The sequence below is a fragment of the Trachurus japonicus genome, chromosome 17 (genome assembly GCF_045865225.1).
Source record: "Trachurus japonicus isolate A0001 chromosome 17, Traja_1.0".
Classification (NCBI taxonomy): domain Eukaryota; kingdom Metazoa; phylum Chordata; class Actinopteri; order Carangiformes; family Carangidae; genus Trachurus; species Trachurus japonicus.
Genome location: NC_140923.1, coordinates 38459591 through 38523268, shown reverse-complemented (window position 1 = coordinate 38523268; position 63678 = coordinate 38459591). Strand labels below are relative to the sequence as shown.

General features: G+C 41.6%; 1 protein-coding gene and 1 long non-coding RNA gene across 5 annotated transcripts; one reads left to right on the top strand and one right to left on the bottom strand.

Annotated features, from left to right (window-relative positions):
* Nucleotides 1–16959: 16959 nt before the first annotated feature.
* Nucleotides 16960–54568, bottom strand: LOC146971367 (leucine-rich repeat-containing protein 24-like). The gene is made up of 4 exons (XM_085806035.1): nt 54354–54568; nt 53101–53379; nt 52594–52762; nt 16960–19054 (listed from the first exon to the last, which is right to left on the bottom strand). The coding sequence occupies exons 1-4, from the start codon at nt 54513–54515 to the stop codon at nt 17808–17810; spliced, it is 1857 nt and encodes a 618-aa protein (XP_085662161.1). The 5' UTR covers nt 54516–54568; the 3' UTR covers nt 16960–17807.
* Nucleotides 43761–45308, top strand: LOC146971368 (uncharacterized). 4 transcript variants are annotated; one of them, XR_015038124.1, is made up of 5 exons: nt 43761–44258; nt 44352–44506; nt 44622–44722; nt 44816–45002; nt 45037–45308. It is a non-coding gene; the product is annotated as an uncharacterized LOC146971368 (long non-coding RNA). The 4 variants fall into 4 exon arrangements; XR_015038125.1 differs by having other exon boundaries at nt 43762–43944; nt 43977–44258; nt 44816–45308; XR_015038122.1 differs by having other exon boundaries at nt 43763–44258; nt 44816–45308.
* Nucleotides 54569–63678: the final 9110 nt, after the last annotated feature.

Here is a 63678-nt window from a genome sequence, read left to right as displayed (position 1 = left end):
TCTCTCCTTTGCAGTACAACTGCAAAAGAGGAAAGATGGGATGGGGTTGTTTTTTTACGTTTTAATGTTGGGTGTGAATCACAAAACCTATTCTATTTTTACCATTCTGCATCCAGTTGCTTACTGTCAATAGACTTGACTGAGTCATCTGTAAATGTATTTATATCTCCATTCTGGGCAAACCTCCATCATCTCTTTACATATTTCACAGATATCATCCTGTCATCAGTATTCTCAGATCATAGGCAAAATGTTGGCCTTCCTTACGTATGGACAGAAATGGGAAAGAAAGGCTTTGTGTCTTTTCTGCTTTGTGTTGCCACATATTAAATAGCTAAAGAAATTCAAGTTGCGAAATCTGATATCAGAATTTAAGCCTGTTTTTAAAATGCCATGGTAAATGGCTCGTTGTATCTGTTCTGAGCTTATTTTATCCTTATCGTAGCACTGTTATCTGTTTTTAGGATTGTTAATCCGTGACCTGATTTTTTTCTGCAACTTTTAATGCTTCAGTCATGTTTTGATCTCACTTACACAAAAGAGGCTTCCAACTTCAGGAAGCCCTACCTGGTTAAATAAATGCAAGTTAAAATGTTAAATTAGAGCAATGGGGGTGAATACAGGTGATTTTCATACTATTATGATGAAACTTAATTCATTAGACGGTTTAAGCTTTTATTACTGTTTATTGACATTGACCACTTGGAAGTAATTTCATTTCTTAGTCTTTCATTCACCACACTTAGTCATTCTTGCTTGGAAGGATCAGTCCTTTTTTAATTAAATCTAATGATTGTCTTGCTGTAGCTCTGTGTGGAAGAAAATATTCTTACGACAGTCTCCGTGAATGTCATGGTTAGGCGGTGTTTTTATGTTACAGCAGCATCGCCAAGGTTTTTGATCATCATATTTTATTTTTAAAGAATATTTTGATAATTCTATTCTGTTTTATTCTCTGTATAGCCAACCCTGGTCTGGCTCAGCTTCACATTGTGTGAATGTTACAGGGTCTCAGTCATTAATCTTAATGCTTTTCAAGCGAAATCAGTTCAGCCACTAGATGGAGGTCAACCCTATATGAAATATGCTCTTTCCATAATGTATTTCTGGCATTGGGTTTGTGTGTCTATTCATGCACAGAGAAAAATGTTCCCTCTTTTCTGATCAGACACTCTGTTGAGAAAATGATGAAATGCTGGAGGTTGTTGTCAGCACCACATATGGAAAAACACAACATTTAAACATACATTCACCCCCCATGCACCCCTCCCCCGAGTGTTCCCATTTGAGGGGACCGACAATCAATACATTTGTACTCACCTTGTGAACAGTGGCTGCGGATAATAAGGCATCAGTGGGGAACACGGAGAGCAGGCTGAAGGATAAGCAACTCTTCTATGCTCTGTGACAACTGGTTATGAAGGCCAAGCTTTGCACAAGTGTACATGCACCCCATTAAATACTGCACTATTCTTGTTCACCCAGGACCCAAGTGGACCAGAGCATTAGGATGCTGCTTAATGAGGATAAAAATAACAATTTCACAGACTATAAAAAACTTGAAAGGCTGTGATATGCGGCTATTCTGTGGATGATGGAGACTGTCCAAGAGCTGGTATAAAGCCTAAACAGTTGTTATGATTTGGGCCAAAAATGAAATGCATCCATGTTTTACAGAAAATATAACAACCTATAATGTGTGTTAGTTCAGTTATTCAATCACAGCTCCACCATAAGCTCAACTAAACTGTGGGGGTACTTGGTGTTATTACCAGTTATTATCTCACTTTTACCTGTATAATATGTAGAATGTAGATTCACCAATGTCAGATTTGGAAGCAACTTAAAGCAGATATCAGTGGAATGTTTTTGTTAATATAAGTCCTAAATAGTCCTATTTTCCGTCAGCAATCACTTACATGAAGTATTTCAGCCTAAACACGAGTCTCTCCGTCACTCTGCTCTGCTGTAACCCGAGGAGAAAATTTTCCTTGTGGGATACAAGTGTTATCCAATGAGGGGAGAGAACGGCATGAAGGGCTGTGTGTGCAGCCAAGGGATGCGCGTGAATGTGGTGACGTAGCACGAGGACCAATTGATGCCTGACAAGGGCGGGGGCTGCTAACTCATGGTGCGTTCAAGGAAACTCGTACTTTGTGTTTTTCCTTCCTGTGAAGTCATACCAGTTCGATCTGGTACGAGTTCACGGGTCGGAAGTTACGAGTGGCCGTTATAGGGAACTTTCACAGACAACAGGACGGTAAAAACACGAGCTACGGGTTACCTGGAACGCTACCAAGTCGTAGTTGTGACTTGAAGCTGTAACTTACGGTTTCAAAAGCCTGCCTTGAACGCAGCATTAGCCGAAACGGCCGTGAAGCTGATATCTGCTTTAATTACTGCTTTTGTCCAAAAATGCCTGTCCATTTGTGTGTCAGTGAGGACAAACATGTTGCCTGTTACAGTTCTGTTTACTTGACTCATTCTTATATCAACAATGACCCAATGTACAGACCTTCATACTGTAATTTAAAATAAATGCGTGATATAGAATGTTTTTTTTTTTTAAAGCCCTGAGCAAATAGAGAAGCAGACTGAGCCAAAGATGAGTAGTGCCATAATGGGAAATAAAACCAAAGGCACTGGCAACCTATAGGGATATTCACTGTATCTGTACTGTCTGATATGTAAAATATTTGTCCTCCATATCAAACAAAGATACAAATATCATGGATTGAATTAAAACATTTATTTGGTTAAATTATGAAACACTGTTGAAGACACAATTGTGTGATGATTTAAGATCTTTGGCTAGGACATTAAGATTTTCTTAGCCGCTCATGAGATGCAATAATAACAGAATACAAATTTCATACATAAATTCATTATCACTAGTTTTGTTTTACTTTACATTTACACATACATTTGTGTATTTAAGAACCGAAAACCTTCTTAGACTAATAGTTTGACATTTCCTCTCAGGCTTCTCTCTGGAGCTCTAGTAAGAACAGACCAGTGAGCCAATCAGGAGAGAGGCTCCAAGCTCTGAATGAAATCACACAGTTACAGAAGTGCTGACGGCTTTTTTTTTATGGCTCTTAAGTTACAAGCTATGTGCATTTGTCTGTGAACTAAGCACTTTGATCCTTTCACACATCATAACAGCTCTGGCCTTGGTAAGAGTGGTTGGACAAAGTGGTCCTGATGGTCAGTGGATGGAGTTATCAACTGAACAGATTCCTGCACTGATGAAGACTGAGATGCTGTGCTGGACTCCTAACATGTTCTTTTATAATGGCATGACAGTATAATGTATTATGACTGCCTCATATGCAATTATAATTTGTTATAGGGATTCATTTTAAGTTCTTTAGACTTATAGTAGAGGCCGAGTTGGATTTCTTCAATAGCAGCCGAATAGCCGCTTCTCACTGAAATAGTCATGGAAAATGCCAGAGGAAAAAAAAAGTCTGTTTTGACCATTTTCTGATGGGGCTACGTCAGGGTTCAGCTGCTTCAACAATGAGGATCGTGATTTTAAATGTCATTGCAAGCATAGAGCAGAATTCCTGCAATGTGGTCCAACTGGGTCAAGAAGCATTGTGTTCTCATTGTCTGCGGAAAATACATAGCGATAACAATGAGCACTGAGGATGGAAAGAAGCCTATCATGCATATGACAATGACTATCTCTACTTCCCCAGAAAAGGAGGAAAAAAATATGAAAAATAGTCTCTCAAAAGTTTGGGCCTATTTAGGGTAACTGTTTTTAAAATGAGCTGCTGCCTCTTCCATTGTTTTTTGTAAGCAGGCACATTTGAACACTCCACAGCTGTTTTCCATATTAGGAAGAACAAAATATACCAAAACATAAGCACATAAAAATACCAAAAGTACAGCTTAAAACTACCCTTGAATGATATGAATCAATTATCAGTAGAGTGTTCTATCGAACTCTGGAAATATTAAAGATCACGGCTATGTCTCCCAGCCTTAGAGTCTGTCTATCAGTGCGCTAACTGATAATATTGGATTTCAGAATACTATCAAATATGTATCCTTGATATTGGCTATTTGCATTTAAAATCCATTCTGCTTCAGAAAGATTCACTTTCTGAACACTGTGCACTGCCGACACACCCTTATCTACAGAGTGCTATCAAACTCCTAAAATATTCCAGTGGAATAAAATGATTCAATTCAGAACAAAAACATAAAATATGCATATATGAATGCATTTTTTTTTTTTTTTGACATTTTGTTATTTATTCTTTGATATGAAAGTTTGCTTTACTTTGCCATAAACTGCAAATGTCATAAAATCAAAATAAACAAAAGTGGAGTCCGGTGAGTAATTACTCTAGGCTTCATCTTATGCCTAACCTCTACAACCCTAGAGGAGTTGGAGAAAATAAGAAGCAGTCACAAGGATCAATATCCATTTCATGCTTCTATAGTACCATTGGCACTGTATAATTTAGTGCTGCAACAACTTAGTTTTGACCTGCACTGAGTGCATAAGGGGATATTAAGGTAAATTTGGTAATTTGGAGGCAGATGATGCCCATGGGTTATATGTTACAATCTGGGAGACAACACAGAGTCATTTTCAGTGCAGACTTATCACGAGTGCATCCCCAGCACAGCAGGGGCCAAATGTTTTCTGGGACAGTGCACTCTGTCTCATTGCAGAGCCACAGTGCAGCACAACACACTTTTATATCATTATAGAACAGTGAGTTGTATTACACTGTGTGTGTGTTTATGATGATGTTTTTTTTTAACACTTTATTCATTTATAACTCAGAAATCATTTACCATTTAATGCCTGGAATTATGTTTTTGGGAAGATAGGAATACCTTTATAGACTAGCTCTAACTGTGAGACTGTGCTTAAAGTGAATGAAAATGTCAGAATGCTTAACAAGCTCACATTGAGAAGACTAACATGCTGACTTTTTGCAGGTTTATTAGCATGCTTCTAATTAGCGATATTGGAAAAATTCTAATTTTGACCTAATGATGTTGCTGGAAGAAAATCTATGTACTGTATGTACATTGCAAGGGGGACATGGTTATCTGTGCCAATGATCATGGCTGTCCATTCACTACCCGTTGACACATTAAAGGGATAGTTAGTTAGCCTATTGCCATAATCCCTATAGTTATAGAAGTAGGTTCATTACCTTTAATTATCGGGTGCATGTTGTTTTGAGATCTGGGGCAGAGACACGAGCTGTCAGAAGTAAAACAGTGAAGTTACAGTAAGTAAAACCAAAAACAATGAGCTGAGAGGTGATACAACCATCTGTAGAGCTGAGAACTGCACCTCATATATATATATGACAGTTTACATATGCTGTCCTACCTTCAGCAGTCTGACATTCAGTGCTATAAAAAATGTATCTCCATTTACTGCAATTGTCAGGATTAGGGATTAACCAATTAGTCAATTTGTTTTACTGTAATTTGGGTGGACCTGCCTATCAAGTGGACAGAGTGTGGAAATGTAAAAGATTTAGCTACTATAACATTTCCCATTTATATGCAGAGGTTGTTGCTGCTATCTTTCCAAAACTTCTGTGATTTTAATACTAATACTAATGCCTCTATTGAAGAATTACATGGTAGTATGCTACAAAATTAGAAAGTTTGCCTCCTTGTCTTTTCACATTCAAGCAGACTAACTCACATTAACTCAGAAATATCCATCAAAAAGGATGTTTTTCTAGGCCTTTTAATTTTCTTCTTTCCAACAGCAGTACTGTACAGTACAGTGATTTAATGTACCTTTCAATGACAAAGCAATTGACATTCCTGTTAACTGCTCTTAGCATATGGGTTATGTTCATGTCGAAGGCCCATTCTGCGCCGATGGTCAGCATCACAGTGAATGGAGCAAAGGAATGCAGCATCACTGCTCATTCAGTGGCTCCACACAGCAGTTATCAGAAGTGCTGCAGAGGTCTACAATCCTGTACGTTCACATTTCACTATGTGACATTCATCTGCTGAGGGATGATGGGAAGGAGGCAGCCACCGTGACGGTGAGGGACAAAGGATGCATGCTGCTGCTGGAGTATCATTTAGCCTACATCAGTGCCATAACAACTACAGGTTCCATATAAACATTATTTACTGCATCTTCAAAATAATGCAGGGGGTGTAGGAAACAATCTAACTGCAGCCAGTTTTACGATTTAACGCCACATGCTTGCAATCTTTCTCTATCTGACGTACCCTTCACAACTGTCACAAGAACTTCATCACCACCATCATAATCACATAAGATAATTGAAGTAATATTAAACTTGGTTTCGTAAATTGTGTTTGTGTACTTTGAACAATGGACATTTCAAATATGTTTACTTTTTGGCAACTATTTCATTAGATTATCTAAACTTTGTCATCAGTTTAATCACTTTAGCTTTTTCAATACATTACACGAGAAGTGGTATTTCCAAGAATGTTTCCATTCATTTAATGAGCTGGCCCCATAAATTGTCCTGCACAGTGGTCAGCATGGATCTTAAGTCACCAAGGCATTATTTGGCCTCTGTATTGTTATGGGGTCAAGTGTTGGCCAGCATTTTTGAGAATTTAAAATGGGCCATGTCTATCCATTGTTTATCCCGTTGTGTTATGTCTCTTGGTCCCTGTTTATGTCCAGTTTTATTTTGAAGTTCTGTCTTGTCTTCCTGTGATTACCTCATGTGTCTCACCTGTGTGTGATTGCCCCACCTGTGTCTCGTTTCTCCCTCCTTTATTTTACCTCAGTGTTTCCCTGTTGCCCTTTGTTGGTTTGTCTATGATTATCCTCAGTGCTGGTGCTTGGTGTTGCCTTTGTGTTCCCCATGAGGTAAATAAACCATTTTATCATCTCACCATACTGGTTTCCTGGGTCTCTGTCGGCATTGGTTCCTGTTTAAAACTCACACCGTAACATATCCATTCTAATGCATTCTAAATTCTGATGCATAATCTTCTAATGATCGTCTACTGTTCCAACTACTATGCCTGCTCTATAACCAGCCAGTCTCAAATGCAAGATGCAGGTGTAACTCAACATGTAGACTTGTTTTTCTAACCAAAGTGTGATTAAATTACCACCTCTTTCAAAACACTTGTGTTTTGGAGCTGTCACATTCTCAAGGCAATAACTGTATTTTTTTGGGTTGCAGTGACCTTGACATTTGACATTTTTAGCCACCAAAATATAATCAGTCCATGCTTGAGTCGAACATTTACGCCAAAGAAATTTGTTGTGTTACTGAGATATTTCACTGACAAGAATGTCAAACAGCTGGATGATAACTCAAAAACAATGTACCTCTTTTGATTTTTGCTGTCAACCACTCTGGTCTACATTTCCAGAGGCAACTGAACTGGTGAGGTACCCACTGGGCTGCTTCCTGTTTGGTAGTCATGGACATTACTGAAGCTATATAGAAATACAATACAGGATGTAGCCCTGAAACCTTGAACCTGCCGGGGCAATTAACAAATCATAAGCTTCTCTGATTGCATGATAATTTATTAAACAATGTTTTTCCACTAACTTGCAAACACAATTTTCCACTGACAAATTATTGTGATGTTTGTGTTGTGCAGTTCTCTGCTCCATTAGAGACAGCGCAATTGAAGAAGATGAAATTGTCTGCAAATATCAAGCAAGACACTCAAGTTCAGCATGATTCATTGACATTTCTTTTTTTCTCTCCACAGGTCTATGCCAACCCTGCAGGCCAGGCAAAAGACAGAGGAGTTCCTTGGGTTTGATGTTCGTTGTCTGTTTGGCAGACAATGGTTTTAAAAAAAACATAGTTTTGACCTGAAGTGAAATTTTTTGCTTTTCAGCCGTGTAAATCTTCGTGAGAAAACCACATGCTGTGATTCATCCCTAGAATTAAAAAAAACATGCACCATGCATGAAATTCTACATTCAAGCTAAAGTATAATTTAAAATACAAATTATGACACAATGACACAAGGCCCTGATTGCTGTTTATTTTCTATGCAGGGGCATAGATTGCCAGTGGTTAGATTTACTAATTGCCCTCACATAACACACAAAGCAAGGGAAAAGGAGAAAAAAAAGATTAAAGCCCCACTATGTAGGATTTGTGGTACTGGTACTCTGGTTGAGAACAGCAACTGTCTGTTACCTTGTTCCCAGAGAAGCACAGTAGCCTACGTGAATTTGTTGCCGGTGTCTGTGCCGGTGCTGGCACCATTGCCGGTACCATTGCCGGTAGTGGTGCCGAGCAAAGCTCCAGAGCTCGAGCTCTGGAGGGGAGGCTGGTCGGCCGTGCAGCCCAGCACAGGGTGCTCATGTGTGGGTGAGAGGACCAGGGAGACTGGGCTTAAGCTTGGGCTCTGGAGCTTAGCGGAGCTGCAGTGTACCAGGACCACGGTGTTCCTACCCGCCCAGGAATTACATAGTGCAGTTGCAGCCGACGTGGCCCCACTCAGGCTGCAGCAGCGGCACTGTTCATCCTATTAGTCATTTTTCTACCAATGAATTTGGAAATGAAAATGGATTTAGAAACAATATTTTAAGGTTGAAAAACTACATAGTGGGGCTTTAACTACTTGAAGTGTCAGCAATACAATACAACAGCCAGCACCCAGTTTACTGTGTGTCATGGCTCATTGATTTGCAAGGAATGAGAGTCTGTCATCATTATTAATAAATGGAGACATTCTATACATTGTTTTGATCTGATCCATCCATCCATCCATCCATTGTCCGCCGCTTATCCGAGTCCGGGTCGCGGGGGCAGCAGTCGGAGCAGGGATCCCCAGACTTCCCTCTCCCCGGACACTTCCTCCAGCTCTTCCGGGGGGACCCCAAGGCGTTCCCAGGCCAGCCGAGTGACGTAGTCACTCCAGCGTGTCCTGGGTCTTCCTCGGGGCCTCCTCCCGGTGGGACATGCCCGGAACACCTCACGAGGGAGGCGTCCAGGGGGCATCCTATACAGGTGCCCGAGCCACCTCAACTGGCTCCTCTCGATGTGGAGGAGCAGCGGCTCTACTCCGAGCTCCTCCCGGGTGACAGAGCTCCTCACCCTATCTCTAAGGGAGCGCCCCGCCACCCTGCGGAGGAAACTCATTTCGGCCGCTTGTATCCGGGATCCAGTTCTTTCGGTCATGACCCAGAGTTCATGACCATAGGTGAGGGTGGGAACGTAGATCGACCGGTAAATCGAGAGCTTTGCCTTTCGGCTCAGCTCCTTCTTCACCACGACGGACCGATACAATGACCGCATTACTGCGGCCGCCGCACCGATCCGCCTGTCGATCTCGCGCTCCGTTCTCCCCTCACTCGTGAACAAGACCCCAAGATACTTAAACTCCTCCACCTGAGGCAGGAACTCTCCCCCGACCTGGAGGGTGCAAGCCACCTTTTTCCGGTCGAGAACCATGGCCTCGGACTTAGAGGTGCTGATTCTCATCCCAGCTGCTTCACACTCGGCTGCAAACCGCCCCAGTGCATGCTGAAGGTCCTGGCTCGAGGGAGCCAACAAGACCACATCATCTGCAAAAAGCAGAGATGAAATCAAGTGGCTCCCGAACCGTACCCCCTCCGGCACTTGGCTGCGCCTAGAAATTCTGTCCATAAAAATAATGAACAGAACCGGTGACAAAGGGCAGCCCTGCCGGAGTCCAACACGCACCGGGAACAGGTCTGACTTACTGCCGGCAATGCGAACCAAGCTCCTGCTCCGGTCATACAGGGACCGTACAGCCCTCAGCAGAGGGCCTCCGACCCCATACTCTCGGAGCACCTCCCACAGGATGCCACGTGGGACACGGTCGAAAGCCTTCTCCAAGTCCACAAAACACATGTGGACTGGTTGGGCAAACTCCCATGCACCCTCGAGCACCCTGCGGAGGGTGTAGAGCTGGTCCAGCGTTCCACGGCCAGGGCGAAAACCGCATTGTTCCTCCTGAATCCGAGGTTCGACTATCGGCCGAATTCTCCTCTCCAGCACCCTGGAATAGACTTTCCCCGGGAGGCTGAGGAGTGTGATCCCCCGGTAGTTGGAACACACCCTCCGGTCCCCCTTTTTGAAGAGAGGGACCACCACCCCGGTCTGCCAGTCCAGAGGCACTGTACCCGACTGCCACGCGATGCTGCAGAGGCGTGTCAGCCACGACAGCCCCGCAACATCCAGAGACTTGAGGTACTCAGGGCGGATCTCATCCACCCCCGGTGCCTTGCCACTGAGGAGCTTCCGGACTACCTCAGTGACTTCAGCTTGGGTGATGAATGAATCAACCTCTGAATCCTCAGCCTCTGCTTCCTCGACGGAAGGCGTGTCAGTGGGATTGAGGAGATCCTCGAAGTATTCCTTCCACCGCCCGACGATATCCCCAGTCGAGGTCAACAGCTCCCCTCCTCCACTGTAAACAGTGTTGGCGGAGCACTGCTTCCCCCTCCTGAGGCGCCGGATGGTTTGCCAGAATTTCCTCGAGGCCGACCGGTAGTCCTCCTCCATGGCCTCCCCGAACTTTTCCCAGACCCGAGTTTTTGCTTCCGTGACCGCCCGGGCTGCCGTCCGCTTGGCCTGCCGGTACCCGTCAGCTGCCTCGGGGGTCCCCCGAGCTAGCCAGGCTCGGTAGGACTCCTTCTTCAGCTTGACGGCATCCCTTACTTCCGGTGTCCACCACCGGGTTCGGGGATTGCCGCCGCGACAGGCGCCGGAGACCTTACGGCCGCAGCTCCGGACGGCCGCGTCAACAATGGAAGTGGAGAACATGGTCCATTCGGACTCAATGTCTCCAGCCTCCCTCGGAATCCGGTCAAAGCTCTCCCGGAGGTGGGAGTTGAAGACCTCCCTGACAGGGGATTCTGCCAGACGTTCCCAGCAGACCCTCACGATACGCTTGGGTCTTCCAGGTCTGACCAGCTTCCTCCCCTGCCAGCGGATCCAACTCACCACCAGGTGGTGTTCAGTTGACAGCTCAGCCCCTCTCTTCACCCGAGTGTCCAAGACATACGGCCGGAGGCCAGATGACACGACTACAAAGTCGATCATTGACCTCCGGCCTAGGGAGTCCTGGTGCCACGTGCACTGATGGACACCCTTATGCTCGAACATGGTGTTTGTTATGGACAGACTGTGGCTAGCACAGAAGTCCAATAACAAAACACCGCTCGGGTTCAGATCGGGGAGGCCGTTCCTCCCAATCACACCTCTCCAGGTAACACTGTCGCTGCCCACGTGAGCGTTGAAGTCCCCCAACAGAACGATGGAGTCCCCAGTTGGGGCACTTTCCAGCACCCCTCCCAGGGCCTCCAGGAAGGCCGGGTACTCTGCACTGCCGTTCGGCCCGTAGGCCGAAACGACAGTGAGAGACCTATCCCCGACCCAAAGGCGCAGGGAAGCGACCCTCTCGTTAAGTGGGGAGAACTCCAACACATGGCGGCTGAGCTGGGAAGCTATGAGCAAGCCCACACCAGCTCGCCGCCTCTCACCATGGGCAACTCCAGAGTGGAAGAGAGTCCAACCTCTCTCAAGGAGTTGGGTTCCAGAGCCCAGGCTGTGCGTGGAGGTGAGCTCGACTATCTCTAGTCGGTACCTCTCAGCCTCCCGCACGAGCTCAGGCTCTTTCCCCCCCAGCGAGGTGACATTCCATGTCCCTAAAGCCAGAGTCGTCGTCCGGGGATTGGGTCGCCGGGGCCCCCGCCCACGGCTGCCACCCAAAACACACGGCACCTGCCCCTTATGAACCCTCCCGCGGGTGGTGGGCCTACGGGAGGGCGGGCCCACGTCGCTCGTTCGGGCTGCGCCCGGCCGGGTCCCGTGGGCCAAGACCCGGCCACCAGACGCTCGCCTGCGAGCCCCGACCCCAGGCCTGGCTCCAGGGTGGGGCCCCGGTAACGCCAGTCCGGGCGACGTACACTTCCTTGCTGTTTTCTTCTTCATAAGGGGCTTTGAACCGCTCTTTGTCTGACCCGTCACCTAGGACCTGTTTGCCTTGGGAGACCCTACCAGGGGCATTAAGCCCCGGACAACATAGCTCCTAGGATCATTCGGGTGCTCAAACCCCTCCACCACGGTAAGGTGGCGGTTCAAGGAGGATCTGATCCATGTATAACAAACATTTTGTTTTCTAATTTCAGCATCACCTTCTATATCTACTGAGTAAATGAGGGAAGAAAATAGAGATGCATTCATTTGGCCCAGAAGGCACTCTCCCAATTGGGACTATCCCAAAGATAGCAGTAAGTGGGGGTTGGCCTTTAGTACATCCAAAAGTTGATGACCAAAAGCCAGTGAGAAATTGGCAAGACCAAAACATATGACCCGGAGAGGCTGGGATATGATGGCAACTAGGGCCCTCTGGAAAAACAGATGGATATATGTTTGCCAATTTATCATCAAAAATAGAAGATAAGAATACATAGATCAGAACAGCATTTGAATCGTATCACACTGTGACTCTTACAGAAGGGATTTGGTGTGTGTCATCCTTTTTTTCCCACCAATAATCAATTCCCAAGCTATCCTGGCATTCTCCAAGGTAAGGAACATCATATTCCTTATGATCTTGTGCACACAGAAATGAATGCTCTGGTATACAGACTGAGTGTGAGAATGGCACGTGTGGTGGGGACTTTAAAAGCATTTTGCAGCAAACTGGCCTGGAAATAACAAAAACTGTGACATTGATCATTATAACGAACTTTGTACAAACCTGTCTTCTGCAGAAAGCCCATTGTAGAGGTGGAATTGCATCAATAATTCAGCCCCAGATATTTCATATTTGACCTCATACAAGAATTAATACCCTTGTGTTGAGCCAACTTCGAAGAGAGATGAGAAGGGAGATACTCAACTGAACTGAGATGGGTAAATAAAGACCCACATCAGTATGAGAAACATGAGCTCTCAGTCTTCTCTCCTGCATCCTCTCATGTTGATTGATGGGATCACAGGCAACCTTCGGGTATGAAAAGGAAAACCAAAATCTGATTGCTGAAGACATCCAGTGATGAAGATAACACAGTTCTGCAGACTTTGTTACATTTCCTTGCTTCTTCTATTTTTTTTAATGAAAATAATTCAAATTTGAATGTTGACAACTGTCCTTGACTGTCCTTGAATATTTTTTAATTCCCCAAACCAAAAGTGTAATTTTGCCTATAAGCATATAAAACATACTCAGCAAAATATGTGCCTGCGCAGAATATTAAATGTTAGATATGTGGCCAAATACTTTTTTTTCTGCTTCAAAATTGTTGGATAATGAGCTAACACAGCCCATATACAATGACCTGTGTGGCATTACAAAGTGCTTGTGCATTTTACAAACGGTAAAATGTGGTGTGCACTGTAGTGGGGGGGCTCTTAGCAGCAGCAGTGCATTAAAAATCTTGATTTCCACATTAGTGTTATCATTAGTATGACTTTTGCATAATTTTCTGACTGTTAAATCAATTATGGAGATTTCTAATCACCATCTCACGCCTGCAGGTACACTGGTGGGTCTCTCAAATAAAATAATTTGTAGTGATTAGAGGAGATGCACATGCTGTATAAACAGTAAACAACAATTTTATATGCTTGGCGTGTATTCAGTGATAAAGGATGAATAACAACATGTCCAAAAATGACGACAACCTTGGTTTTTTTTTAGTCTTAATAACAAATCAAGGTGTGGAATATCTATCACATTTGAATTTACAGGCAGGATCATTAAAGGTAAAGGTAAAGGGTAAAGGTACTTTATTAGTCACATATACAGCTAGTACAGTGAAATTCTTTCTCTGCATTTAACCTATTAAACTACTGTCTTGTACATGTTGCCTACCTGCTGGGAGAGAAAGTAAGACTCAGTGACAGCAACATAAGTCTGCTGTGCCAAAGCCAGTGTGCCCATGACAACCATTGTAAGCAGGGCTGTGTTGGACATGTAATGACACAGCCTGAGAATTGTATCACAGTAGGCACAAAGGAAATCCATTTGCTTCATAGGACAACTGGAATAAGAGTATTTCTCATTTCATTGTGTGAGATAGGCAGCATAATACATATTCAGCAGTGATAAGGGGATATGGAGGTGTTGTGATGGGATTCATTCAGGTCTGAATTTTTAAATCTTGTTTTTTTATATATAAAATTATCATTTCTAAATTTATTTATTTTTGTTTGGGAAATGATCTTCTTTTCTGGTCCCCGGTATTAGCTCAGCTGTCTGCTGTGAGGCTGCTGCTGTTGAATGCGTACAGACAATGTCATCTGGAATCCGTTGCAGTGTTTTCATAGAAATGTCACTCACATCTCTCTGATCACTCTATCAAGCTAAACCCGGGGAAGCTCTACAGGATGCCTCTGGCCAACACAAGAGCACGCTATATAAGAAATAATTTACTCCACTGCCATCCAGTTCTCACAATCTTGCAACTTGGAGTAGTGTGGTAAGGTTACATTGTTGAACCTACCATTCATATTTATACTGTTTTCATTTCAGTCTGTGTTAAAGGTGGTAATCGTGGCATGAGGTTCAGCCAGAAACGTGTAGCCTAATACAAGATTAATATGTCCTCTGAGCCGTGCTGCATCTTCACAGCAGATTGGAGGCTACATGAGTCACTATCAGAGTGATGATTCTGCCCGTGGCTTGCTGATTAGCATGCTAACCTGAGTAGAAGAAGAGTGGTAATAGTGATGAGAGTTAACACTTGCATTGCTTCCCACTGCTGGACACAACTTTTGGTGAGTTTAATAATGGATTTGCAACATTGGTAGGTAGAGTGGGTTGAATAGAAAAGATGTGATATAGATGAGATGTGGTAGACAAATAGTGGAGTTGCGTTGACATATTACATTAACTTTGCTTTTAACACTGTACCACTATTTGTTCTTGACATGTTCTCCCCCTCCCTAATGAATGAGGTGGATAGGGCTGGTTTGCCATGCAATGCTTTTTACATCTTCCCTGCTGCAAGATGTCTACCAGTGCTTCTTGTTGTGATGCCTTTTGTATCTCCCATGGCTAAGTGCAGTCTTGTACCCCAGTGTGTTTATCATTGTGCCTCTCTCTCCATAAAACTAACAGGGGGTCCTCTTGCAGTTCCTTCCCGTGCAGGTTTGTTGTTGTGGAATGTCATACAGTGATCAGAGCAGGAGGAGATGAGAAAAAGTTCTAGCTCAGACCTCATTATCTTTCACTTTGTTTGGCTGGTCCCACTTTCCTCCTCTAGGTGCCCGACCTCAGCTTGAATCAGGTCTCTCCAGTGCCTTTGGCCCACTGTGCCCTATTGCTGGAGGTAGGTGTCTGAGTCCTTGTTTTCCCACACAGGGGTGGCATTCGGATGTCCACTTATGCCCTGATCTTGTCGTGAGGCCTGCACTTTGTTCACTCATATCACCTCTCCACTGGGGGGGCCAACCGCCATTCCGACATCCCACCAGTCCGACATAGGCTTCTAATTGTCTAAATGGCAACACCTTTAATTAACATTAACCTGCCTTTCCGACAATTCTTTTAATAGCGTATTTTTTCCCCAAAAGACTTTGGGCTTAGGCAATGATGAAAGGAGTTGGTTAGATTTAGTAAAAAGATCAGGAGTCCAGAAGTAGAGAGTCCAGATAATTAGGAGGGAGTCACCTGTTGAGTAACGCACATTTCCATATATTGAAAGCTTTGTCGGAATGGTGGGATGTCTAAATGGTGGTATGTCGGAATGACAGCATATAACCAAAGTTGACCACAGTGTGTTAGCCAGCCTAGCCAGGTCAGCTAACGTCATCTTTAGACTGTTCAACATTTGCGCCCCTGCTCCAGGACATCCCAAAAGACTGTAAGTTGCAAAAACCTGATGACTTTTAACACCTACTCCTCCTGGGTTGATTTACATCTATCAACCTCGTGCCTCTGGCAGATAGGGAGGTCTCACGGGCAAAATTTGGTTAGATCACTATAGATTGAAGATGTTTCTGATGATAGATTAATAGAAACATTTTGCCTCACCTGTCACGAGGACGCAGAATGTCTTTGTTGGCTGCTTCATGGGCACAAGTTGCTGAGTGTGGCAGGACGAAGGGTTTGTACCCCAGAAGAGTCATGTGTGCTATTTGACCAAAGGGATATCCCTGTGGTGTGGCCAAGTAACCAGGGCGTGTGATCAATTGGAGGCATAGTGACAGGACCATCAACTGTCACATGAGCATTGTGATTGATGTTAGGTTGACCTTTGCTCAGTTCTGTCTTTTAATTTTAACTATGTTTGAATTTATGTTGGGTATTTAATATGTTGAACTTCAAGGTGACATAGGGCTCTGGCTGTTGTTTTTATTGCTTTGTTTGATTATTTACAACCACATGTGGTCCCAGGTAATATGGAGTCTGAGGCCAGCGCCATGGTCGCCACTATACAATTCAATAGGTCAAATATTATTGCTTTCCTATATAAACTGACATTGTGTTGCAGCTATAAGGGACCTGACAGGCAATATTATTAATAAAATTCCAGTTAGTTTGTGATTGGCCACTGTTATGTACGTAATGGAGTTAACATGATATAACCATGGCATTTAATACAGATATTAGGCTGTAACCATACAAACTGAAATAGCAAGACATTTTTAATAGATTATTGACATGCTTCTAAATGAGAATCAATGCAGTTCTTGGGCTTGCTATGAAGCACAGATTATGTGCTGTTTCAAAACACATTTCCAACAGCACTCTCCTAGTCCAAAAGTAGCTCTGAAAGCACACATGATACTACAGTGCTTAGTAGCAGAGAGGAAGAATAAAGAGTTTATGAACCATGGACCTCTGGCAGCCTGACCTCCATACACTGACTGCAAGCCACAGTCTATCTATAAAAACACACTTCTCATATTCAGTTGCTGTATGTCATGTGTTGAAGGGAAGAAATTGTTTTTTTGTTTTTTTCCTGAATCCTTTTGACCTTACCGTAAGAAAGGAAACAATGAGTCTTTTAAAATACATTTTATTACATAGAAACCAAAAATTAATTGTGCAAACATTGATGGTATTCATTTCACCAGTCATGTTCAGACAATGAAATGTAATTTCTTTGTTTCAACAAACAGGTAGAAAAAAAAGGCATGTTAACATCAAGGGATACAATGCTATGGTACAACTGTTGTATAAACGACTCACAGCTGCATTCAAAATGAACCTCTTTATACAAATCCACCCACCCACGCCCACTCACACATACAGTATGGATAATGATAATGCAGTTTCAGTAAGACGACTGGTTTAGGTCTGATTCTAATCTGCAACAGGGTCCACAAAACAACAACTGTACTTCACAGTGAAAATTTGCTTCATTATATTTACACAAAACACAGACAAGACACACAAAGCCTGAAGAAAAAATAAAAATAAAAGTACAAAAAAATATAAGCCAACATTAATCCATGTTGTTAATTGCCACTATGTGCTGCACAGTTTCAGCCTCTTTTGTGAGCATTCAGATTTACTGTCACTTCAGATAAGCGTAGCCATGTGTAATTATCTTTAAAGGGTTGAGTTGGAGACAGAAAGGTATGTTTTTTTAAAATATTATTTTCCCTTCTATTATCATAGTTCAGCCATCTGACCCATCTTAATGCCATTCAGTCAATCAGATGAGATTCTCTGAGAGGTTGGTATTGATCCAGGTTTCCCCCAGCAACCGCTAACTGACACTTTCCGCTCTTTTGAAGACCACATAATAATCTGATGCTCCATATCAGTGCACCGAGGTGATTCCCTTTAATGTCTTTAATTAAGTCCATCAGCATGTTGTTTTATGCCAGAACACAATTATAAGCCTTTTAGCAGTGGATCTCATAAGCAACCTGTGATCCGAAGAGGAGGCTCTGGCTGAGGAAGAGCTCCTCTGGGTCTGTTGTTAGGGGTCCCTCTCCTCCGTCCGCTGGGTTTCTGCGAAGTCCCATTCCCCCTGATCTGGTCAGTGTCTGCACCATTTCATGGTCCAGGAGAGCCTCCTTCATGCCCTTCTGCTGGACAAACCCACTCATCATGGGACACCTGGATGAAGTGGACCCCAGGACCGGTTTGGCTCGGTTGAGGACGTACATCTCGTGGCCGTGGTCGTCGCGGTACTCCTCCAGCTGAGCGAAGGTGGTAGGTCCATCAGAGTAGTCATTCACATAAAGGATGCTCTCTTCCTTGCTGGTGCAGTAGGAACCTCCTTCCTCTTTGCGGTACTGCTGGTGACGGGTGTAGATCATAATCAGGAGGAGCACAGCAGTGAGTGCCAGCAAGGAGATGCCAATTGCAATGGCCGTTTGTGTGGCAGGGCCCAGAGCGCTGAAATCCATGCTGTCCTGCTCGTACAGCGGCTCCTGGCTCACATCCAGAACCTCTGGCTGATAGAAGTGGTTGGAGGAAGAGGAAACAAAGGAGTGCGTGTTTAAACGAGGCCAGAGCTGTGATGAATACGAAGAAGAAGACATGTTGACAGCCAGGTGAAAGGTCACTTTGGCAACACCTCCTGGGTTCCACGCCTCACACTCATAGCGTCCAGCATGTGCTACAGTCACGTTGCTAAGAAACAACATGCCGCTGCCCATGTCAGGATCAAAGCTGTCCCTCTCGCCTCCCTCTTCAGCTCCGCGCACAAGCCCATGGATCCCGCTGACACCTCCCGCCTTAATCCCCCCACTGCTGGGCAGGGCTGTGACCACTCCTCCAGCTCCAGGCCTGAACAGCTCACCATTGGGCCCCAGCTCTTGAACGAGGCCTCGAGGCGACAGCTGGGCCTTGCCATGGGAGGCTTTCTTCCAGGTCACCTGAGGCTGAGGGTATCCTGACGCCTGGCAGGAGACTCTGAGACTCTCCCCGAGTCGCACCGTCAGGTGGCTGGGCTCGAGCTGAACCACAGGGGGAATGCAGACCAAGCTGTTGGGGGCCACCTCCACCAGGCTGAGGTGTGAGAGGCGAGGTGGCTCTGAACACATCAGCTGACGCTGCTCAGCAGAGCTCAACAGACGCTGGCCGTCTTTGCTGATCCAGGTTCTCAGCCATCCAAGGGCACAATCACAACGCCATGGGTTCTCTAGAGGAGAGGAATGAAGTCAAACAAGGGAAACATGAGTTAAAGCAAGTGTGTTTTGTGGGGCAGTGTTTAGCTCAGTTGGTAGAGTACCCGCCCCATGTGTTGAGGCTATAGTCCTCACTGCAGGCGGCCCCGGTTCGAATCCTGCGTCGAGCGGCCCTATCCTGCGTGTCATTCCTTCCTGTCTCTCTCTCAACTGTCCTCTCCATTAAAGGCAAAAAAGCCCCCAAAAATATATACTTTAAAGCAAGTGTGTGTTGTTTATTTCCAGTTTGGCAATTAGTTTCAGCTCTTTTGGCACCTGCTGCACAATTAATTGTCTCTTTTTTTTAAAGGTTTTTTTGATAATGTCTTTGAAGTTTTTCCTCCTAATTAGTGTGAATGCTGGAAGCATTCACAGTATTGTTATTCTGTTCGGCCATTTTGTTTCTTTAAACTTATTATTATTATTATTCTGAGTCTTCTTCCCTTTTTCTGTGTTTAACTACTTCTTCATACTTTGTGCTATTTCAACAATTCATATATCAAAACGTGCAGCTTTTTCAGGACATTTATGCTATTATTTTTCTCTTTCATACTATTTATACTTTTTAAAATATTTAACTTTTTCTGCAATTTTTTTCCCATAGGAATACATTGAAACAGTCGTCAAACTCTTCAAATCTTCTGCTTCATTCAGCCTCTAATAGCTTCAGCATACTTTCAGCTACAGACTTCATTCAACTTTTAAACTGTTCACAAACCTTTCAACTATTCAGCTATATCTCAGCTTATTGATATCTTCAACAGTTTCAGATATATGTATAGTTTTAAAATCATTAAAATTTCTGACAAAATTCAGATTTAACATGAAAGTCAATGGGACGGAATGTTCGGACGTTGGCAGTTGGTAGAGTGACAGAGGGTCTAAAAATCCTCTCACATTTTTCTCTCTATCCTGCCAGCACGGCCACAGATTACACTCTACACACATAATTTCGGGCATGCTTGTAGACAAGCTCATCCTTGATCTCTTCATGTGCTCAAAAAACCAGAGAGACGAACACAATTTAAACTGGGAGCCTCCGAGTGCGGCCAGTTTCTTCTCTCCTCCCATTGACTCCCATTCAAAAGTAGGCGCTGATTTTCTAAACGTCCCAAAGTTTCCAACCTGCGACCCAATCAACAATTTTTACTCTAGAAACACCAAAGTGACATGGACGCGTTCAGCAAGGTCTTATGGTTCGGAAAATGTAAACCCTTTGCTCGTACTAAGTACAGATTTGTCGTACATTAGATCTGTTTGAGGGTGTCACAGAGCAGTTAAAGCCTATGGTTAAAGCTGCCACCATACCTTAAAGCCACCAGCCAACAGTTACATGGTAACCTCAACATGGCAACCTCACCATGGTAACCTCACCATGGCAACGTCACCATGGCAACGCACACACATTCTCTCTATTTGACTGTCTGTCGGTCACACACACAAATGGACACACACTGACCATACACACATATCCAACACACACACACACACACACACACACACACACACACACACGGACACACACACACACACACACACACACACACACACACACACTGACCATACACACATATCCAACACACACACACACACACACACACACACACGCACACACACACACACACACACACACACACACGGACACACACACACACTGACCATACACACATATCCAACACACATATAATTTTTATTAGAGTAATTTGAGTGTACTTAAAATGTTAATTTTTCTTTCACCACAATCTTCAACAATTCAAATAATTTCCAACCACCTAGATATTGTTTAATCTATATTAGTAATAGTCCAACAATGTATTCATGCTGTCATGTTTAAATATATTTGAGAAGACTTCAGCTTTTCAATTTCTTTATGCTAATCTTCAACAATTTAAATAATTTCCAATCATTTCATACAAAATAAACCTCCTTCTTACAGGTTCCATTTGTTAATCTATTTTCACTTATTACTTTAGCCATGTTAGCACTTGTTTATCTGTTTTCTGTAGCAGTGCTTTTTGCAGCTGACTGCAGACTCCTCAACTGTTAGACTTAATAATGCAGGATTTTCCAACACATTCCTCTGCCTTTTCAACATTTCTACTGCTTTTAGACTAAACACACATTTATTACACTTAAACCTAAACAATTCAGGATTTTTTCCATCACGTCATGTCAATCAGCTTCCTGCTTACATGTTCCTTCTTTTTAATCTATTCTCACTTGTTGCTTCAGCTATGTTACTGCTGGTTCATCAGTTTTCCTTGCTGTGGCTAGCTGCAGATTTCAACTCTTCAACTGTTAAACATCTTCAACATGCAGGATTTTAACATTTTCTTCTCCTTTTTTTTTTTTTTTTACATTTCTACTGCTTTTTGTCCTTAAAAAGGCATTAATCTTCAAGTTATATGTTTCAGCTTCAACGTTAGACTTTTTCAACAGTTCTTCAGCTAATTCAACTTTGTTTCAATGATTTCTTCAGCTTATTCAGCATTGCTTCAGCAATAGCGTTCAGCTGCTTACAGCATTCACACGCATTTTCTGCAGGAAATGCTTTCTTTTTCTAGTTATTAGGGTGAATGCTGAAAGCATTCACACTATTGTTATTCAAATCTTTATTATTATTATTAATATTATTATTATTCTTACTTCTTCCCTTTTTTGGCCTTTAACTACTTCTTCATACTTTCTACTATTCAAACAATTCATATATCAAAACGTGCGGCTTCTTCAGGAGATCATGGGATGTATTCAACTTTTTCATATCATTCATACTTTTCAAAATATTCAAACTTTATTGAAAAATCTTTCCCCATAGGAATACATTGAATCGGTCTTCAAACTGTTCAAATCCTCTCCTTCTTTGAACTTCAACTGCTTCAACATACTTTCACCTACAGACTTCATTCCACTTTTAAAACGTTCACAAAACTTTCAAGTATTCACGGTATATTCAACTTTTTCATATCTTCTACCGTTATTGATCAGTACCCTTCAACTGTTCATGATCATTTTTTGACAAAATTCAAATTTAACATGCAAGTCAATGGCACGGAATTTTCAGAGCTAGAGTGGTGATGACATCAGCTAGAGTGACAGAGAGTCTAAAAATCCTCTGACACTTTGCTCTCTATCCTGTCACCACGGCCACAAATTTCTTTCTAGACACATAATTTTCCCCCACTTTGGTAGACAAACTTGTGCTGTGTCTCACAGTGTGCTCGAAAACGCAGAGAGGCTAACAGAATTTAAACTGGGAGCCTCTAAGTGCAGCCAGTTCCCTCTCTTCCTCTCATTGACTCACATTGTAAAGTAGGAGCAGATTTTCTGAGAAAAGCAGAAATGACCTCCTTATATTTCTTGCGACGGTGAGAAAAGTTTTTGCCCTACAAACATTTAATGCACATTGGCTCGCTCAGGAAGGTCTCCTTGCCCCGATAGTCATGACCACATTCTGGTAAGAGGTACGGTTCTCTTTTCAGAGGCTGTTGTTCGGAGCTGCACAGAGCTCAAATCTCACTGCTCTGCTCTGTGTGGTGCAGACAGAGAGAGAGAGACACACACACACACACACACACACACACACAGACAGATAGACACACAGACACAGAGACACACTGGCTTACAGCTCATAATCAGCCTCTAAATGAGTTCATATCTTTGAGGGGAATTTTTAAACATCTCTAATAATTTATTTCTCTTACATACATTTCAGTTTATTCTTGTAATGGAGATTTCAGGATTTGGAGCTTCTTCATGTCCTGACTTTCCTCTTTAACCCTTTACTTTGAAGGACTTGAACTTTTTCTCATTAATTCCAACAATTCAGACCATTTCTCAACCATTTAAGGACTTTCACATTTTTCATTTATGAATGTATATCTTCACACTCTTTTTTTACACGTATCTTAAACAATTCTGGCATTTGCATCCATTCCACATCATTCAGTCTCTTTCTTTCTTTCTACTCCCTTTCTCTTTCTTTTTACTTCATTCCTTGTTTCCTTGTTTCTACCCCATTTCTATATATACCCCAGTTCTCATAATGGATATTTCAGGATTTGGAGCTTCTTCATGTCCTGACTTTAGACTTTTCCACCTTCAATCCTTACATTTTACTTTGAAGGACTTGGACTTTTTCCTCATTAATTCCAACAATTCAGGCCATTTCTCAACCATGTAAGGAGTTTCATATTTTTCATTTATAAATGTATATTTTCACACTATTTTTTACACTTAAACAATTCTGGGATTTGCATCCATTCCCTATCATTCAGTCTCTTGCTTACAAGTTATACACTTCAGGTATTGCTTCATTTTTATACATATTTGTTCAACAAATACTTTCAAGCTCTTAATATATTTATTCATTTGAGTAGACCTATTTTTTCCACACCAATCTTCAAAAATTCAAGCAATTTTCCAACATCCTTCTTATAAGTTCTTCTTTTTAATTTTTTTCTCACCTATTTCAGATTTCAACCATTCAACTGTTAAACTATAAAGATGCAGGATTTCTACATTTTCCTCAAACTTTTTATTAACATGTTTAACTTTTACCCTTCAGATATGTTGTAGTTATTTTTAGTTATTCTGCCCTTTAACGGATTGTAACTACTTCTATATTATTCTACTTTTACACTTCAGATATTGTTTCATCTATATTAGTAATGGTTCAAAAAAAAATTTCTAACTGTTTTAAATAACAACAAATGCATCCATTCCATATCATTCAGCCTCCTGCTTACAAGTTATACTCTTCAGGTATTGCTTCATCTTTATTTATATTTGTTCAACAAATGCTCTCAAGCTGTTAATATATTTATTCATTTGAGTAGACTGAAATGTTAATTTTTTCACACCATTCTTCAAAAATTCAAGCAATTTTCCAAACATTTCATACAAATTCAACGTCCTTCTTATAAGTTATACTTTTTAATCTTTTCTCACATATTTCAGATTTCAACCCTTCTACTCTTACATGCTCGACTTTTAGCCTTCAGATATGATGTGGTTATTCTAACTTATTCTTCCCTTTAAAGGAGTGTAACCGTTGTAAGCTGTCAGTTTTAAACTTATTTGAGTAGACTCAAGCTTTTCAATTCATTCATACTATTCTTCACTAACCATGACAACATGGTAGCTACCCCTGGTGTTCTAAATTAGATCACACAGACACACAACAACAAACACAGAGACACACACAAGTCACACCAGTTTACAGCTCATAATCAGCTTTTCAATGATTTCATATCTTTGAGGAGAATTTTTAAACATCTCTAATATTTGTCCTGCACATATTTCAGTTTGTTCTCATAATGGAGATTTCAGGATTTTGAGCTTCATGTCCTGACTTTAGACTTTTCCACCTCTTTAACCCTTACATTTTACTTTGAAGGATTTGAACTTTTTCTCCTTAATTCCAACAATTCAGACCATTTTTAGACCACTTCAGGAGCTTCACATTTTTCATTTATAAAGTATATATATTTTCACACTTTTTTCCTCACTCATCTTAAACAATTCAGGGGAGAAACTTCAGCCATGTTTGCACTGGTTCGTAACGGGGATGAAATCAGAAGCACCTGTGCATAAAGGACACATTGCATCATAGCGTCTCTGTTTTTCTCTTTTCTTTTGAATTTTCTGAATCAATTAGGAATATACTGTATAGCCTATGTGTGAGTGTGTGTGTCTGTGTGTGTGTTTAATTTTGGTGTGTTGTTACACTGACTCCTCTCCTCCACTCTCCACTCCTCTCCATTCATGCACAATTATTATCCTAGTCTTTTTCTGCTGGACCATGTTTAACTCTCTTTTTGTGTTTTGCTCAAATTTCTTTGAATGCAGAGTTCCAAGCCTCTGTACCAGCTGCTGGCTGTCTCACCTCCTTTTCACAGCACTATTTTCTATCCCCATCAATCTGGTCTGCTTTCCCTGTTTAGGATTCAGCCTTTCATTCATGCCAGACATTGCTTTCATCAACTCCCCTTGACTGCACTGTACCATACTACAAGTTGTTACTCAATATTCCAAGCAGTAAACTGCTGTCTTATATATCTAAACAACATGTATAGAAACTGCTGTTTTCACCACTTTTTTGATGTGAGGGTTTTTATGGCAGAATATGTTGTTTTGATGCTGGTACTTGTTCATCTTTTGTTCATTCTCTCTCCCTTTTTGTTTGAATTTGCCCTGTTGGTTGGGCTGTTGCTATATGTCATGGATTTTCGGGTTGGCCGATTGTAAGTAAACTGTGGGTGACAACAATATTCAGTTAAATACCTTGGTTGTTGTTATAATAAGTGGTTCTGACAGAGATCATTTGGGGACCCCTGTCTTATGGGGGTGGGGAGGGTGACAAACCTCTTTGCTGCGCCCTGCTCTCGTTCTCTTGTCATCAGGAGGGTCATCATGGCAGGTGTGTCTGTGCGCTGGGAGGCTATATCACTCCCCTGGAGCTTAGTTCTCTCTCTGTGTGCTTCTGCCTTGGTCTGCTACACACACACACACACACACACACACACACACACACACATTCCTACACATACAGTATATACCCACTCACACCACTAACACTACTGACAACACACCTCATGGTTAGTTTATCCTATTTTGGTTTTTCTTCAATAAATATTTGGTTAAATGACTGTGTTCATCTCCCTCCTTTGTGGTCCTTCCTGGTTTGTGACACAAAATGAGTGATGCAAATAGACTTGACTTACAACTCCCCAGCAATAAATTTCACCACACATTGTTCTCTGTTTCAATTAAAGACAATTTATTTAAACTTAAACATCAGTGCGTGCGTGTGTGTGTGTGTGTGTGAGAGAGAGAGAGAGAGAGAGAGAGAGAGAGAGAGAGTACTAATTGCTTGATTACCTCTTATTTTTTATTCTATTTTATTTATTTATTTTATATTATTATTATTAATATTATTATTGTTATTATTATTACTAATTAATTAACTATCTATATATATGAGAGAGAGAGAAAGATTACTAATTGTTTGATTAGCTCTTATTTTTTTATTCTATTTTATTTATTTATTTTATATTATTATTATTACTAATTAATTAACTATCTATATATATATGAGAGAGAGAGAAAGATTACTAATTGTTTGATTACCTCTTATTTTTTATTCTATTTTATTTATTTATTTTAATTTATTATTATTATTATTACTAATTAATTAACTATATATATACGAGAGAGAGAGAGAGAAAGATTACTAATTGTTTGATTACCTCTTATTTTTTATTCTATTTTATTTATTTATTTTAATTAATTAATTAATTGATTTTATATTATTATTACTAATTAATTAAATATCTATATATAAGAGACAGAGAGAGAGAGAGAGAGAGAGAGAAAGAGAGTGAGAGAGCTATATTTCATTTGTGGCAGGAGGGGTTGTGGCACTCGAAACTTCGCCACCCTCGTATGTCAGAAGAAGCCTGGCTGGGACGTCTTCTCCGAAGCCCCAAACATCTTTTTTTATTAGCACCTCTGTCAGGCTGCCGTCAAGGAGGAGCACATCCCCGTTCTCTGAGAAGTCGACTGCCTTCACCTCGATAGTTGTCTGTAGAGGCACTATCTGTGGAACATAGACACAAATACGAGACTATGGGTAAGTCAGTCTTTCCTCATAGCTACACAACTCCTCTCTTTTATGCACATCTCTATAAGCAACTGCCCATTAAAAAAATTAATGTTCCAATTTTGATTACCCAATTTACTTTTGTAGATTGAAGTCGATTTTTGCACAAACTGCTGGAGCACTGTTTGTGAAATTTCAATGTTTCTTCATGCAAGGAAGTAGCCGTTTCGATCCTGAATGTGTGGAAACTTTATCTAAATAACGGCTGTTTATCTTCCAAAATGAAAAAGATCAGCGCCAAGTCTGTGAGGGCCAGCCGGGATCATCGGGTGATCACACTCACACACACATACCAAAATACAGACAGAGGTGGAGTGTGTGTGTGTGTGTGTGTGTGTGTGTGTGTGTGTAGGGGGAGAGGACTCTGCAGAAACAGTCACTACCACACATAAATTGAAGCCCATAGGTGATGATTAAGCCAGATTTCTTTTGCATGAGTCAATATCAATCTTCCAGATTCTACTATGTTTTTGTCTCTGCTAATACATTACTTACTTCGATCTCAGTGTGTGTTGTTGAATGGAGCGAAAATCCATACTGGGGTGAGTTTTTCACTCTCATATGGGTTATTATAACAGGTGAACCGTTGCTCAATGGCACCAAATTGGCCTCCCGCCAGAGGCACACTGCAACCTCTGCGTCCCCCTTAAAAAAACAAACAAACAAAAAACAGGTGTAAGTATGTTTGTTTCAGATTCACATGGACACTTGCCTGTGCAAAACATGATTTTGGTGATGAGAGTTATTTCGTTTTTACCTGCTTCATCCTAAATTTCCTCATGGCCACCAGTTTGCCCCAGTCTGCACTTATAACGTCCACTGGTTCCAGCTAAAGGTGATGTTATGTTAGGGGGACACAAAAAATGTGCAGGAAACAAATTTAATGATGACCTCATGTGATTTGGCAACATCACAGATACATTTATATTATTTCTATGAGAGCGTTATGGAGAGCAGTGAAAAGATCAAATAGACACACATACACACACAGGGGGTAAGCAAAATATTCAGACCTCCTTCAATTTTTCACTATGTATTGAGTTCAAGCTTTGTTTCAAAATATATTTAAACAAAACCATATTTTTTATATTTTTTTCCTAATCAGTCTACTCACATTACCTCGGCTCACAAGGACAGCCTAAACTAAATGATTGCACATTAATCAAAATGAAAAATTGAAATATCACATGAACTTAAGTATTCAGACCCTTTGCTGTCACGCTCATGTTGGCTCCATTAATTTATTTTGTTCAGCTTTGAGATGGTTCTACACCTAGACCCATCTTTGTTGAATTAAATGCATTGAACATAATTTGGAAGACACACACCTGTCCAAACAAGGCCTCACAGCTCATAGTGCATATAAGAGCAAAAATTTGATTCAAGAGGTTTCAACCTGAATGTTTTTGCACCATGAGTTACAAGGTCTTATTTAGACAGGTGTGTGCCTCCCAAATCATGTCAAATTTAATTCAACATAGCTGGACTCTGATGAAGGTACAGAACCATTGCAAAGCTGAACAAAAGAAATGGACGACACCTGAACGACTTACGTGAGTGTGACAAGTAAGCGATCCGGTCGTTTTGGCTAATGCTGCGTTCCAGGCAGGCTTTTGAAACCGTAAATTACAGCTTCAAGTCACGACTTACGACTTTGTAGTGTTCCAGTCAACCCACTCGTGTTTTTCCGAACTGTTTTACCTGTGAAAGTCACTATAACGGCCACTCGTAACTTCTGACCCGTGAACTCGTACCAGATCGAACTGGTACCACTTCACAGGTCAGAAAAACATGAGTTACGAGTTGCCTTGAACGCATCATAACGTCTTGTCAGCCGATGGAGTCAGCAGCCCCCGCCCTCGTCATGGATCTATTGGTCCTCGTCCCTACGTCACCACATTCAGGCGCATCCCTTGGCTGCACACACAGAGAGGACTGCCCCTTTATGCCGTTCTCTCTCCTCATTGGATAAAGGTTGTAGGATACAAGGAAAGTTTTCTCCTGGGCTCAGAGCAGAGCAGAGTGACTGACAGACCCGTGTTTCAGACCAAACACTCTATAGAAGTGATTGCTGTCGGAAGATACAACTATTTAAGACTTAGATTAACACAAAAATATCGCTTGCTTTAAGTTCATGTGATATTTCAATTTTCCTTTTTAATTAATTTGCAAACAAAAAATGATTTTTTTTTGGATTTCGACACAAGGCTTTAATTTACCATATAATAAAAAAAATATTGTGTATGTGTTGAACATGTTCATAAATCTTGTGGTAGTAAGGACAGAAACTCACGGATGTTACTATCCCTTGCACCGTCACCAGGTCCACGACATCTGAGTTGATCTCAGCTATGCCAATTTTGGGTGAAACCGGGGTCAAGAGGGTGCGAGCTTGGTCCTCAAGTTCAGGGGCCACTTGTAAGGGGTTTAGGGCTCTGAATATTTTAGTGTCCTGGCGGGTGAGGAGGCACTGCCCGCCAAATCGGCTACAGCCATAGCCTTTGACAATATATGTTTGTCCTTCCTTAATTTGGTTAGATAATTTTTCAAATAAAATAAATTTCATGACCGACTGGCCATCGGTCACAGCTGCAGTTATGTTGTCATGGGAGGCCAGTGCATGGGCCGTGCCCTCACTGACCTCCCAGCTTGTGACCTTTTTTGTTTTTTTTATTTGGACAACCTTGATCGTAATTGGAGGGCAGTTTTCTGTGGGGTCAGCCTTCCTCTTGCGGATATTCTGGAGTGACATTCTGAAAAAGAAGACAAAAAACGATATTAGGGCCACTGACTTTGGTTTCTATTAAATTTGGGCTACTATTCTGATTTGTTGATCTATCATTTGCTAATCTGGTGCTAACCTGGACAAATAAATTTGGAGTTGGATGAATAGGCTATTTATATGACAAAAGAAAAAATAAAACCAAAATTGGATTTCACAGAATATAATATTATATATACAATATTATATTCTGTGAAATCCAATTTATATATCCAACTTCCTATATATATATATATATATATATATATATATATATATATGCGCCCTGTAACAAGTGTAAGGTTGGGATATGTGTAATAGTTGAGTTATTTCTTTATTAATAGTTATTTTGTAGCCTGCATTGTACAGTATGTGTCTTCACTATCAGCTGTTTCCTCCGGCCTGTGATTGGTTGTGGTAGTTGTAATTGTTTGTAGTCGTCATGGTGATGGTGAGGCCGGCGAGAAAGAGGAGAGTAAACACAAAAGTCCGTCTCCGTTTCTCCGTCCCTGTTTGCCTGTTTTCTGAGCATCAAGAATAGTAGGCTACCACCAGAGACGTTCACAAAGAATCCTTAATTTACATAAACTTAGTTGTCCTGGGCAACACTGTATGGAACACTGACCGTTGCCGGCCAGCATCAACTGCCAGCATTCTGTATCTGTCAGTTATCTGGATCGCCAGTTGACAATAAAGTAGTAGCCTAACAAGATTGTGCTTTAACCGTATATCCTGTAGTTGACTGAGTGAGACAACAGCACAGGATTAAACATGCCCTCGCGTCATTGCATAAAACCTGATGACTAACGCCTGTCAATCGCATTTTTCTCTCTCTTTTTTCCAGATTTAAAAGCCTCCAAAACAGGCGACATACAGTATGATAAAGAGCACAATTACAATTTGATTTACATATTTTGAATGACAAAGCAGCTCCCGCATTCAATCAAACAGGTACCGGTTCCGACCTGTTCAGCACCCACGGGATCGGCGCTCGTGGGGGTTCTGAAAGTGGTTAGCCTACTGTAGCAATGTTACTAAGCAACGTACGGGACTAAAAGCTTCTGATGTAGACGAGTAGGCCTACAGTAAAAAACTCTTCGGTAAATTGAGACATTAGACTTATCTTTCTGCTAATTGAAGTTATTACATACACATTTGATTCAACGACGCTTATGTCAGTAAAACAAGTTGCTGTGCCGCTTCTTAAAAAAGTGATTTGTGACGATTCATTGTTACCGGACAATTCCGTTACAGTTGGCTACTAACGGGCAAACATTGCGAAATTGTCACAGTTAAAACACCATATCCTCATCGTTCAGAAAACTTTAATTTAGTCTCAACATTTTTTTTTTAATGTCCGCAAAATTAATGACTGCTATTTAGCCTGCCAGTTCCGTTACAGTTACCGTTATGGGAAGAAATAATACCTAACAGTTCAATTCAATACTAACTGATAATGGTCGTTTGGCTAACGTTATTCTTCTCTGTTTTTCATTATGTGTAGCCTACAAATAAACCTAATTCACGAAAATGCCACAGTTAAAACACCACAATCTCATCGTTCAGAAAAGTTTAAATTGGTCTCAACTTTTTTTTTTTTTTTTTTGGGGGGGGGGGGGTTAAAATGTCCGCAAAATTACAGTGTAATGACCGCTACGTACCTTGCGACTTGCCGTTGAGACGATCTAGAAGAATCTGGTCCTGTCATCCTGTCATCGAGCTGTCAGGTAACAGCTGGAAATGTGTGGTACGTTCGAGGACAATTAGAATATTCACACGGGCAGCTGTGTCTTTTTTGTGAACACCCTGCTCATAGTGACTATTAATTTCATGAAGTGCTCCACACATTCACCATCACTTTATTTACCACTCATTCTTCTCTCTTTCGCGACGTTGACTCTTCTTCCCTTGGCTGGAGCTGTATACTGGACTGTATGGGTTGATATATTTTGTGATTATTTTTAAGACGATTCTGTGGAATATCCGAGTGTCCCTGAACATATCAAACAACCTCAACTTCTACGTCATCGGACTGAGGGCTCACTCTGCTCTTGCTCCTTGCCCGGTGAGTAATGCAAAGCGGTTCCTCCGCTATTTGTATTTTAAAAATACTGGTATTTAACGTGTCATGACCAAGCAGATATGACAATGCCTTCATCATAATTTCATGAACGTATAATTTTATACATGTGATATTCTGGTGTTGCTACTGCTAATTTAACGGTTAGCTAAGCGTATCTCTATGAGGAACTACACTGGCGTTACCGTTACTTTCGTTACTTGTAAGACTACTTAAATGGGTGAGTTTGATAAAACAGACACAAAAGTTTACTCTGATTAATGTCAACTTTGCCTAAACCAGTTGGACAAAATTTGTCCGACTAGCCTCCCTCATAAAGGGAAGAAAGTAGGCTACTAATGAATAGTACCGGGGCAGAGTTGGTTTAAACTGTAAGTTATTACATAACGTTAAGCATTTAACGGTGAGCTAAAACAGTTACAGCTACAGTTTGTTTGGTTATTTTGAAGGTAAACAAACCGCGAGCTACAGTTAGGCTAATTGCTAAGTTAATGACTGCAACAGCTGTTTACGTTACTGTAAAGCCCGTGTATGTAGCAGGAAAAGAGTGACTGACAGCCCGATAAGAATCCCTCATAAGGGAAAGAAAGTACTAATGAATAGTAGCCTACCGGGGCAGAGTTGGTTTAAACTGTATTACTTTTAACGGTGAGCTAAAACAGTTACAGCTACAGTTTGGTCATTTTGAAGGTAAACAAACCGTCAGCCACGGTTAGGCTAATTGCTAAGTTAACTGTTGAAGTCTGTGAGTTAACTTGTTTAGACTGCTACGGCTGTCACTCAATAAATTTAAGTTAATGTCGCCACTGTAAAGCCTAGTATGTAGCAGGAAAAGAGTGACTGACAGCCTGATAAGCCCCTCTCATAAGTATCAAAACATTAAGTTATATTGGCAGTCTATGAGACAAAAACGTCCCCTAAGAGTAGACGGCTAGGAGATTTTTTTTTATTTTTAAATTTAAGTTAAGGAGATAAAGTTAGAAATGCCCTGTGATAACACAATGTACATGTAACCATGGACAGCGCTATTTGTTGCCTACTGTGTTTGCGGGTGTCGGCTGTATGGAGCTGTCCATAGTGCTGAAACACAGCGGAGGAGGGAGAGATGTGTGATGTTTGATTTATACATCGGTTGTTTGCCGTCTATGCAACCACTGATGCAGATTCCATATGGTTTAACTTATCGTAAGAATCTACATGCCAGATATAGTTAGGTCCTTGAGCAAAATACTTAATCTCGTCCCTCTGCACATTGTGTCTTATAATCCAAGTGGGTAATGTCAATTCAAGTTTCTCAATAGGGGAGAAATGTAGGGGAGATGTTAGCACTGGTTCGTAACGGGGATGAAATCAGAAGCACCATGTGCATAAAGGACGGGGGAAGAAAATGCCAATGAACAGTGACAGGGTACAGTTTAGTTTTGGTTTAAAGTGTGTTTCATGGTCTCGTCTGTGTATTGAGTCATTTTTACTGTGTCAATACTATTGACACAGTAAAAATGATGTAGTAGGGGTGTGGCGAGATCAAAACGTGACGATATTTCTCGTTTAGTGAAAAGCTGTTTTGCGGGCACAAGGCAGGCGGTGCGAGCGCAGATCAGCTGATGGAAGAAAGAAATGTTGTGCCTGTAGCCACCGCGCCAGCGGAAGCAGGCAATTAAAAAAAAAACAACAACTCGGCTCCTATCTGCAGCTCGATGTCTCGCACAACAACAACAACCAACAGGTGCACATATTGTTTGCACTTAAAAAAGAAGAAATCGTTTATTTTATTTATATTATTTTAACTTAAGCTGCCGTTTTCGTTGCTTTTTTTTTTTTTTTTTTTGCAATATTCGGTGCATCCTTACTTTTAACTGTTGAACTTCCTTCCACAAATTGAAACTAAAACTTAAAGTTAAATCCCAGCTTTATTAGTAAGTCCTACTGCTAAAATAACAACAGCAACAAGAGCAGTGGGAGGGAAGCTGCACAGCGACCGCTCCAAGAGCCCGGTGCGTCCTGTCTGCAGCGGAGACACGGCCATTGAGAGGGCTGAGTGAGGGGACCGTTCCTGTAGGAACGTGCCTTTGTATAAATCATTTAAAAACCAAACACCCTGAACAGCATGCCGGGTAGGCTACGAGAGGGAGACACGGCTGCAGCAGTTAAAACCAAAGCTCCTCGTCCCAGCATGTCGCCAACTCCGTCCGTGGCCGACAGCTTTTAAAACAGTGATTCCCAACCTTGGGGTCGGGACCCCACGTGGGGTCCTGTTGCACGCTTAGCATAGAATATTTAATTCCGACCAGTGGTATTGGTAAACAAGAGTGAAAGTTGTGCAGTATTCCCATAGGATTTTAGGAGTCTCTCCCTCTCTCTCTGTGTGTGTGTGTGTGTGTGTGTGTGTGTGTGTGTGTGTGTGTGTGTGTGTGTGTGTGTGTGTGTGTGTGTGTGTGTGAGTGTGTGTGTGAGAGAGAGAGAGAGAGAGAGAGAGTCCAGCAGGAGGGTCACTGACTATTAAGGAGGGCCAACATAGACCTGTTAATTAATAGGAAACACAGCAGTAGTGTAATAATAATAATACATTTTGTGGATTACACCATTTAGGTTACATATCTTATGAATACCTTGCTTAAGACATTTTATAAAACGGAAAGGTGAAATCCGGCGATCTGATCGGTTGTTAACCGTGGTAATGAGCACGGTAATGACCACAGCTACTATTCTAAAGCCCTATCACAGCATAGGCTATCACTCCGCCTCAGGCACGTATGACTGGTATGAATGGAAGTTATATACCACGGCCTGTCCTGATATTGCTTAAATAGATTAGTATTAAAATCTAAAACTCAATGAAAATATCATAACATTTTACTTCTTTTCCCAGAGAAAGAGAAGAAGTTTCTGCACTTGCTCGTGATTGGTGAGTACAAAACCTGAACTGAAATTGATATTAAGATCAAGGACACAAGGAGAACACAGTAGTCCTCGTGTAGTGCTTCATAGAGACCAGAAAACAAATTGAACTACAATGACTGACCTTGACAACTTGATTTGTCACATCAAGACTGTTGCAACATCACATTTACTAAATCTGTAAAGTGTCATTTTGCACAGAACCAAGCCTCATACTCTCCATAGACTAAAAAGAGATTTGGCTAGTAATACAGAGGAGCGTGTGAGAATGGACCGACTAGAGACAGTTTAGTCACATGTAAAATTACATGACAGTCAAGTTTCTACTGATAGTTTATGTGTAAATTAACTCTGTATTACTGGCTCTTCAACAATGGTTACACATTGAACAATTTTGCTATGTAAATTGCATGTATTAGAAAGTTCTGAATAATGTTTCATACAGCTATAACAAGGATAGTTTTAGACCTAACGATTTCTCCTTTCTTATTGTGTTTCATATTTTTGCAGAAGAAGACCTGCCTTCCAGACCGTCCTGTTTTGTCCCTCTCACCCCCTCATCCCCTTTATCCATCCATCCTGCTCTATCTGTTGTCTCTGCCTTCTTTCTCTCTCCCTAAGTTTCACGCTTTCAGGCTTGCTGTTCAAAAGTACCAAGCCTTCAATGAACAAACTGAATACATGAAATACCATACTGAAAACAATTCTCCAGAAACAACTCTCTTTTGAAGTAGTTCTCCCTTGAACGAAAAGAATCTGTTTTGAAGTAGTTCTCCCTTGAACGAAAAGAATTCTCCTGAAATACAGAATTTCCTCTTATGCTATCCCTATTTTCACACTGAGATACATTCAATCTGTCCTACCTCTGTACACTCTGTCTTTACCATTCCTCTGTTGTCCATTTGTTCCAAATTGGGACTTTTTGAAATTAGTAAAAACCGAAGCAAGTATTTATAGTTTTAATTAACCAGTCCCAAGTATTTTTGCCTCACTAAGATACAGCTCTAGTTCGTCAATTTTAATTTGAAAGTACACACTGCCTTTGAATTTAAGCAAAATTTATTTTCTCCAGTGTGTCATTTTGTTTACTTTAAAATAAAGTAATTTTCAATTGATCTAAAGAGGCATTTTATTTTTACAAAGTATTTTCTGATTCAGTAGAAATTGATTGAACTGGACACTGTCATCAGGCTCACCGTCCTAAGAGCACTGTTGGTACAGTTATAGAGAGGTTCTCTATTTTTTCTGCTCCATATTGAGCGTAATTTCAATTAATTTGAATTATCTTTTCACATCCAGTCTCTGCTTTAATAAGCAACAAACCTCTCATAGCATAATCTGTGTCGTTGTTTGTCTGTATTGTGCGTATTTGTCTCCATCAACAATGCCAAGGAAAAACAAGAAGTCTCAAGCTAGAAAACTCCACTGGCAACAGCAGAGGGAATCTCAGTGTGCGGCACCAAGTGAACAAGCAGAGGGTACCGGTTCTCAGAGCAGCATGGTGAGTGAGTCTACGACACTTGTTAGTGAGACTGTAACACAGGGAGGACCACCTGATGGATTGTGTGTTTCCAATGCTGACATGATAAATAGGCAAAGTCACATTGATGCTACGTGCCCAGCAGAGGCTTCCAATGCAGACCCAGCGAAAAATCAGGTAGCTGCTTCAGAAGTGCCACAAGTTTCTAATGCTGACATTATAAAGGAGCAACATAACAGTGATGTAGATTGTTCTCATGTGCACCAGGCAAACTACAAACGCAAGTATGATAATTCAAATGTAGGACAAACATCTTGTGCAAACATTGCAAAAAGGAGACGTGGCAGTAATGCTCCACATGTAGCTGTTCCTCCTCATGCTTACAATGATATCCTGGAGCTTCAGCTCGGTGAGAAAAGAGTCTGTGCGATGCGTAGCCAGGCTTCTGTGAGATATGGTAAATACAGAAACCAACAGTGTACCTGTAACTCTCTGACGTTTCTGGCCTTTCTTTATGAGAATGAAAACATCACAACAGAGAACCTCAATCAAGTTTTGGATAAAGGTAATGCAATGTACAAAGAGGCCAGGAAACGGTTCCCAGACTTTAGCCATTTGACAACAGATGAGATCCCTGACCGAGTGACTGCACGCAGCCATGTGTACAATGTAAACATGAACATATGGTCACGATATGGTACGTTAGGAGACCCTGACCCTGGAAGTGTTGATTACTTTCTGGACCTAATGGCTGGACTGAGCTGTCTGCTGTCAGAAGTGCAGTATGCATTGCTGTTGATGACTGGGTTGTGTATCGCACTGTTCAGAACCAGATCTGGTAGGTTTGGTTTCTTTGACCCACACGGCAGAAAAGAGGATGGTAGACATATACCGCTGGGATGCCCTTTACCTGGTAGGGCTGTCATGGTGACATTCACAAGTCTCTTTGAAGTGATTCAAAGAATCCAAATATTTCACAGGGGGATCAGAACTCCCTCCTCCTGCAACTATGAGTTGAAACCTGTGACGTTTCCCTGTGCTAATGCAACCCACTACAACGAAGCCACCCCTGATGTGCTGATTACAACAAACACTCCTGCTGCAACAACATCCTCTGTTTTAGATGATGCCCTTCACAGTGAGCATAGTGTAAGTCCAGTCACTGAGCTCTCTGATGAGATACTTTATGAACTGTGCACTGCCATGGAAGCACAACCATTGAGCCAGCCCAGTGTAACTTCTGTCACAGCCCAAGACATCACTTCATCTGTGGCACAACAGGATCAAATCGGGTTGCCTGATCCACCAAATGAAACTGCTCCACATGTCTCACCCGACATCTCCATTACACTGTCCAAACTCAATAAAAACCAAAAGAGAAAATTCATGAGGAAACTAATGCTCTCAGCAAAACAAACACAAAAAAAAGACAAAAAAACAAGACAAAGAGAGAAGTATGCTTCAAATGAAACATATAGGGAAAAGAAGAAACTTTACGTCGCCAAACGCTATCAAGACAATACTGAAATTAAACAAACGTACAAAGATTATATGAAGAATCGTTACATGACCAACCCTGAAAGTAAACGGGAGAAACAGGAGTATATTACCAAACGATACAGGCAAAATGTGACTTTTAGAGAGAAACAAAAGCTCTATCTGACCAAAAGATATCGAGAGGATTTAACCTTTAAGGAGAAACAGAAACTGTACCTGACCAAAAATTACAACGAAAACTCCCAGTTCAGGGAACGGCAGCGGTCTTACATGACCAAAAATTACAAAGAAAACTCCCAGTTCAGAGAACGGCAGCGGTCTTACATGACCAAAAATTACAAAGAAAACTCCCAGTTCAGAGAACGGCAGCGGTCTTACATGACCAAAAATTACAAAGAAAACTCCCAGTTCAGAGAACGGCAGCGGTCTTACATGACCAAAAATTACAAAGAAAACTCCCAGTTCAGAGAACGGCAGCGGTCTTACATCACCAAAAATTACAAAGAAAACTCCCAGTTCAAAGAACGGCAGCGGTCTTACATTACAAGGCGTTACAGTAATGACCAGACATACAGAGCACGACACAGAGAGCTGATGAAGCAAAGGATGCGAGAGAAATATCACAACAATCTTGCTTTTAAAACTATGCACAACATGAGATGTGCTACGAAAATAAAAAGGAAATACAGACGTCTCGATAGACAAGCACAGGAGAGTGACAACAGTGTGATCGCAGAGGCCATATCTATATTCAGATCCCACATAAAGTCTGGTCCAACGTACCCTTGCACCGTGTGTCATAAGGCATCATTCCCAAACCAAGTGAAACAGTGCAAGAGGTCAACCTATGTGAAAAACCCACGTCTAGTTGCATCATGCCTAACTGGTAAATATGTTCATGTTTGTGATGAAGTCTGCAGAACTGAACAACAGTGCACGATGCCAGATGAGAGGAGAAAAGAGTGGATCTGTCACACCTGTCATGATCACCTTAAATGTGGAGCTATGCCGTCTCTTGCTGTAGCCAACAACATGGAGCTCATTGACATTCCACCTGAACTGTGTGACCTCAACATTTTGGAGAGACATCTCATCGCCAAATGCATCCCGTTTGCCAAGATTATTCCTCTTCCCAAAGGCAGACAAAATTCAATACGAGGTAATGTAGTGTGTGTCCCCTCTGAAGTTCAAGAAACTGTACAAGCATTGCCCAGAGTGAGGAGTGAGTCTCAGGTTCTGAGAGTGAAACTGAAGAGAAGACTGTGTTACAGAGGTCATCAGCTGTTTCAGACTGTAACCTGGTCTAAACTGGTCCACGCGCTACATAAACTGAAAGAGATTCACCCACAATACAAAGATGTAACTATTAGAGATGATGCTGAACTGTGTGATCCCACACTTCCTGATGATGAGGAGGAGGAGGAAGGTGAAACAATGAATGATGATGATTATGATGAAGGTGATCTGTTGGAAATTGATGTGTTTGAGAATGAAGCATTTCAGGAGACAGAGAATGAACCTGATGACGGGCAGAATGTTGACAATGCTGAGCAGCAGCCAACTGAGCAGACACGTGACAATGAGGAACAGGAAGAAAACATGCCCAATGGAGGGTTTGCGCTTGACTCGTGCCTTCAGCCAACTGATGTGTCAGAGGAGATATTAAGTTTTAGTGAGGGTATCTACTCTGTGGCGCCTGCTGAAAGAAACAGTCCAGTTGGTTTCTTCAAAACCCCCAGACTGGAGGCCATATCCTTTCCTATGCAGTTCCCTACAGGTCAGAACACACTAGATGAAAATAGACTTGTTAAGCTGTCGCCCAGCGGTTATTTCAAAGCTCGGCTTTTCTGTGTTGATAATCGTTTTGCCAGAGACACAAACTACTTGTTCTTTGCCCAGTTTGTGACAGAAATTCACTTGGCCACAAACAGCATGAGCATTCAGTTAAGGAAAGCAAAGCCTATGACCAGAGACGGACGCAGAATAACATCTGATATGTTACTGAATAAACGTGAGGTGGAAAGACTTGTGAGGAATAAAGATGCAGTAAGATTCATGCAGCCACTCAGAGGAACTCCAGCCTACTGGCAAAAAACAACCAGAGATCTCTTTGCCATGATCAGACAGTTGGGAGTTCCGACATTCTTCTGTACATTCTCAGCGGCTGAAATGCGTTGGCCTGAGGTCATCGAGGCAATAAAAAGACAACAAGGTGAGGATGTTAATTTTGACGAGCTTGACTGGTCCGCAAAGTGTGACATACTGAGGAGCAATCCTGTGACAGCCATGCGAATGTTTGATAAACGAGTAGAGGCTTTATTCAGAGACCTGATTTTCTCACAAGCAGAACCCCTTGGGAAAGTGCTCGATTTTTTCTACAGAGTAGAGTTTCAGCACAGAGGAAGCCCGCACATTCATTGCCTGTTATGGATAGAAGGTGCACCGGTGTTCGAGACCGATAGTGACAAAACAGTGTGTGACTTTGTTTCAAAGTACATCTCAGCTCAGCTCCCTGACCCACGCAAACAACCTGAACTGCACAGAAAAGTGAAGGAGTTACAGATGCACAGCAGAAACCACTCTCGCACATGTTTCAGAAGCTTTGGCTCTGCCTGCAGATTTGGATTTCCTAAACAACCCTGCAAAGAGACAATGATCACCAGACCATTTGAAAGTGACAGTGACATTTCCGAAGCAGTGGAAAAGGCCAAAGACAAACTCAAACCACTGAACGCGCTCCTGAACGAACCTGAGATTGCCGAACACCTGAGTTTGGAGCAGCTCCTGGCTCGCTATAAACTGACAGTCAGTGAATATGAGAAATGCATGAGCTTAATTGCCACATCCTGCTCTGTGACCTTGAAACGTGACCCCAAAGACTGCTGGGTAAATGGGTATAATTCGTACCTTCTCAAAGCGTGGGACGCGAACCTTGACATCTCTTTTATCCTAAATGCTTATTCCTGCATCATGTATCTGACCAGCTACATAACAAAGCAAGAATCCAAAATGTCAGAGTATCTGAAAACAGTCATTGAGAACTCCAACAAGGAACATGTCAACGAATGTGACGAAATGAGAGAAGTCATGCAGGCTTATTCCAAAAAGAGAGAGATATCAGCCCAAGAAGCAGTCGCAAGAGCATGTGGAATCAAACTGAAAAAATGTTCACGAGGTGTTGTATTCCTACCAACTGATGACAACCCAGTTAAAATGAGTCGCCCGATGTCAGCCCTGGAAGACGCAACACCAGGAAGTGCAAGTATATGGATGACATCACTGACGGACAAGTACAAAAACAGACCTGAGACACCAGAGTTTGAGGAGATGTGTCTGGCTGATTTTGCAGCAACATGCAGACTTGTCTATGGCAATCAGGCAAAAGGCAAAGATGTTCTCCGCTTGCTGAATGACTCTGGGTTTGTTCAAAGGCGAAAAAACGACAAGCCTGCTGTGATCAGATTTTACCGCCCCTCGAAGGAAAAAAGTCCTGAACAGCACTATGGATCACTGCTGAAGCTGTACCTTCCCTACAGATCAGATGCAGAACTGAAAAGGCCATTCTTACCAACGTACCAGTCCTTTTACGAAAGTGGCATTGCACGTCTGCCTGGCCGTGAGCACGGTGAGCTAGTTAAATACATTGTGAAAAGAAACAAAGACAAATACGAGAAAAACAGTAAAGAGATTGAGCAAGCTGTGGAAGAGTACGAGCAGAACAGAGGATTGATTGATGAATGGAACAACCTGGCACCTGAATCTGAACTTGTGAGGATGGAGTGCATTGATGAACTGCAAGCAGCAGAGCCAGATCACGAAAATGTACAAGAAAATGTCCCAGACTACAGTCGCCAGGTTAACGCTGTAACAGAAGCCAGAGCCATCAGAGAGCCCCCTGCAATGGATCCTGCCGTGTTACGTCAAATGTACCAGAACCTGAACCAGAAACAAGCCTGTGTCTTCTCTTTAATCAGAGATTGGTGCATTAAGCGTGTTCGTCGCCTAAATCCAGAGCCGCAGTTCATCTATATCAATGGTGGAGCTGGAGCAGGAAAGTCACATCTGATCAAATGCATCTACGCAGAGGCGTCGAAGATACTGTGCAAAGTACCCAGACATGCAGACGACACTGACATATCAAGCCCCACTGTGCTGTTGACTGCTTTCACTGGAACCGCAGCATTTAACATCTGTGGAACAACTCTGCACTCTCTGCTGAAGCTCCCCAGAAGTCTGAAACCTCCTTTTGTGGGACTGGGTAACAAACTGGATGAAGTCAGAGCAGAACTGATCAACGCTGAAATCCTCATCATTGATGAAGTGTCCATGGTGTCAAGGCCCCTCTTTGCATATGTTGATGTCAGACTGAAACAGATCAAAGGCAGCCAGAAACCTTTTGGAGGAATGTCAGTCATCGCTGTTGGAGACTTCTATCAGCTACCACCAGTGCGACAGTCTAAACCTCTGTGTGTACACGACCCAGAAGACATTGACCTGTGGCAGGAAAACTTTCAGATGATCACGCTCACTGAGATCATGCGTCAGAAGGATGATGTTGCCTTTGCAGAGATGCTGAACAGGATCCGTGTGAAAGACAAGTCAGAAGAGTTGTCTGAATCAGACAGAGCTTTGTTATCACAAGCCATCACTGAACCAGCTCAACGCCCTGCTGATGCCCTGCACATTTTTGCCACCAACAAACAGGTAGGTGCTCACAATACTGAAATACTGATGAAAAATTACTCCAACGTCACCAAAATTGATGCAGACGACTACAAAAAGGATCCGAGGAATGGGAAAATGACACGACAAGAACAACCATTCAAAGGAGGTACAAATGAGCTACCAGACACACTCCAAGTTGCAGAAGGCGTACGTGTCATGCTGACTAGAAACCTGGATGTTTCCAAAGGACTGGTGAACGGTTCGTTTGGTACTCTTATCAAAGTGGTAACCTCTGAACCGGCTGGATCTGCACATGTCAACATGCTTGGACTCCAAATGGATAATGAAACAGCATCAGGATCAGCTGACAACCTTGTTTATATCGAGAGATCAGAGGACAACCTGAAACAGAAAGGAGCTGTGCGCAGACAGTTTCCCATCAAGCTGGCTTTTGCATGCACTATTCACAAGGTTCAAGGCATGACAAGACATTCAGCTGTTGTCTCCCTGAAACACATTTTTGAGCCTGGCATGGCTTATGTGGCATTGAGCAGAGTCACCTCTCTCAGTGGACTGCACCTGCTGGACATGGATGAGAGTAAAATCTACGCCAACACTGAAATCACTGAAGCGCTTGAGGCCATGAGACAACTGAACCTGGATGACATGATGCCTCTTCTTCATCTCAGAGACACACTGAGCCGAACTGACACTCTGACCATTGTTCACCACAACACAGAGGGACTGCCAGCTCACATCAATGACATCAAGAGCCATCACGAACTGTGTCTTGCGGATGTTTTGTGTCTCACAGAAACCCACCTACAGGGCTCCTTTGTGGCAGACAGTCTTCAACTTCAGGGCTACAACATGTTCAGACGAAACAGACACCTGTCCTACACCAATGTTCCCCAGATGGCAAAGAAAGGTGGTGGTGGAGTTGCCATGTATGTCAGAAATCATATCCAAGTGCACGAGAAGCAGTACATACATAATGTAACTGACCTAGAGTTTGTGGCTCTGAAGATTGAAGCCCCAGTGAGAGCACTAATTGCAGCCGTGTACAGACCACCAGACTACTGTGTCGAGTCATTCCTGAAGAACCTGAGCAGCCTTGTGGACTCACTGGAGATCATGGATATTCAACCCATCATTGTCTGTGGTGATTTCAACGAGAATCTGAAGTCTGAAGAAAAAAAGCCAATACTGGAGATGTTTCAGTCCAGAGGGTTTCAACAACTCATCACTGATCCAACCACAGAGAAGAACACACTGTTGGACGTGGTTTTCATCTCTCAACCTCAGCAGCGTCTCCATTCTGGTGTGCTGAAGACCTACTACAGCTATCACAACCCGATTTACTGTGTATTGTCTTTTAACAGTTCATGAAACAGTGCGGTAAGCCATACAGGTTTAGTAAAATACAAGTGACTCATTTGATAAAATTGTATTTTCATCATGTTGTTATCACCATGTACATTCTTCAGTTTGCAATCAATAGGAAAATTCTTGAAGCATCATCTGTGTAAAAAAAAAAAAAGGAAAAAAAAGTGTGTTTTGGCTTGTGCATTTACCAGGGAGGGTTTTGGGTTTTGGGTTGGTAAATGCACAAGCCAAAAGAGTTTCAGGAACCGAGGACAGCCCGTGTTTACAATACCTGTGCTACATGTGTAACAGACACTGAAAAATGAACAATAAAATAAATTAATTTCAATAAATAATATTTATCAATTAATATAATATATCCTATTAACTGTTAAATTAATAAAAAACATCAATACACATTTATATGCAACTGCTGAAAGTACATGTTCTCTGTGTTGTGTGAGCTGGGATGGTCACCTCCCCTGCCTCAGGGCAGGTGGCCTGACCAGAGATCATTCACTCTGTGTGCTTTCTGACCCCTACTCAACGTTCCCCTCTCCAACCTTTACCACACCACTTCCAAAACTGTGAGGATCAGCTGGGAACGGCCAGGACATGGTGGCTGTCAGTCTGCCATTGCCCAGGCACTGCAGCATCATCCTGTCAACAGTGGATCCACCACAACTGGGTTCCACAGAGTTCTTCTTCCTGCCTGCCCTGGTTGTTCTTCGCTGAAGAGAATGAGACTGTCGTGGTGCTGCTGGTTGCTGAAGGTATGACAGACAGTATGTGATTTATAGGCTACAAGTTCTGCACATGTTTTATGCCACAAAAACGTACAACATCTTTCTCTTCTCTTTTATCAGGAGCACCTACTTCCACCTCATCATCATCCGGCCACGTCTGACCAGAAACAACAGCATCATCAAAACCGTCAGTCTGCAGAGCCCTCACTGCTGGACCGCACATACACAAGTCATCCTGCTGCCAGCTTCTATGCCTGCTCACAACAGAGCCAAAGGTACCGCTTTGTTGTTTTGTCATTAAAAAAAACTTGGATGACACTGTTGACAATGTAGGTTTACAACAATATCATGTCCACTGCCTTCTCCTTTCAGGTCTCCCCCACTTGACAGTAGAGACCGACAGGGCTGGACAGCTTTCTGGACCTTGTGATCTGTGTGACGGAGCACTGAGGGTGACAGGCTGATGATTCTCTGGCAGGTGATTACTTAAGGTAAATGATAATCAGTTAGGAAGGAAGTGTTGAACATGTGGTTTATGTCTTGGTCTTCACTTTCCAAAACATTTTTCTATCTTGTCTTGTCAGGTTCACCTCCCTCATTCTTCTGTTGATCATCTGGCAAGTGATGAGGTGCACTGCTGCACGGACACACAGCTCAGAACCACCAAGCCATCGTGCTGTCACTGACCACACATGACAGCACCATCCAATCTGTGCAGCAAGCAGCAAATGGCCAAGTCAAATTTGAACATGGGCCACTGCAGTCAGGACTGTGCCCATGTGATATATACTGTTGAGCCCATAAGGTTTTATTCTTGGCCGTCACAACATCTATCACACGTCTGCCCGTCCTGGGTGAGGGATCCCTCCTCTGTTGCTCACCCTGAGGTTCCTCCCGTTTTTTTCCCCTTGTTAAGGGTTTTCTTGGGAGTTTTTCCTCAGTCGATGTGAGGGTCTAAGGGCAGAGTGTTGTAATGCTGCTGTGTCAAGCACTTGGAGACAACGTTTTTTAGAAATGCAATACACAAATGAACCTCCTTTCCTGCAAGTGCTGTAATAAAGACAGATTCTAACTATCCCAAGGACAGTCATTCTTATATTATGTTTACCTAGTACTTTTTGTTGATACATAGATATTTCACATTACTGAAGAAAGGTGTTGTGTTTGAACAATTACTTCATATCAGTGAAACCTACACAGATTGTTGATTTCTACTGCTATTAGACCTCAAACACATCTTTTACACTTTTGTTAAACAATTCAGGTGTTTTTCCACCAAGTCATATAATTCAGCCTCCTGCTCACATGTTCTACTTTTACCTCTCACATATTGCTCCATCTATATTACCTCTCACATATTGCTTCATCTATATTAATAATGGTTCACTATGTTTTTACAGCTGTCGGTTTTGAAAAATATTTGAGAAGACTTCAGTTTTTCAATTTCTGCATACACATCCCACACACACACAAATACACACAGTGGTTAGTTTGCAAAACCTCATGCAGTAGCAACAAGATGCAAGCAGTAGCAGCGGCAAGGGCATCAGAGCAGTGGCGATAGCAGCAGAAAGTGGCAGCAGTAGCAGTAACATAGCCAGGGATGAGCAGGTAAGATGGGGGGTTGAAATAGCCTATTTGGATGAGGACAGCATGTGAATGATCAGCTGATCGTGATTTTAAGCTGTGAGGTTCCAGTGCTTTTTGCAGCTGACTTCAAGTCTTCAACAGACTCTTCAACTGTTACATTTAATAACGCAGGATTTTCCAACATGTTCCTCTTTCATTTCAACATTTTTACTGGTTGTAGACCTTTGACACATTTTTTTTTTTTTCTTTCTATTATCTAAATCAGTTCAGGTATTTTTCCACCATGTCATGTGATTCAGCCTCCTGCTGTCATGTTATACGTTTCTACTTGAGATATTGTTTAATCTATATTAGTAAGAGTTCAAAAATGTTTCCAAGCTGTCAGTTAAACTTATTTGAGTAGACTCAAGCTTTTCAATACATTCATACTATTCTTCAACAATTCAAGTAATTTCCACCCATTTCATACATCCTCCATCTTCAATCTTATACTTTTATTCTTACGATATTGTTTCATCTATATTAGTAATGGTTCAACAATGTTTTCAAGCTGTCAGTTTTATATACGAGTAGACTTCAGCCTTTCAATTTATTCATACTAATCTTCAACAATTCAAGTTGAAATCACCTATTACCTATTACAAAGCCATGGATTTTTACATTTCCCCTTAAATGACTTAAATGTTAATTTTTTCATACTAATCTTCAAAAATTCAAGTAATTTTCCAAACATTTCATACAAATTCGACATCCTTCTTATAAGTTTTACTTTTTAATATTTTCTCACCTATTTCAGATTTCAACCATTCAACTATTAAACTATAAATTTGCCGGATTTCTACATTTTTCTCAAACTTTTTATTAACATGTTTAACTTTTACCCTTCAGATATGTTGTAGTTATTTTTAGTTATTCTGCCCTTTAACGGATTGTAACTATTCTACTTTTACACTTCAGATATTGTTTCATCTATACTAGTAATGGTTCAAAAAATGTTTTCAAACTGTTTCAAATAAATTGTGCACTTTAACCTTTCAATTCATTCATACTATTCTTCACTAATTCAAGTAATTAGCACCCATTTCATACATCCTCCATCTTTCATCTTCTACTTTAACTATTCAGATAGTGTTTAATCTACATTAGTAATGGTTCAAAAATGTTTTCAAACTGTCAGTTTTAAGTAAATCTGAGTAGACTTCAGACTTTCAATTTCTTCATACTGATCTTCAACAATTCAAGTAATTTCAAACCATTTCATACTCTTCATATATTGTTTCATCTCTTCAAGATTTCTTCAGCAGTTTCTTAACTTAATTCAGCATAGTTTCAACAATTTATTCAGCTCATTCAGCTTCCAGCTTCCAGCATTCACCCGTATTTCCTTCAGGAAATGCATTTTCTAGTTCTTACTTCTTCTTCCCTTTTTCTGCGTTTAACTCCTTCTTCATACTTTGTGCTATTTCAACAATTCATATATCAAAACGTGCAGCTTTTTCAGGACATTTATGCTATTATTTTTCTCTTTCATACTATTTATACTTTTTAAAATATTTAACTTTTTGTGCAATTTTTCTCTCATAGGAAATACATTGAAACAGTCTTCAAACTCTTCAAATCTTCTGCTTCATTCAGCCTCTAATAGCTTCAGCATACTTTCAGCTACAGACTTCATTCAACTTTTAAACTGTTCACAAACCTTTCAACTATTCAGCTATATCTCAGCTTATTGATATCTTCAACAGTTTCAGATATATGTATAGTTTTAAAATCATTAAAATTTCTGACAAAATTCAGATTTAACATGAAAGTCAATGGGACGGAATGTTCGGACGTTGGCAGTTGGTAGAGTGACAGAGGGTCTAAAAATCCTCTCACATTTTTCTCTCTATCCTGTCAGTACGGCCACAGATTACACTCTACACACATAATTTCGGGCATGCTTGTAGACAAGCTCATCCTTGATCTCTTCATGTGCTCAAAAAACCAGAGAGACGAACACAATTTAAACTGGGAGCCTCCGAGTGCGGCCAGTTCCCTCCCTTCCTCTCATTGACTCCCATTCAAAAGTAGGCGCTGATTTTCTAAACGTCCCAAAGTTTCCAACCTGCGACACAATCAACAATTTTTACTCTAGAAACACCAAAGTGACACGGACGCGTTCAGCAAGGTCTTATGGTTCGGAAAATGTAAACCTTTTGCTCGTACTAAGTACAGATTTGTCGTACATTAGATCTGTTTGAGGGTGTCACAGAGCAGTTAAAGCCTATGGTTAAAGCTGCCACCATACCTTAAAGCCACCAGCCAACAGTTACATGGTAACCTCAACATGGCAACCTCACCATGGTAACCTCACCATGGCAACGTCACCATGGCAACGCACACACATTCTCTCTGTCTGACTGTCTGTCGGTCATACACACACACACACACACACAAATGGACACACACTAACTACCACACACACACACACACACACACACACACACACAAATGGACACACACACACACACACACACACACACACACACACAAATGGACACACACTCACCATACACACACATCCAACACACACACAAATGGACACACACTCACCATGCATACACATCCAACACACACACACAAATGGACACACACTAACTACTACTACACACACACACACACACACACACACACACACACCATACACACACGCACACACACAAATGGACACACACACACAAATGGACACACACTCACCATACACAGACATCCAACACACACACACACACACAAATGGACACACACTAACTACCACACACACACAAACACACACACCCAACAAACATACAACCACTTACCAAACACATACACAATTTACACAATTACACACAAACAGACAAACATGCACACACAACAAACACACACACAAATGGACACACACTAACCATACACAAACAGACACACACGTCCAACACACACACATTTCATACAGTTGTCAGGTCAGAACTTTATGTATATCTTCCTCACACACACACACACACACACACACACACACACACACACACACACACACACACACACACACACACACACACACACACACACACACACACACACACACACACACACACACACACACACACACCACACACACACACACACACACACACACACACTTTTCCTACAGTTGTCTGACTGTTTTGTGTACCTCTCTATCTTCCTGTTGTAGTTAATGGACTCGTTGCTGTTAATTTTGTTCTTTAGCTATTTAAACTGAAAATACACATTTCCCCATTTTGGTCATGTTGAACACATTGTTTTACACGTATCCTAAACTACTGAGGCTCTTCTCAACCATTTCACACCATTAAACCCGCTGTTTACATGTTCTACTTCTCAGCTAATGCTAATGATCTATATTCTTCAACAATGTTCTTCTGCTGTCAGTTTACAATGTATTTCAGTAGGCATTAACTTTTTTCCTAATTCAGGAATTTTTCAAACTCTTCTTTGACAATTCAAGTAATTTCCAGCCATTTCATACAAAGTCTCACATCTTCTACTTTTAAATATATTCTCAGCCATTGCTTCGGCTATGTTAGTGCTGGTTCATCAGTTGTCCTTCCTGTTAGGTTAGCTGCAGATTTCAACTATTTAACCATTACATTTAAACATGCAGAATTTCAATGTTTTCTTCTCCCTTTAGCATTTCTACTGCTTTTTACCTTTAAAAAGGCATTCATCTCACACTACAAGTTATATGTTTCAGCTTTTTCCCTCCTAGGGATGAATAAAGTATTCCTCTACTCTCTACTCTACTCTACTCTAGCATTAGTCTTTTCAACATTGCTTTAGCAGTTTCGTCAACTAATTTAGCATTGATTCAACAATTTCTTCAGCTGATTCAGCATTGCTTCAGCAACAGCGTTCAGCTGCTTTCAGCATTCACACGCATTTTCTGCAGGAAATGCTATCTTTTTCTAGTTATTAGTGTGAATGCTGGAAGCATTCACAGTATTGTTATTCTGTTCGGCCATTTTGTTTCTTTAAACTTATTATTATTATTATTCTGAGTCTTCTTCCCTTTTTCTGCGTTTAACTCCTTCTTCATACTTTGTGCTATTTCAACAATTCATATATCAAAACGTGCAGCTTTTTCAGGACATTTAGGCTATTATTTTTCTCTTTCATACTATTTATACTTTTTAAAATATTTAACTTTTTCTGCAATTTTTTTCCCATAGGAATACATTGAAACAGTCGTCAAACTCTTCAAATCTTCTGCTTCATTCAGCCTCTAATAGCTTCAGCATACTTTCAGCTACAGACTTCATTCAACTTTTAAACTGTTCACAAACCTTTCAACTATTCAGCTATATCTCAGCTTATTGATATCTTCAACAGTTTCAGATATATGTATAGTTTTAAAATCATTAAAATTTCTGACAAAATTCAGATTTAACATGAAAGTCAATGGGACGGAATGTTCAGACGTTGGCAGTTGGTAGAGTGACAGAGGGTCTAAAAATCCTCTCACATTTTTCTCTCTATCCTGCCAGCACGGCCACAGATTACACTCTACACACATAATTTCGGGCATGCTTGTAGACAAGCTCATCCTTGATCTCTTCATGTGCTCAAAAAACCAGAGAGACGAACACAATTTAAACTGGGAGCCTCCGAGTGCGGCCAGTTCCCTCCCTTCCTCTCATTGACTCCCATTCAAAAGTAGGCGCTGATTTTCTAAACGTCCCAAAGTTTCCAACCTGCGACACAATCAACAATTTTTACTCTAGAAACACCAAAGTGACACGGACGCGTTCAGCAAGGTCTTATGGTTCGGAAAATGTAAACCTTTTGCTCGTACTAAGTACAGATTTGTCGTACATTAGATCTGTTTGAGGGTGTCACAGAGCAGTTAAAGCCTATGGTTAAAGCTGCCACCATACCTTAAAGCCACCAGCCAACAGTTACATGGTAACCTCAACATGGCAACCTCACCATGGTAACCTCACCATGGCAACGTCACCATGGCAACGCACACACATTCTCTCTGTCTGACTGTCTGTCGGTCATACACACACACACACACACACACAAATGGACACACACTAACTACCACACACACACACACACATCCAACACACACACACACACACAAATGGACACACACACACACACACACACACACACACACACACAAATGGACACACACTCACCATACACACACATCCAACACACACACAAATGGACACACACTCACCATGCATACACATCCAACACACACACACAAATGGACACACACTAACTACTACTACACACACACACACACACACACACACACACACACACACACACACACACACACCATACACACACACGCACACACACAAATGGACACACACTCACCATACACACACATCCAACACACACACACACACACAAATGGACACACACTAACTACCACACACACACACACACACACACCCAACAAACATACAACCACTTACCAAACACATACACAATTTACACAATTACACACAAACAGACAAACATGCACACACAACAAACACACACACAAATGGACACACACTAACCATACACAAACAGACACACACGTCCAACACACACACATTTCATACAGTTGTCAGGTCAGAACTTTATGTATATCTTCCTCACACACACACACACACACACACACACACACACACACACACACACACACACCACACACACACACACACACACTTTTCCTACAGTTGTCTGACTGTTTTGTGTACCTCTCTATCTTCCTGTTGTAGTTAATGGACTTGTTGCTGTTAATTTTGTTCTTTAGCTATTTAAACTGAAAATACACATTTCCCCATTTTGGTCATGTTGAACACATTGTTTTACACGTATCCTAAACTACTGAGGCTCTTCTCAACCATTTCACACCATTAAACCCGCTGTTTACATGTTCTACTCCTCAGCTAATGCTCCATCTATATTCTTCAACAATGTTCTTCTGCTGTCAGTTTACAATGTATTTCAGTAGGCATTAACTTTTTTCCTAATTCAGGAATTTTTCAAACTCTTCTTTGACAATTCAAGTAATTTCCAGCCATTTCATACAAAGTCTCACATCTTCTACTTTTAAATATATTTTCAGCCATTGCTTCAGCTATGTTAGTGCTGGTTCATCAGTTGTCCTTCCTGTCAGGTTAGCTGCAGATTTCAACTATTTAACCATTACATTTAAACATGCAGAATTTAAATGTTTTCCTCTCCCTTTAGCATTTCTACTGCTTTTTACCTTTAAAAAGGCATTCATCTCACACTACAAGTTATATGTTTCAGCTTTTTCCCTCCTAGGGATGAATAAAGTATTCCTCTACTCTCTACTCTACTCTACTCTAGCATTAGTCTTTTCAACATTGCTTTAGCAGTTTCGTCAGCTAATTTAGCATTGATTCAACAATTTCTTCAGCTCATTCAGCATTGCTTCAGCAACAGCGTTCAGCTGCTTTCAGCATTCACACGCATTTTCTGCAGGAAATGCTATCTTTTTCTAGTTTAAAGTCTACTGTTGGCTGAAACCATTTAATATGCAAAATGTATGTCTATTGGTTGTTGCTAGTTTAAAATGGCAGTGGTAGTGTGTTCAACAGTGTTGAACCGTGTGTTAAACGTTCCTGAACGGCTGTGTGTTCAACAGAATGGCATTATCGAAGCATTAAATTCAATCTTGGAGGATTATGTCACATTACTGAAAGACATACCGTCTTCTAGGAATGCTCTCTCTGCCTACCTGTGACACGCAGCACCTGCAGGCTGACAAGTGGTTTGAGGGACGAGGATCCCAGGGTGCGGAGGTGATTTCTGCTGAGGTCCAGCAGGGCGAGAGATGACAGGCCAGACAGAGCTTGCTCCGCCAGCAGCTCTATGCTGTTTTCCTGCAGATGGAGTTCCTGCAGACGCTGCAGAGAGCAGGAAAAAAAAACAAAAAAACATCCAGCAGAGGATGGAAAATGTGAACGTGTTAGTTAAAGGAAGGGGGGGAGAAATGTCAAAAGTGAAAAGAGGATGACTCAATTTCATTAGACTCAGTCTGTACTGTATTACTGTGTGATAGGGATTAGTCAGACATGCTGTCATGAATTGGATTTGCAGTCACAGATGTCATTCTATATAATCCATAAAGAAGAGTCCCATATTGGAATTGCTTTGACTTTGCAAGCAAAAATTAAGGTTTTAGGAATGCCTCACCCAAGATGTGCATAAAGTCATCAGCTCACACACTCACACACACACTGACCTGCAGTCCCCTGAAGGTGTGGTCTTGCACCCGAGTGATCTGGTTGCCGGCGAGGTAAAGGATCCGGAGGTGCTCCAGACCCCGAAACATGTCAGGGGTAACCAGGTGGATGAGGTTGCCATTGAGGGCAAGTTCCAGCAGCTGCCCCTGGCTGAGAAAGGCCCCGGGCTCTAGGGCCGAGATGCTGTTGTTCTGGAGGTAAAGATAATGGAGGCTGCCCAGGCGAGTCAGGTCCTGAAGACGGATCTGCACTATAGCATTATCCTGGAGAAAGATGGTCTTTGGGGAGAAAGACGGAATGAAATTAGTAGAGCGATCACCGATTGATTGCATTAGGGGAACAGAGGAGGGGATGTCATGTTTGAATTGGTGTTTGTTTTGTTCTGGAAAGCGAGCATGGCCTGTTCCTGTGCTCTGCTCGGCGGGTAGAGAAATGCATTAACCATGAGAAGAGATTACATTAGCAACAGGCCCACTTTTTAAACCTGTGCTCTCACAGGGCTGTGCAATGGATCTATGTTAATGTAGGTAATACAAACAATGTGTAATGAGCTGGTTTGGGATCGTGATAACAATGACAGTGACAATGTGGCTTATGCAGCTTTTTTTCCCCCCTCCGTTACGTGCTTCTGTTCTCTTGACAAATGCTGTGGAAGCTCTTCTCGGGAAACATCCTCAAACAAAACAAAAACGCTTGAGTGATTGGAACTGCCTGAAGTGCGCAAATACACAGCAGTCTGCTTGATTGGTCATGTGTATTCACAAGTGACATTACTGTACCCACCCGAAAAAAGCAAACACGGGCCGTAAAGTATGATTAAGGAGATAGACCTGCTGAATGAGGTTAATGGAACAATTTATGCAGGACATGTTTCCCATTAATATTCATAAGCTGCAGTAATGTTGGGGGGCCTGAACCCGAGAGGAAAAGACGGTGTGATGTTAAACATCTCCTCAACAGATGATCACAGGGCGTGCGAGAGTCACTTTCTGTGCAAGAATGAATAATTACTCAGCCAACAGCATGGCCCCTCCCTCAGGCTTACATCAAAGGGGGTCACGGCGAATTGATTAACCACAATCATTTCAGGGTAATAAGAATGGATCAGAGAGGAAGTCAACTGATACAAAAAAAAGCACTGATGCAGGAGCAGGAGGGATGGAGGGGGATGAGGAGGAAGGGAGGGAAGGGGTCAGTTGCAGTGCAGTAGTAGCAGCTAGTGCCCTAACACCTTGTCGATCAGCCCACTGACCTCGGTGACAGAAGGGACACCCTGAGGGATTTCTTTGATCCCGAGAGATCCACACTCCACCGTGAGGCTGTAGCAGCGGCAGCCGGAGGGGCATCCCAGGGACAGCTGAGGGATGAGGGCGATTATGACCAGGAAGAGTCTGGAGCACCACAGGAGGACCATTGTGGGTTTTTTTTTTTTTTTTTTTTTTTACAGCTGGCCTTCAGAGACAAAACCTGGGGAGAGAGAGAGAGCGCAGAGGAGTAAGCATTAATCACTCGCCACGGTTACAACCAGTGCGGTCCTTTTTTTTTTTTCCCATCACGGTAATGTGTTTCATCCTCAACGCCAAAGACTTGACAGCTGCTGCAAGATACGTTGTGTATGCAGATGACTGGACTGGCGAGGCAGGATTGATATAAAAAAAAAAAAAAAAGCAAAGGCGACATAAGAGTATCTCCTCATTCCTGCCTGTTTTTCCATTCAGCTGTGTCTAGTCAGTGGAATTGCAGCAGCTTCTATTATGGGCTTCAATTAATTAAAGATGTGATAAAAGATGTGCAGGTTGCCTCAAGGACCTCTCTCTTGTCTTTCTAATGCATGCACAAACACACTCACACTCCACCTCTATTTCTGTCTCTCTCTTTGTCTTACAAAGGCAATGCACACACACACATCAACACGTGCAACTGCACCGCACAGACAGAGGCTGTGTTTTTGACCATAATCTCAGAAACCACATTTGCCTCCTCAAAGCAAACCTCAAGTGGTAACCAGCTCTAATCCGCTGATCAAAAACATCAGCATCGGCTGCTTGCTACACCTTACAGCAACATCTTCCTTTGATATAAACCCATCACTGAGCAACTCATCCATGCACATTTTTTTATTTATTTATTTTATTTCTACACAGCCTGGAAGGGATTTATTGTTACGCTCGACTGTTCACATCAAAACGGCCGCAGACCCGCCGTCCAACACCTTGTAGTGCTACAGTGTTCACAATAGTTCACAGGCAGCAGATCACATGAAGATACTGCAGGGCTGGAGATATAATACATGTTGAAATGTCACACTGAGCCCCGTCAATCTGCTCCAGCGACAGCAGGTAGATTTATTGTGCTTTGCTGAGCCTGCCTGCCTTATTCTAGAGAATCTTCATCCAGTAGAGGAGCAGGCATCTCATTGATCCAATCTAAAGTCTCACATTGTTATAAAACATTCATGCGCAACCCGGGCCGTGCCTCTCTATCCCATTAAGCCTGTTTGACTTGTGAAATTTCTAGTTTGCTTAAGATTGCAGAATCACCCAGACAGATAATTGATAGCATTTAGATCTCGCTCTGAATGATTTGGAGATCATCATTAATTATTCCAATGCACACAGATCTCATTCCAGCTCAGTGATGAAAGGACCTGAAACAAACTGTGACTGATAAATATTCAGCTTGCAGCGTGTTTGAAAATGTTCTGTCAGATTGATATCTAGTGTGTCTCATTTGTGGTTTTATAATCCACACTAGTGATTTACCGCAAAAGCAGCTGTACAGTAGGATCATTGTTTCAGTGGCTCAGAAGTCATTCTCAGTGCAGACACACTGCATTATTAAGAAAATGAGCAATGAACTGGATTTTAATATTGCATGTTTGATTTGGAGCACATTAATGGAGGATATCCAGCTAGATTAATACAATGTGACCTACATAAGCTGTTCAATCGTCTTCTCTCAGCAAAAAAACAGAGCTAAAAGTTATTAACAAGAGCATGCCATTTCCTCTCTAGAGCTCTCCAAACAAGCGTGGAGAGAAATTATGTATTTCTATTGTTGCGAGGAGAAAGCACAAAAATTGAATTCTGAATAAGGCCTTGGTCTGTCATTGAGCTTTTGTTACTTTCACAGTGAGATGACTTTTAAATAGCTTTGGCTTACTTGAAAAGTGTCAGTAAGGGAACTAGAGAAGGAGACACTCGCCTGCCCTCAGCTAAGAATACACGCTGAACAGGATGCACAGTCTGATATTTGTTGTTGGAATATGTGCCTAACATCAATGCAAATGACACCCCTGCCAGGAGAGAAAATAGCTTATGCATTTTCTCTGCTCGATTCATGCGCTACTCTGTCGTTAAAAAAGTGGCAATCGTACCACGTATTCGCCGTCAGGACATGGCGTGATGAGAGGCGAGGATAACCTACAGAGTTATCAGGGTCTGCAAACAGACAGGAGGCGAGGACAGAAATAAAACAACAGTTGGGCAGAGGTGTCTTTAAATATTGCTGCTGACTGCAACTTGTCTCGCAGTGTACTGTAAGCTCTTCTGTTCCAGGATCAGCTTGCCCTGCACTGCACTGGGCTTCACTGCCATCTTTTGTCATGCTGATGTGGGATTTCAGTGGTAAGAGGTCAATTTGTTCATTTCAGTCTCAGTAATCCTCTGTGGAACATGCGTAATCTGCACAATCAGATGCTTGTTAGCTAAGCTGCTCTCGGCACTGTCGACGATTTTTTATTTATTTTTTTTGTGGGGGGGGGGGGCGCTGCTTTGTTTGGCATTAAAAAACGAGGTCAGCAATATATCTGTATTGACTGTGTGGAGATGTGTAAATAGGATGATTAGAGCCTAATGTTGTTGACAGAGATCGGAGTGTTAAAGGAGAGCAGCGGCAGAGACCTGCCGGAGCAGATGTCAGTCAACAAAATGCCAAAGGAAATCTAATAAACCACACATCAACACAAAACCTGTTCAGCATTCAGTATCTGCATCTACCTCCGGTTATGTGTAAACATCTCTGCAAACATTATTTTTTTTATACTGGGCTCTAGAAAGACCTGAAGTGTGTTTATTTGGCCATTTCAGAAATTACATTTGTCTTTTTATTCTTTACATAGTGCTTTTTTTCTCACGCCCCAAACAAATCATACGCGGCTGAATAAATCACAGCCCGGCTGGCCAAATAGTCACAGCATAGAAAATTCACTGCATACTGTTTGCTGTGATTTTTTTTTTCCTCTTATTTTCCGGATCTTATTTTAAGGAGGGTATGTGTTGATGTGTTGGAGGTGCAGCAGACAGCCAGAGTGCTGCAGGCAGAAGCAAAGTTCACATCCCTGTGCTGCCACCGGTGCAGGTCGGCCTCATCTGTTGTTATGGTAACTCTTGTGATGAGGAAAGGTCTGCTTGTGGGGCCCGAAGGCCAGGCACAGTTCCTGTGAGCTGGTGTTAGGCAAACAACTCCACTGAAATAGAAGCTGTCATTTTCCGGGGGAAAATTGCTCACAGGAACTTGAGCTATGTGATGACCCAGAGCTAAATCGTAAATTCCCTTTTGGTCTAACTCTCTCTCTTTCTGCAGCTTCAACTTTTTTCCTCTCCATTCCCTGCTTTTACTCCACTGCGTCCTAACTGTTTCTCTGAAAGCCTCCATCATTTTCTCTTTCCCCGTCTCTGACCCCTTTCTTTTCTCATCTCTCGTCCTTCTGCTGTGACTGACAGGTGCTAAATCATTTGTCTCAGAGCATCCTTTTGTCCACGAATAGACAGAGGCCAAGGCACTGGGAGAACACTGTGGCGCTAACCCAAGAGTAACACACTGACTGTGAGCGATAGTCTCAACCAAAATGCCCACAAAAACACATACACACCCTCATAAACATGCACAGCACACCTACAAAGTAGGACTTGTACACAAGCACTAGCCACCAACATTCAGGGACAAACACGCTGACTGGCAGGTGCACACATGCTGAAGCACACACACACACACACACACACACACACACACATGCTTATGCACTAACACGTCCTGCATACAACTGGTAGCAGCCATCATCATTCACAGACACAGACCAAGTCAGATGCAAACAGACGGTCACACACACAGACACACACACATATTTTTGTGTCAGTGGTAAAGGAAGCTCTGCTCAGTTAATAAGCCAGCATTGATTTCTTTATTTTTCCACTACTGGTCTGTCCAGCTGGGCTCCCTAGCCATTGATTTTCACCAGGAAAGCAGATGTTTTTTGGGGGTGGGTGGGTGGTGGGGGCATGTGGGTGGTATAGGGACTGTATTTGCGAATGTCTGTTTTGAAGAGAAACAAAGTAAATGAGAACGTGTTGCCTGCTGCTGGAAAACTGCGTGTCTCTATGTGTGTAGCTGAGTGTCAGACCAGCTCAAGCAGCGGCAGCCGCTTCTCCCAGCGGAGCTTTTAGTCTAAAACCCTCACTCCATCTCCCTATACTTAGACAAACTCGATAAATCTTTGCTTTTTAAGAGTTCACATGATAAAGTGTTGTGACAGGTCTGCCTGCCATGTAGAGACTGTTGTTGGTAATGGAATCTGGCCCGCAGAGAAGCTCAAAGGTTATTGATATAAACTGCATGCAGGCTCAAATCAACCTAGAAAGCCAGATTTGATCTGGGGGCGATATGACGCTTCACGGGCTGTCGCTCTGAACAAAGCAGCGCTGCAACTTCAGCAAATCAGTGATGATTTATAAAAATGAACACTTATTGTCTGCTTAGTTTCAACAAGTTGGCTCAGAGCTGCAAGTCTTGCAATTCAACTTGAGTTGTGACTGATAATTGAGAAATGAAAAGCACAATGGCAGCTATATGACTGCATAATCAATATCCATTTTCCACACAAGATTTACTTTAATGCACTCACTGTCCAGAAAGGCCGGTTGTAACATCACAGCATAATGACTCGGAGCTTAAAAGGAGATTTGAAACATCTTTCAGCCCAGTGGTGCTTTCCCATTTTTGTTATTCTGTGCTTTCTTTTCTCTAAATCCTCCTCCTCTTTGTCTGCATGACTAAACAGCTGCTTAAAAAATATATGAATACAAAACAGCTTTAAGTGTTATGCAGAAGAAAAACATACTGATTTTGCAGATAAATCTAAAATAAACATAATTATAAATAAATATTCAGATGAAATACAAATAAAACAAAACACGTAGCATTTTGTAATAACTTGAATACAATGATAGACAAAGAAAACCATTGTGTCTTCTCTATAAGGTGCTCTTTAAAATGATTTATAGGGATGAATATAGTGAGGATTAATTGATAGTTTACCAACACTGGTAAATGCATATTACCAAATGGAAAGGATAAACATAAGCCAAATGGATTTTCCGCCGCCTGGCGACAGAAAATGTGTTTTCATTAATGGCTTATATCTGATGATCTGATCTCTATGGGATTATAAAATGCTTTCTTAACCACTAATAAAGACACTGGCTATGGTCTGACTGCACAGCTCTCTTGAGGCCGATATTAATATCAATATTAGAAAATATAAACATAAACACAAGATGTGAACAAACAATCTTGATAAAAGTCCCTTTTTGCCATCCTGTGTGTGTGTGTGTGTGTGTGTGCCAGAGGGAGAGAGAGAGAGGGAGAAAGAGAGAGAGACCAAAGTTGAGATTGACTGTGGCGTGTCACAGTTGAAAAATAAGTATGTCAGAGCTCTCTGGTGGACAATCTATGTCATGGTGACACTGTTTCTAAATGACCTCAGGTCCACTTTGACATTTCTGTGTGAAGTATCTTGTTTAGTATCAGGATAAAATATAAATAATACTGATATGTTTGCAATAAGAAGACGCATATACTGAATCTTTCGGCTGTTCCAGCTAATAAGTCTTGTATGCAATATTCAAAATTACATAAAAGAATCTGATAATGATGCATCAACGGATTATTTTTCTTTAGACAACCTATTTAAGAAACATCAAAGGAATATTGCTTTCATGAGACATGAGCTGCCTAATACCAACCTCATGTTGGTCTAATAGATATGAACCTAAAGCCTGGACACAGTTAGCTTAGCTTAGCTCACAGCCTGGAAACAGAGAGACTTAGCCCGATGCACCAGAACCTGCCGACCAGCACCTCTAACGCTGTTTAAGAATTAATCAGCGACTTTCTGAAACCTCATTAACTATATTGCTAAGGCAACCAATGGTCAGTCCAGTCAATAGAGTTTAATAGGTGAAGTTTATCTTTATTAACACTGGAGAAGTAATAAACAGGGGCAGCCATTGATTCAATTCTTCACGAGGTCCTGATTCAGAGTAATTTCAAATTCTATTCAATATCAATTCCAGTTTTGTTTGGATATGAATGAGACTCTCAGAGAACCAATGCTGTTCCCCTAACCGGGTTCATTATTGAAAATAATAATGTTTACCAAATGAAGAGATCGCAAGGCCGTCACATGAATGCGCTTAGTTTGGACAAACAGCTCAAGAAATGATGAGTGTGTGATGTGCGTCACCAGCTGGTGCACTGCACAGCTTCTGCTATCTGTGTCCTCATGCGCATCTTGCATATGGATTTGCTTTGGTCCAGTTCTTGGCTGTCGTTATAGTTTTTAAATCCAACATGTAACCACACATCTGCCTTCAGACCTGTTGCCATGCTGCTGTCTCTCATGTGATCAGGTCTTGCTGTGTTGGAAGGGTTTTTATGGAGACTAACGCTTCTAGACTGTAAGATTCATGCTAAAGGATCAGTCTTCAGATTTTTACTTTTATTGGATTATTTAAATGAATATTGATTTAAAACTGAGGATTGATGTTTGCATCCCAGCCTTAACGCTATACAGTCGTTATGTTGTGTGATGAGCTAATCTTCATATTTACAATACAGATATATTCGAGTGTGGGATCAAAGGAAAGAGACCAAATAAGTGTACAGTATTACCCAGGATGTCAGATAATCCTGTTAAGTGATGATAATTATTTATTTAGAAACCCAATAAAAGTGAGTGAGACATCAACCATGTCTGTGTCTGTCACTCAGGTCTTTAGCAAACACGCCAGAAGCAGTTTCATAAATTGTGTCACATTCAGAAACACAACTGTCAGCGTTTCCTTCCCCTCCCACTTCAAATAAATCTGTGTCAACCTCACCTGTCTGACACTCGCTCATTTCTTTTGTCACCGCTTTTCAAATGTCAATTTGCTCCAGTCTCTCTCTCGCTCTGTCTTTTTTTTTTTTTTTTTTACACACACGAGTGCATATTCACAGTGTCCATTCTAATTGTCAAGGTTGGTTGATGCAATCGATCACAGCGGTTTCATTCACAGTAGCTTCATCTGACGGGCTGCAGAATTTATGAGTCAGTGGATTATGCCAGAGCAGAAGGAGGTGGTTTGATTTTTATATTTCTTTTGCACCATTTTCGTGTTCCATGTTTCACAGTGTAATGGATGAGTGAGATCAGACAGGTTGGGAGATGGATGAAGCGGAGTCATATCCTCTGTTGAGAAGCAGCACAATCCCTTCCATTCTAATATATTCCTCAATTTTGATAAAAGTATTCACATGAATAGATTTGTATTTCATTGTTTTTTTTTCTCAAGATGTCTTATTGTGTTTTCCCCCGGTGTTCCAGGTGAGTGAATCAGAATTGTAAATATTACTCCTTTCTGTGGCAGTTCGGTCCAAAGAGCAGGGTATTACTCGAGCAGCAATAAAAGTGTGTAGTAAAGCGTGCATGTGCGTGTTTGTGTTTGTGTACAAAAATGAAAGGAAAATGATGCTTCGATAACAACTGCTTATCATCCAACTCTACTGCATGTCGGTAATACTGGGTGTGCAGGAGTGCCTGCAATTGAATTTTTTCATTGCTGATAAATTATGCCAAAGATGTCCCAGCATCTGTTGTCTGTGAGTGAGACGTGTCAGGAGTATGTGAAATCACACTCCAGCATGCAAGTCATATATATACAGTTATCAGTGAGAGTGCGGTCAGGAAATAATGAAAACTGTAAGAGTAACCATTTTTCTCTTTCATCTCTCATGCATTTCTTCTTTCAGCTGATCTTTGCTGTCGTTCTCCAGTCAGGCCAGAACGGGGGGGTGGGGGTGGGGGGGGGCTATACAATTACAGCCAAGAGAGATTCCAGTCATCATTGTCTGGCAGACACCAGCCAATGAAAAATTAAAGATCTCTGCAGGCGTAAGAAGTCAACTTGTCTGTATGGATCTGTCCACACAAGACAGATACCCCACCCTCGGAGTTAAACAAACGAGGTCCTGTCCAGGGGCCCGCTGTTTGGCTCCACACTGCCTCATGAGCAGAATAGCAATTAACCAGAGGGGCGCGCATTAAAACTCAAATGTTAGCAAAGAAGCTGTGGCACTTACTAGACTGAATGAGAAAACATGGCAGTCGCCCTGTAGGGACAGGTAGTATGGAACAATAACCTAGTGGTGACCTAATCACAACACACTCTACTCTTGGCATCTCCTGTAGTGTCATTCCTGCCAGATTCCCTTTAAGGTGTGTGCTGTGCTCAGCAGTAATCGTATTATACTCATTTTTTCCAACACAACAGTATCACTTTAATGTTCCCATGTGATTGGAATACACAATTGCTCTGCAGAGAAATTGGCAGTTTTCTTCCAAACTGAAGATGAAGATAGCTGTTTAAGTGCAGTATTGTGTTGTGATGAGACAAATTGGAAACGATCGCAAGTCCTGACTCACTGTAACAACTTTGTTATTACATTTTCTTTTAATTGGTCATGTTCAGAGTTCAGAAAAACATCAAAATCATGTTAAAACAACAACTGACAGTGTGTGTTTATATTATAGGATTAAGATGTGGCCACTTTATGCCAAAACAAGTTTTTTGTTGAAACAGTTTCAGGGGGAACCATAAGCCAAATTTTAAGGACATCTTGAAGGCTGTAATTTGTGGCTATTGTTAATTTATACTCTTTGGTACACTAATGTAGTTCAGTACAACCTCACTGTGATTAAAGATCGTCATTTTCAGATATCATTAACTGTCAAATGGACCATTTGTGTTGAATTTTTATACAATTATTATGAAATGGTTACATTGGGGGTGGTGTGTGTGTGTGTGTGTGTGTGGAGGGGGGGGTAGTACCCAAAAGTATTGGGATTTGTAGTTCATGGTGTCCTCTAATTGTATTGTACCACATTAAGAGGTATATTTATATGTCATCTACCTCATTCATATCAGTGAAGGTTGACAAAATATTGAAAATTCTAATATAGGTAGACTATATTCAATTTTATATGTAATTGTTAGTTAATTGGAGACATAATAAGGTGATTAAAACCATCTACATGCATCTTCCCTGAGGAGTCTTGGTGCCTTCAGGTTTGCCTCAGCGTCAAAAATAACAGCGTTTCATTTCACCATAACTTCATTCCTCAGATTATACCAGTTACAAAACATCATTTATGTCACTCCCACTCTATAATCTCCTGAAGTACCCCGCAGGCAGTTTTTTTTTTTTTTTTTTTTACTTCAACACATATCAACACAAAACAGTCTTCCTCTGCCGGTTTC

Bases quoted from the DNA above. Each gene is read 5' to 3' on its own strand.
- LOC146971367 (XM_085806035.1), bottom strand. From the start codon at position 54,515: ATGGTCCTCCTGTGGTGCTCCAGACTCTTCCTGGTCATAATCGCCCTC. The intron at 53,380-54,353 runs GTCAGTGGGCTG...TTCTCCCCAAAG, and splicing joins GTGTCCCTTCTGTCACCGAG to ACCATCTTTCTCCAGGATAA. The intron at 19,055-52,593 runs GTAGGCAGAGAG...CCTCTCCTCTAG, and splicing joins GCAGGTGCTGCGTGTCACAG to AGAACCCATGGCGTTGTGAT.